Raw genomic sequence first — 72089 nt, 5'->3', positions numbered from 1 at the left:
TTCTATAGAGAGGGAGATAAGAATTTTACTTTGTAAGTGGCATGTTTTGTGCCAATCACGGGATCTGTGCTCCTGAGGCAGGGCCAGCTCTAGCAATTTCACCGCCCCAAGCACGGCGGCACGCCGCGGGGTGCACTCTGCCGCTCGCTGGTCCCGCAGCTCCGGTGAACCTCCCACAGGTGTCCCTGCGGACAGTCAGCTGGTCCCGCGGCTCTGGTGGTGCTGCCGCAGGTGTGTCTGCGGGAGGTCCACCGGAGCCACGGGAGCAGCAGACCGTCCGTAGCCATCCCTGCGGCAGCTCCACCAGAGCCACCTGCCGCCCTCCCAGCAACCGGCAGAGTGCCCCCCGCGGCGTGCCGCCCCAAGCACGCGCTTGGCACGCTGTGGCCCTGTAGCCGGCCCTGTCCTGAGGCGAGGAATGGCTGGGCCTGCATTTTAGAGTAAGTGGGGAATTGGGGGAGCTGAGAACAAAGACCATACCATCCTTTCTACAGCCAAGCCCAGACTAACTAGGAAACTACATACAGTAGCTTAAAACCACACTCAGGTAGGTTCCCTTCTGTTCCCTGTGTGGCTTAGATTTAGTGCAGTGTCAGATGAGAGAGGTTAAGGGGAGGCTCACATAAACACACAGTTCATCAGCATCTGCATAATCTGGCCTTTGTTTTAAACAAATTAAAATTTCTAGGATTGATGTTTGTAAAGAACCTTCCAAAGGTGAACCTAGCTCTCAGTGATGCTCTGGAGTCTGTTGCAGGTGGAGAGGGGAGTGGTAGTGAGCAGGAATTAATCCTGATGATGTAAATATAAATGCATGAGAAGGGCAAATTTTTTTCACTTTATTAAATCAGATATTTACAGTATTTGCTGAAAGCAAAAAATGCTGAATTATATTTAGATAATCATTCCATAAATAATGTGTGTTTTCACAGCAGTCACGAAGTCTGGAATTTATGTGCTAATTACAGACCCCAAATCATCTCTGCACAGATTTGCAATTAAAACTGAAATATTTTCATATACAAAGTGATCCCTGTATTCATAGTAACAGCTAAGAGACTTGTTGGGTAGTATTTGCTCAGTAAAGTTGAATATCTTATGTTTGAAAACAATTGTTTCACTTTTGCTGTCCTTGTGTTTTGATATTTTGAAAGAGTTTAAAGTTTCGTGTTGAGCTGTTGGTGGGGGGGGGTTAGATGAATATTCTTCTGTAGTAATTCATAGACTGTAGGAATTCAAAGGAACAAATGGCAATTCAAAGACTGAGAATACTATAGTTCCTGTGTGCAGTTGTCTTCTCAATATATACTGTGAAAACCACATACTTTTAAAGCCATGTCCTGACAGCAAAGTACAGCAAGAATGCAAATTTAGGGAGACTGTTGAATAATTCAGTAGCTTGTTATGTGAGTAGATCTGATTGGTCCCCACTTAAGAAGTTGCCCATAAAAATGATTTCCCATGATAGCATTGGTCTTGGGGTAGGAGGTTTATAATGCCCATAAAGTGGGAGAACAAGGCTTACTTGAACTAATAATATCACAGCTGCAAAGAATGATTGATGATCTTTAAAAAGGCCTAGATTGGTTTCATCTTTCTTCAGATTTTATCAGTGACTTGTTCTTAGTCATGTGCAATCACTAAGGCCAAGAGAGGTAACAAGTGTTTGATGTATGATACTTGAGCCACTTTTGTAAGAACTGCATTTATTTTAAGCTGCACTCATCTTTGATACTCCTAACATGTATATGTTCTCTATGTTTATTTTTTTTCCAGATGATGGGATGGGTCAAGAGGTAAGCCAAGCTCTCGTAATACTAATGTTGCCAGAAACTGTAGTAAAAAGAAAACAGATCCTCCTCCTCACAGTGGGACCATTTCCATTACATGTTAAATATACTCAGAAGTGTGCAGGGCTAGCATCTTCCTGAGAGAACTTCCAATTCTTTATTCTTCACTGTACGTGCACACCGTTCAGAAAGCTACTTATAGCTCCAAGAATATATTATCTGTTTCAATTCACTCCATCCTGCACAATCTGCAGCGAGCCACAAACGTTCCTTTTATGTCAACAGAAATTTCAGTGGGGGAAAAATATATTTAACTAGTTGGGGAGGAAAGGGTCATTCTAACTTGTTTGTGAACACTTTCTCATCTTCTACAGCTCAAACCAGATACCTGAATGAGTTGCTGGAAACATTCTTCTCAGTAAAGTATTCATAAAGGATTGCATATTTGTGAGTCACAAAATGTTTGGCAGAGGCCTAGAGGAAGGAAGGAAGGACAGAGAAAGAAAAGGTTGATCGAATAGCTTTGTGTTGTAGCCCTATTCATTTCAGGAACTTTCTGTCATCCTTGTTAGTTCTGTTCAGAAGAATAATAGACAAACCAGTAGAATGTCAAATTTCTATGACTTTATTTCAATTAATGTATCTCATATACTGATATATATACATGTACAAATTATGTTACTGTGTGTGTATTTATGTGCATATGTTATATAAACATATAGGTTCTCTCACTCGCGATGATTTTAGCTCATGTAGAGTTTAATGGTCTTCTGTTTTGTCAATTTAAACACAGTCTCAACATAGTTCAACAAAATCAAGAACAGTTTTTGGCAATTAATTTCTGCAGTCAATAGTATCCTCAAACTGGGCAACTCCCCTTGGAACTGGGAGCCACAACAGAAAAGACTGTGTTAGTGAAAGAGCAAGACAATTCATTAGACAATCCTGCAGCAGCTCAAAGTGGCGGGGGATGTCAGCCCCTGCTCCTGTGCTTCAATACTAATGAGAGTCATTGCATATTCATAACCCGAAATACAGTCGGCTTCTTATAAAAACGTTGTCACCGAGCTTCATGGCAAGTGCAAAGCATTGCACTCTTCATGTTGTGGCACTTCCACCAAGTGAGTGCAAGAACAAGATTAATTGTTTTGCAACGCAGCTTGACAGGAACTAAGAATATTGCCCCAAGGATCCTGAAACTAAGCTTTGATTACAAGGCTCCAAGTAATCAAAGAAACAAAAGAGGAAAAAAGTGTTGTTGGGTTTGTTTTGGTTTGATTCAGGTTTTTTTTTTAAGATAAAGGAATGTGCCAAAGATATAGATTTCTTTATTGAGTGTTCAGAGTAATTATCTGTGAGGAGTTTAAAAGAGTCATATCATTTTTATCCTGGAGGAAAAAGCATGATAGACTCTAGCTAACTTGTTCCCATGTTTGTAGGAACACTGCTGCATGTCTTAATAGATATGAATTTCTAAAACTGTAATGAAGTTTCATGTCAATATCAATAGCAAAGATTAGTGAATTCAACCTGTCTGATATTAAAATCAGTTCTGCCAAGTGTTGTGCTACCCAGAATTCTCTTCTTGCAGGTTTCTTTTCATTTTCTTGGCAGTTTCCTCTTCCATAATTATTACTATTTTTATTATTCATTTTGAGAAACAACCCATCTGCTGTGCTCGCAGTCAAATCCTGAGGGTCCACAGCACTCCTAACCTTTGACCTCTCAATACCTGTCTACTGGGGCAGCTATTAGCATCCCTGGTGTCAAAAAAGGGAAACATATGTTTCAGCACCCACTTTGAAAAGCCTTGAGCATTTCTCACTCGTAATGATATCTTCAGCTCGAATGCCAGCACATTTCTACATCTTTTTGACAGGCAAGCAGACTATAAAATATACATAAAATTAAATAAAACAGGACATTAAAACAAAGGTTTCAAAATCTGATTATATGCAGGGTTGGGGGGGGTTAAAAAATTTCCAAATGCAGGCACTCACGCAAATATCTTCCTGGCTCCAGATGAATCATGGAATATTAGTGCTGAGGAGGTTTCTCACTAATTGTTAATATTTTAGTCATATGTATACAGACTTGAAAATAGAGGAATCTTGTGGTTATGATTGATTGAGGTAACTGATTATCCACAGATATTTTAAGTGTGAGACATTAAATTGTCAGCCATATCAGTTTGATTGCAGTAAACATGAAAACATTGACTTTTGTCAGTTAGAGAAATTTATTTTCCCAGATGACAATCCTTTAAGTAGAAACCAGGCAACCTGCCAGCTCTCCATGTCATACATTGAAGTTTGCAATTGCAACCCATATTTTCAAATGTTTTCAAGGTTCAATTATGTGCAGTAGGTCTTTTGCAAATAGTCTTGTAATAAACAGATTTCCAAACACTGCTTCAATCTTACTTAAGCCTTGTGTAGAATAGTATGTTTTCATTATGAATAAATGAACAGCATATATAGCGGTTTGCATTCAAGGCATATAGGTAGTCAGAGCTCTTCACTTATGTAAAACATTTCTCTGAAAGAAACAGTAACGCTCTTTGGACTGCAGCTATATGAACAAGTTTGATTAATATGTTTTACAAGTCTGAAGTAAATGCTCATCATAGCTGACAGCTTTCAAAAAGAGCCTTTGTTCCCAGAATGAGTAATTTGTATGATCTTCTTTAAGATACCACATTCAGAATCTTAGAGGGAGAAGGTATTGCATTCAAGTGAATTCCACTCAGAATGTGATTGTTGTTAAATCAGCTTTGTATTCTGGATCCTTGATATATACACACACTATTTGACAGAATAGCAAAAAGGTTGGGGCTTTTTTTACTGTTGTTGTTGCTTGTCAGTACACCCTGTGATTCATTACACAGGTGTATTCATGGAGTTTTGTACCTCATTAGGAGAATCACAATATTTGATGCCACATATATGACTTTTTAAAATAAATCCAGATGCTGGGAAATTACATTAGATCATAATATGATTTTTTTGGTGACTGAACAAGCTGGAAAACAAGGAGGAAACAGAAAGATGGACGGCTAAATTAAGTTTTGTGGAACACAGGAAATCATCTATTAAATGTTTTTTCAAATGTTATTATAGTAACTTCATGTAGGACCCACTAGTGTAGGAATTGCCACAGTGGAGGAGACCATTGAACTGCTAGTCTGATATTCTGCTCCAGAGATAACCACTAAGGTCCTTATGAAGGTGAAAATGAGATAATCCCTACTGACCAGTTGTGATTGTACAGTTTGTGGAAAATATTTCATTCCTGACCCCTGCAGGCAAACATATGACTGCCTATCCTGAAGCTAATTAATGTGCCAATTCTGCTTTTAGTTCTATGGATGTGGAACACTATTCAGTCAAAAAAGTTACTCCAGATTTATATCAGTGCATGTGAGAGTAGTTACAGTTACAATATCTGTAGCTGTGCTGCCCTTTTATGTCATAAAGTGTCCATTTGTCCTACATTATGGGATTGAGCAAAATGTGCCCTTCATGTTTTAATGCCCTCTGAAGTATGCCCTAAATATTTTTTTTTATAGATTACGAGCTTGATCTGAAGTCTATGAGAGTGTATCTACTAACATCAATGAGCTTTGAATCAGGCCCTAGCTGCTTGTTTTTGCAGTGTGACATCATAAGTGAGACCTGCCATATTTCTTACCATTTCAATTGCTCTTTTCAATCTCTGCCATGTCTCTCTTAAAGTGAGGTATCCAAACTGGTTGTACTCTTACCACTGATGACATGCCACTGTTTGACATTACATCATGATCATATTTTCTCTCTTATTATCCTGTTTAGTGGATCCAAGTATCCAGTGTGTTGTTCTGAGGTTGGGAGAGGCGTTTTGTTTTGTTTTTGTTGTTTGTTTAAATCTGCTGTTGTGCACTAGGCAGATATTTGCAACAAGGTATCCATGATGTCTCCTAAGTCTTTATCATCAAATGTTCTTCCAACTCATGACCCCATCAATGTACATAAGAAATTTAGACTATAGTTCTATTACCTTGCATTTTCTTAACTTACATCTTCTGCTAAACTCCTCCAACTTGTTTAAATCTACCTGCACAAGGGGACCTTGTATAGAACCCCATTGACTTCAGTGGGGTTCCATGCAGGTATAGGAGACCATCCATGCAAAGCAGATTGCAAGATCAGAGCCTATATTTATAAGCAACTATACCAACTTGGGCCTTGTCTACACTGCCACTTTACAGCGCTGCAACTTTCTCGCTCAGAGGTGTGAAAAAAACACAAGTTTCAGCGCTGTAAAGTGGCACTGTCGACAGTACACCAGCACTGTGATCTACTCCCCTCATGGAGGTGTTTTTTTTACAGTGCTGGGAGAGCTCTTTCCCAGTGCTGGTGCTGAGACTACACAAGCCACGTTAAAGCGCTGCTGCGTTTTAACACTGCTAGTGAAGACATCTGTATCATTAGCCAACTTCATCAATTCACTATCAGCTTCCTTCTTCAAATCTTAATACTGATAAGGATATTAAAATTGGGAGGCATTGTCAATACAGAGGAGGAATATTATACAGAAAGTTCAGGAGAACATTGAAGACTAGAGTGATAAAAATGGGATGAAATTCAGTAGTACAGAATGCAAGGTCATGAACTTAGGGTCTAATAAAAAATTCTGCTTCAAGCTGGGGGAACCTCATCACTTGGAAGCAACTGAGGAGAAGAGAGACCTAGGTGTGTGGATCAATCACAGGATGACTATGATGCACCGTGTGATGCAGCTATGAAAAAGGCAAATGCAATTGTAGGACATATCAGGTGAGGGATTTCCAATAGAGAGAGAGAGATGTATTAATACCATCGTATGAGGCATTGGTAAGACCTCATTTGACATACTGTGTTCAGTTCTGTTCACCCATGTTCAAGAAAGATGAATTCAAACTGGAATAAGTGCAGAGAAGAGCTCCTAGCATGATCAAGGGAATGGAGGGCCTATTTTACGAAAGGAACTGGAAGAGCTTGCCTTGTTTATTGTAACAAAAAGAAGGCTGAGTGGGGATAGGATTGCCTTCTACAAATACATCAGGGAGGTAAATACCAGGGAAGGTAAAGAGCTATTTAAGTTAAAGGATAATGTTGGCACAAAAACAATTGAGTATAAACTGGCCATGAACAAATTCAGCATGGAAATTAGAAGGTTTCTAACCATCAGAGGGGTGTGGTTCTGGAACAACCTCTCAATAGCAGTTGTGGGGGACAAACAACTTAATTCATTTTGAGAGATGGACAAATTTATGAGTATAATTGTGTGACAAGGATGCTTGCAATGGTAGGAGGCATGGCTCAGCAGTCCTGAGGCTCACTTTCAGTTTGTCTCATGCTTCAGGGTTTCAGCCAGCCACCTGCAGGGATCAGAAAAGGATTTTTTCTCCCCAACATCTTCAGATTTGGTTGTTTTTTTTTAATTTCCTTCCTCTGAAGCATCAGGGATGGCCACAGCTGGCAATGGGACACTGGGGCACGTGGGCCGGGGCTCTGAGGTGGCACTGACCATTCTGTCTCTCAGATGCTTGGCTGGCTGGCTCTTGCTCACGTCCTCAGGGTCTAATTGATATGTATGTTTTCCCCCAGGTCATATTGGCAGTGACCTTTGGGTTGTTTCCCCTTCCCCTACAGTGTGTGGGTCACTTGCCAGGATTATCTGGGTACATCTCACTTAATCATCTCCCTTCCATAGCAGGGGTCTCAAGCACTTGGTCTCTCCTGTTCTCTGCCTGTGAGACATAATAGTCTAATGTCCTGAGAGCTGTAACACTTTTCTTTAATTTTGGTAGTTGGGTTTATTGTGCGGGTGCTGGGTGGTATTGGTGGCCTGTGATATGCAGGAGATCAGACTAGATGATCTGGTGGTCCCTTCGGGCCTTAAAATCTATGACTCTATTAAATAACACTGTTGATCAGTGTATATACACCCTCTATTAACTTTTGTTCGCTCTGAGGAGAAACTATTCTCTACAAATCTTTGTCTACTTTTTATTTAAAAAAAAATGTTACCTTGTGGTAACTCATCAGGAAGAAGATGGGGGTTTTGTGGGGGTGTGCAGGGTAGGAATACATTGCATCTTCTCATCAATATCTCCACTATTTCATATTCTTCAGAACTCTTGGATGAAGTTATCTAATCCTGGTTATTTACTACAACTGAGTTTCTCAAATTAGCTTTCTCCTGACATGCCAGTCTGTTGAGGCCACATTCTTATTTCCTGTGAAAAGTGACCTTAGAATAGAAGTTAGAGGAAGTTCAGACAAGAGGTAGAAAAGTCATGAAGGGGCTGGAGAGATGGAAACTAGGAAAGATTAAATTATAAGTACGTGTAAGGTGGCTGACAACTAAGAAAATACATGATAAAAATCTATGAACATTTGAAGGGTTTAACATTACACAGGGAAACAAGTTAATTGGAGTCATTGCCATTAAAATATCAACCCCGAGATATCTATACTAACAACAGAAAATAAAATATTAATGTATAACTGCTAGAGAATGTTGACATTGTACGACAGTAAAAGGTGGTAATGGAATGAAATTAAGGAATAGAAAGTGGAAGCTGAATGTTTAGAAATATTTCTTGACAATATAATCTATTGGACTGTGGAATAGTCTCCCAAGTTTATTGGTGAAATCCCCATCAATTTAGGATGTTTAAATCTATACTGGAAAAAAGAAAACTCCAGTAAATAAATGGAACTGGATTGACAGGGAGATAAACTGTGACCTAATAAATCTATTTAATTTCTAATTTCTCTGATTCTATGAATTTCCCTTACACGCTCTATAATAAAGACTAATGGGAAATAAATGAATATATAAATTCTCTGTTAATTCATCCTCCTCCTTAATTACTTCCCAGCCCTCAGGCATTCTAGGGGTTTGCAGTTCATATTTGCAGTCTTCCTGCTTCTGATCTATTTAATTTTTTTTTTAAAGATCTCTAGCTATTTTTAATTCCTATAGCTTGTTTGCCCTTTTTATTCTTAACTTGCATTTTACCTTTCATTGTGTGCATTCCAATCTATATATGTTGTTCTAGCCAGATTTCTATTCAGTAAAGTTTTTTGAGCCCTAAGAAACTACCATAATCAGCTTCTTCATTGAACCAGGACAGTATGACTCTCCTCATCTGCACCTTTTTTCTTGTTGATCAGTAGTCCGTGACACATGATCATATATTCCTCAATACAATGGGTTTGATTCATGACTCACCTGGGTTTGTAGGCGTATCAGAGGGGTAGCCATGTTAGTCTGGATCTGTAAAAGAAGCAAAGAATCCTGTAGCACCTTATAGACTAACAGACGTTTTGGAGCATGAGCTTTCGTGGGTGAATACATGTCATCTGATGAAGTGGGTATTCACCCATGAAAGCTCATGCTCCAAAACGTCTGTTAGTCTATAAGGTACCACAGGATTCTTTGCTGCTACCCTGGAAGAGGAAGGTTTTAAACTCTGCCAGATGTTCCATAAGAATAGCATCCACTAAAGCTGCTTGAAGGATGCATTGAATCAGCTAATCATATGGCTACCCAGGCTGGAACCCCCCCCCCCCGTCAGTGCTCCCCATTATCTGGCCTACAGCAAGTGGCTTCTATCACTGCAGTTTCCCCTTCTCCTTCCAAGGGAACTTTACATTTCCAGTGACCTAAAACCCAGATTCTCCCAGTAGAACCCAGAGATTGAATCAATACAGGCTGCAAAGTGGCCCAACAATTGACAGATGCTGATGGCTGCAACTGGGGAAAATGATCTGACTGGTGCCAGGGCATTTACCTGTTCCAAATTCCTGTGCCATAGAGTAAGTCAGAATTGCCAGGTAGGTAATTTTCCCTTCTTAAATGGCCACATGGCTGTTTCTGTGATGTCCAACATTTGTACTTGCCCTTCTTTGTGCTAGTGCCCATTCTCCTCATAGTTATGAAATGTTCCTTTCTAAAGTAATCATCACTGAATTATCCCCAACCCCCCGTAAATCTGTTGTGGCAGCTAACTTAATTTTGTAGTGCACTGTTACCCAGAGAAGCACTTACTTTCATTTCCTAAAATATACCGTGGTCTACTGACTTAAGAAGGTATTTCTGGAGCAATTCAAGCGTCACCTCCACTTTTGTAGGTTCAAAAACAAGGCGCCAGCAAATCAGAAGTAAGAAATGTGTTTGCCCGGTTGGTATCTCCGCAAATGTATAAACTCCTTAAACTACTTACCACTATTCACTCACCCTGCCCTACTAATCCTCACTGGCTTCCCGGTACTATGAGTCATGATGATGGCCTCACCATTTACTCACAAAAATGTCCACAGTAAATCCCAGAAAGCAATCGGAACTCATGCAGTCACTCACAGGCTCTGATTTTAGACCAATATTCTCAGAGTCAATCACTCCTCTTGCTATATATCCCTTCAATATACTTTTCAATTTGTTCTATCTTGCATGGAGTAGGGTTGTAAGTGACCTGATTCAGATATCTGGCATTGTTTATGTTAACATTCATTAGGTTATCTGGGACATGCTGAGACAAAGTTTCTGGCTAAATTTTGGGCTGTCTCAAGTGCAGAGCTAGCTCTGAGAAGTCATTTGTCATGTTATAAATGAGGGAAATTTCAGGTGCCTCCTTAATGTCAATGTTTGCTCAAATAAATTAAAATAGTTATTTAAATAAAGCTGAAATAAGACTATTTCCAATTGCCCAAAAGAAGACATAGTGACAAGTGTTATGCTTGATTTAGCGTTTGTGTTTTTCTTTCACTTTGCTTAAAAACTGAACAGTTGGATGAAAGATACATCTAAGTGAGATGAAGTGACTAAAAACAATTCCATTATATAATTGTTTTAATAATACCAAATAGACTGACTGTAAGCCGTGAGCTGTATTTCCTCAATTCTGCTCTATTCTCTTATCTTGTATATCTGATGGTCTCTTTCACTGTTCATGTAAGGGAATAACTGTTACTGACAACAGTTTCCTCTATCTGAAGTAAAATAATAAATAACTAAATATTGCTGTGAAAAGCACAGAGTGAGGTTCAAAATGTCACCCTCGGACCAAACCACATTTTGATCAATATTCTAAAAGACTTTTCCTACCAGTCCCTTGGTTCAGAGTGACACACCACGGTAGTTAAAGGGACATTGTCCTCAGTTTTCACAACACAGTGGTAATGCTCACGCTATTGTTAGAAGTACTAATATCTACATCAATATTTGCATCTGTTAGTGTAGATGTAGCCTAAAAGGTTCACATTTTTTGCTGGAAACAGACTAGTTTTGCACTTAATTGACTTTAAAATTGTTTTTTCCCCCCAAAGTAACATTGATTTACTAAAACTTCCAACTATTTTAGGGCAAGAAACAGTAAAGTCACTGGCTTTGGATTTTTATTTAATTATTTGGGGCTAGACTGTGCCAAGAGGGTTGTTACAAGGAGGAGGAAGAAAAAAAAATTTCTTAACCTCTGAGGCTAGGACAAGAAACAATCGGCTTAAACTGCAGCAAGGGAGGTTAGGGTCGGACATTAGGAAAAACTTCCTAACTGTCAGGATGGTTAAGCACTGGAATAAATTGCCTGGGGAGGTTGTGGAATCTCCATCATTGGAGATTTTTAAGAGCAGATTAGACAAACACCCATCAGGGATGGTCTAGATAATACTTAGTCCTTCCATGAGTGCGGGGACTGGACTGGATGACCTCTTGAGGTCCCTTCCAGTCCTATGATTCTATGATTCACATGCTGCCCAAGGTAATAAGTGAAGCAGAGGTGCACCACCCCAACGGGAGGTTTGGGAGGCATTCTGATTGCCGCTTGGGGCTTTGGGCTTGTTGCACAGGATTGGAGTAATTTGCAACAGTCCTTTATGGGCAGCTTCACTGTCTGGGGTGTGGGGAGGAGCAGCCATGGCTCCACCTACTCTGCCCACTGTGCTGCTGTGGGGAACATCTGGCCTACAACAACTATACTCTCCAGGGCTCTGATCCAGATAACCTTAATCTAGGTTGTGCAAATGCAGCGAATTCTTACTACCTCCTAATTCTTTGGGTATGTTAGCTCTAGGTACTATCTAGCCCTGTATGACAAAAATGATCCATGTTAATCCAGCATATACTACTGAAAACAAAACTAGAAGTCCATTGTAGGCGATACCCATTATTAAACTAAACTGAAAAAATATACAGTCAGTTTCATACTGGAGAGTGGTTCTCAAAGGCTTTTTGTCTACTTATTTAGTGAGGGTCATGGGAGAGGGGGATAATTGTATTTTAATTTTGAAATGAAAATATCATCCTGTAACTTCAAAATGAAGAATTAATTATATTTTCTTTTTTGAATTAAAAAAATTAAACAAATGATCTAGTTCAATTATAAAATAGTTTCCTGTGTATCCCATATTCAGTGATTTTTATACCCCAAATTTCACAAGAATATTCACAAAATTACTAAGAAAACAAAGCAGCCTAACTAACTAGACAAAAAAGCTCTGTTCAAGTAATATTAGACTGACACAAACCCACAAAAGAGGAAGGTCAGAAAGCCAAGATGACATTCTGTCTTTAACTCATGTTGTTGTGTCTAGTTTTTGAATGTTTGTTGAAACTTTTGGAATGAGACTGTTCTAAAATCATATACAAAGAAGAAGAAAAATCCCTTCCTTCTATAATTGTTTTATAAGATAGAGAATTACAGCACCAAGTTTTAAATCATACTTACAAAACCAAAAAATACAAAATAAATCTGAGGAGCAAATATTCATACATAAAAATTACATTTGTTTATTTTGCAATCTCTCTTTAAACATTTATATTATTTTTTCTCTAGTGCCTCTCAAGATTTCATTATCTGCTCCAGAAAATCGGACAATTTCCACTCTCAGCATTCCTCTATGACATTTTTCTTCAGTCCTGGCACAAGCAAAACTTCCACTAAAACATAAGGCCGTATTTTCATAGGTTTTCCCTTTTGTTGCCATACATAGTACATTGGGATACCCAGTCAGGTAGATAGGCCACACTTCAATGACCTGACTCACATGAGCAATTAGCTATTAACAGGTATAACTGTGTTTTGAGTGCGTGCTAATGGGGTATGTTCAAATTTAACTTGTGCAAAAAAGGCATTTGAAAAGGATATCCTATATGAATGTTATTGCTTTTCAGGTAGTTCTAAAAAATTGGTGACTATTACCCAACAAAATGCTACTATGCAAATAGTGAGCGCTATTTTATAATGGTTCCTCAAGCAAAACTACTTCTGTGGGACTTTCTGTAAAAAGACTGCAGGATTGAGACCAGAGTTTTAATCTGTCCTTTATTCATATAAAACACATTCTGAAGGGTGATGTGCTTATGGGTCTGAGGCATTTATGTATCCTTTTACTTTATTTCATTTTATTTTTATTTTATTTTTAGCAACTGTGGGAACTACAGATGTAGCACTAGCCCAAATATTTAACGATTATTCACATGTCCTTTCATTTGGATGCTAAAGATTTATGCTTTATCATCTGCCTGAAAATCAGTCAAACCATCACTAAATAAGTAGACAAAAAGCCTAAAACACAGAGGTATTTTTAAAAAAAATCAAAGTCCTGTTCTGCAATAGCAAGTTACAGACTTGTAAATGAGCTCTTTGCCACGCACACTCCGCAATTCCCAAATCTCAGCCCCATCAAAAGGAATATATTCAGTGCGCATTTCTTCCAAACTAGGGAGTTATTAATTTCCTTTTATGGCCACACATGAAGGAATGGACAGTCACGCAGTTTGGCAGTGTTTGATTTGCAAGAAAGAAAAATAGGTTGGTGTCATCAGATCGTCCTCTATTCCTTTTGTTGTGTTGGAGGGACTCCCCCATCACTGGTTGGAAAATCCTTTGGCCATCCTTCTAATCCATAAATTTTGGTGAGACAGGGACATGAATTAATTCCAGTGGGGAGACTTTTCTTCATCTCCCTGATCTCTCAAATGCACCAAGTAACTGTTGGCCAATATGCTTAGTCAACAAAAAGTTACATAGGTTACTATGTACAGAATAGTGATCAAACTAGGTGGCACCCAGGAAATATGGCACTCTGTGACTGGCAAGGAGATAAAACTATCCCTTCCATATAGGAAGTCTCTTTCATGGGTGCAGAGCCCAAGAAAACCACAGAATCTTTACAGATCATCAGCCCCAGAGTTTCAATCCATCTAATGTGTTTTTATCAATACAATTAAATTTAAAGATGAACTGTAAGTATACAAAATCCAAAAACAAATAGCTCCAGTTTCCAGAAGGGTCAGCCTGCTGCCCCATGCCCTGTCACAAGGCTTGTTGTTGACTCAGCAGGTTAAACCTACAATACTGTATGTCCTGAAAGATAATCTTCACCAAAGACATTTTCTGTTGAAGTCCTACATCTTTGCAGTGTTTTCTCCTTGAATATCTTCCACATCACATCTATCTATCTGGCACCTTTCAAGACATGACCAAAGATGTTTTGTTTTTATCTTATTTTTGAGAAACTTTATGTAATACTGTTTTCACATTATATATGGGTTTGGGAGGAGGTACTGTTGTGGTCTTTTAACTTGGTTTTCCAGCTCTGGGTTTACTGACTATTTTGCTGGATATTATAATTGACCTCATTTGGTTAACCATTGTAATTTTTTCTGTTAAATATATGAATGTGTCTCAAATAAATACATTGTTGTAATTAATTATTATTAATTGTCATATAGTTAAAAATATTGTTTTATTTGGGGAATGCCATTTTTCACAAAAAATTCAGAGATGATTCATCACACTTTGCTTCGTTTACATACTGTAACTTAGAAAGTTAAGCAATGAGATTCAATAGAATTGCCATTATTTTAATCAGCTGAAGCCAAAAACGTTTTAATGAACTGGTAAATGCAGCTATTGCATCATAGCCACACACTATAGAACACCTTATAGCAATTACATGAGCGTTCAATTACAATAACAATATACAAAATTAATCAGCAACAACTTTAATAATATCAGATCAAATATTGAGGTTATTAACTCACTTTTTACTCAGTTCTCACTCAGATAAGCATCCACTGTAGTAATTTTAAAGACTAAATAAAGACTTTCTAATTTGACCCAGTGCTAATAGATTTATTCTGAGCTTTCTTCTCTGCTATTAGACATTATATGATGCCATCATTAGTTAATCAGAATGTTTGCTTTAATTCCATTATTTTATAACTGAAGTTTGAAGACATTTCCTAGGATGACAGATATTTCACTAGTTTAATCTCATAATAGGTATTAAATACAACTTCACAATAAAGATTACCACACTGAATGGTTTTAATTAACTTAGAATTAATCTGATGACAAATTATATTTACTACTTTTTCAATAAGACTATGCATTTATGAGGAGGGAAAAATTAACTTACTACATAAAGCTAAATCCTAAGGTCCTTATTCAGGAAAAACTGCTGCTGAAAGATAATTTTGCCTGAGTAAGGAGTGAGTAAGGACTGCAGGGTTTGACTCACAGAGACTAATTTGCCACTGAACGAAGAATAATGGAAGCAAACAAGGGTGTTCTTTCCTCCCAGTATGACAGTTATTTTTCTACATTATGATTTTCTACGTTGAGTCAGCGCATCAAAATGATACTGTTTATAGGACATCAGCAACACATTTGCTCAGCCCCATCCCATGTAAAAAGTAAGCCCTTGGGCACAGCATTGAATGATTTATTTTAAAAATATACTCCAGAGACTGTGAATTAGGCAGCTTGTAACATAGCTACCATGGCCATAAAGATGCATTCTTGCACCTGATTCAAAGAGATAGAAATTTGTGATTTTGACTCCAGAATTATCCCAATATGTATTATTCAAGCTGTATACATTTAAATAAAAGCTAAAAGGTACCAATGAAGTATCTCAGAGCTGAGAGGCATTGAATGTATGATGCAACTGTAATGCTGGCAGACCAGGTGCCAGCTCATGCCAAGCCCCCAGGCCTCACTGAACAGCAACACATGCATAACTGGAAAACAACCTGTGTGTAAGTATTGTTAAGATAGTTATTGGACTTATGTGGTTTCAGATTGGGGGACACTTATCCGTTGTGAAGGGGCATGCAAGAAAAAACCTGTAATGGCGGACAATGCATCATGTTCCCTCTTACAGACCTTCTTTTCTGTTTCCATAGGCATATTATGAACCTATCTCAAATAGGAGTATGTGATTCACTACATTATTTGGAAAGAGGTATGCAGCCTAAAAATTTAAAAATCACTGACATATCAGTGTGTATAGTGTTTAGACTTTACAAAATGCTTGTAAGTTGCTGCCCGCATTAATCTCATTTGTGACTGCTATATCCCATGCTATAAGATAATACCTAAGTGCACTATAACTGTGCTCTATAAAATGCTGGTTCTGAAACTATGCAATTCACCGAACAGGAAAAAATGTCACCTAATGCAAAATGCCGGTTTGCTACAGAAGGAGTTATTGCCTGCCCATCAATAAGGATTATTGAATCCAAATGGGGCATTATGAAATAGACTTTGTTGATTGTTCCCACACAGCCCTGAAGAGGGTACAGTCCCCGAGCCTTCATCCTATCACAGCTTGAACACTGGGGGAAGGGAATAAAAATGCCTGTTAAGGAGAATTTTTTATTCCTATGCTGGTTGAACCCTGAGGGGCAAAGATTTCTAAGCATAAGCAAGGAATCCCCAACTGTTTAGCTTGGGTTAGTAATAAAAGACATAATTTTTGCTTGTTATAGAAGTTTCTATTATCATTTGGAATTTAAGACGTAACTCATTTGTATGTGTATGTTACCTGTTTTAACCTTGTAAATAATTCAATTCTTTTACCTAGTTAATCAACTTTTAGGTAGCTTGCTACAGGATTGGCTACAAGTGTTGTCTTTGGAGAGACAGCTAGGTTCAGTTGAACCTGGAATAAGTGACTGATCCTTTAGGACTGGGAGTAACCTGAATATTGTTTTTGATTTTGATGGAAGGAACCACCTATCAGAGAGTCAAGTTTGTCTGGGATCGAAATACCCAAGGGAACTGTCAGTGACTGCATGTTAAGGCTGTATAGTGCCTAAAGAATTTACACTCTTTTACTTGGTTGGTGAGTTCTTATAGAATTCACCATCAGTTTGGGGTTGGTGCTCTGCTTCTTAACACTGTGCCCTAAAGTTGGCATTCTCGCTCTTGAGTCACTCTAGACCGCATGACAGCAACCATGCCAGCAGAGTTCACGCTCTGAAGGCCCAAGGACACGTGTTTAAATGGAAACCCCAAATTCATACAAAGCCAGTGGTCTACCCTATTCTCTGTTAAACCTAACACAGACTTTTGTTTGGAGGAATTTTAGTGTAGGAAGTCACTGGTAACTGAAACTGTCACTATGACAGCTTGGTTGTGACAGAACAAGTAAATTAGAGATTTTACAGATAAAGAATGGACCAAATTCAGCCATGGTCATTAAAGTTCCATTGACTTTATAGTATGCCGCGTGTCACTTAGCCTGTAAAACATGTAGGGCCCAATTTTCTATCGCCCTTCACTTTGTATAGTTATTTACACCAGTGCAATGTGGATATCAAACAGTACCAAATCAGTATTATGGTGTGTATACCCATTTTACATTAATATAAATGATTATACAAGGCACAGAGTGATAAAAATTGGGCCCATTGAACTTACTAAAATATCCAGGAAAAAAATCATGATTTTGTGGAGCTACAAGGTAAGTATGTTTTTCATAACTTAAAATGTTCTGGGTCAGGCAAATATAATACAAAAGGTCCAAGAGAAAAATAGACAACACAGATTAAAAACATATGGAAGAATTAAGAAAGCTGTTAAAATGTGGTTTCTACAAATCAGAGATGTAGCAAAATTTTTCTTCTTGATATTTGGTTCAGGGTTTCCTAGCATATTCTTGATCCAGCATTTCTTCCAAAACTGCTGCACTATCCCACTCTTTCTAACACCAGCTACAGAAAGTTTCACTCTTGTTTTCTTTCATACAACTCTTTCTCAAGGCAAAGGAGGATGATGATGAATGGGCAGGTAGCCAAAACCAGTACTGGTAGGGTTCAACAGTATGACTGACTTTTCTCAAGTTAGCAACTAAGGCTTACACTGGGCTGAGCATAGAGAGGTGTGCATTTCATAGACACAATCCAAAGGACCAAGAGCAGCAAGTCCAAGGATTAATATACTCTCCTAATTCAGCATAATGGTTGGACCTATGAGAGTGGCTCTGACCGTTTTCTCTTTTGTTCATTATGTTTGATGTTCTGGAGCTGGAGATTTGTTGATGTACAAAATGATCCTGTTGCAAGGAGTGGAGAGGATGAGGCTTCTCCAAGACTCAAAATGAAATTAAGTAATATCTTGTTTAACCTTATTTATGTGTTGGCATGTCTCATTGTGAGGTAGCCTATTATGACATAGTGAAAGGAATCTTATATACAAGAATGGGTGTTTAAGCCATTGCATCATAAATATATTTTTAATTGAGCATGCGTTAATATACAATGGCCCAGATCCTCTGCTGCACCAAAAGTCAGAGCAGATATGGCCTCCTGGCTCTCAGACCAGATTCTTGCTGAGGGGTTCTCTAACCTACCCCAGTTAGCACTGGTGTCCAACGGAACATATACCAGCTGGGGATTTCCAGGGCACAACATGATCTACCAGCCTCCTCAACACACCCTACCCGCAACAGGCAAGAAGGGAGAGGATGTCACAGAAGCAGAGTATGCCAGGTAGGCACCAGCCGATAGCATCCCCCTATTAGGACTAAGGACCCACAGGTAACCTGTTTACCTGCTCGCTTAACCCCTAGGCAGTCTAACAAGTGCAGTTGGGCCCCAGCTGAGCCACCTGATTGGCCAAACCACCCAATTGTCTGAGGGAATCTGCAGACCTCCTCTTATGATGAGCAGCATTGGTGGTTGCTCAAAGCATTTGCCCATGGCTGTATTAGCTCCTGTGCCTGATTGTTTCCACTCCCACTCCAGGTAACCCAGCTCTGACCCTAGGCTCTGATTCATTACTTCAACTCTGACCCTTGGCTCTGGTTTCTAGCCACTGACTGATGCTCTAATCCCTGTGCACCATCACCTCTGTCCTGGTCCCTGGCCATCCCCATGCTGGACAAATTCTCAGCTGTCCAGATCCAGCTGGTTTTGCACCACAAAAGCAGTACAAAGGACCCAGAATACTCTAGAGAATCTGGCCTAGTGTCTATTTCATACAGGCATAAATGTACAGTTGTTTTTTTTACAAGAGGTGGGCTTCTGGTATTCTACCTTTCTAGAGGTGACTCATCTAAAATGTACAGTAGGTTACATCACCACTGAAGAGTACTGCCAAGGTCAGGAGTTTTAAATTTTGTACGATTCTGAAGAGCCATTGTTAGACACAGTACATAAATGATTAAAAGATTAGATAAAGGACCCAATTTTGCACTCATATACAGAGACAGTTGTTGGTAATGGATTCACTGTACTGAAAAACCTAACTGCTAATGCTGCCTTACTGGCAGTTGTACCTGGGTTCAGAATTGGATAATCATATAACTACTTATTAACTCAGTGTTGCCCAAAGTGTGGGGCATGCCCCCCTGGGGTACACAGGACTAGCCAGGAGAGGAATAATACATGGCTGAGTCAGGGCATGCAATTGTTTTTATTTTCCTAATGTGGGGCTTGGTTTTCCAAATCCTTATCCCATGCATAGGACATATGGGTAGCACTGGATTCCTAACCGCTGTACCACGAAGCAGTACAAAATAAATAAACAAACTTTTTATGTTATATATTAAAGTTTCTGGTACTTCCTCCTCCCCAGAAAAATTACGTACACAGAATATGAAAATTTCAAACAACAGTAGTAGCAATAAAAAACTCTGTTTTTCTTTTTTACTTACTTAGTGTTAACTTAATGATATGTGACATTGCTATCAGTGCAGTGCAATAAAAATGAAATGGTGCCCAATGTGCACAGACACTATGGAAATTTCAAATGACAACAGCAACAACAAAAATTATACTTTCTCTTTTCTTTTCTTATGCCCTTTGCATTAATTTAAGGATATGTGACTTTGCTTTCCATGCACTGCAGTAGAAATGAAATTGGTGGCCAATGTGCCTAGACAGAGCCTTTAAATACAACCAAAATAACATTATACTCCTTTGCATCATGTAAAGGATACATGATGTTAGGTACAAATTTCACTTCACTGCCACATCAGAAATAATGTGCCAGCTGAGAACCTATATTTCTTGTCTCATCAAGAGTAACAAAAAAATGTAATTATGGATAATTTTGTTCATCTTTATTCTTTATATAAACATTAAATATCAGGTTTTAAAACAGTTTTACATATATATTAGTTTCATATTGTGTTTATACATTTTCCTAAATGAATGCATTTATGGTAACACATTTGTGTCTGATGTTACTCATATAAATAAAAATATACAGTCATTTTATGGGATAATAGGCAAACAGACATCTGCATGCAACATTTCCCTCATTAGATGTTAGCATGTTAGCATATTTTATGACTTTGCTACAAAATACAATGTGCTGATCTGAAACCTTCTTTAATATAACTTATGTATGTTAACAACCCAAATTCTTTATTTGTGCTTGGAGAATTGTTTAATAAAAGATTAGTTAACAATACTGTTCCAGGAGGCAATGTGACCTAGAGGAATAAACCTCAAGATATAGTGCTAAAGTAGTGATTCTCAGACTGTGATCAGTGAACTGCTGGTTGTCCACAGGGTACTTGCTGGTGAACGGGGAGTTGCTGGCTGGTCACAGCAGGCTGGCACTTTCCTAATATTATTTTTCTTTGTAAACAATTTCTGTAGTTGAGATCACATGGGATCCTGAGGAGACAAGAGGAGTTCACAGGGGAATCCCTCTACTAAGATATGGTCTACACTATTAAACAAAGATGAGAGACCCAGTTTCGAGGAATGCACCCACAAGGGGTAACTTTCAGTTTAACCCTCCTTCTGCCACTAGACTTGCCATGTGACACTGGGCAAGACATTTAATCTTTCAGCCTCAGTTTCCTCATCTATAACATGGGGGTAATGATCCTATTTGTCTACCCCATAGTGATTTTATCTGGCAAATTAATGAATGTTTTGCAGCTTTTAGAAATTTTAAATAGTTAAGTATAATTGTACAGTATAAATATAAATGTTAACTATAGTTGTCATTATTAGAAAATATTCCTGAAAAGCAACAATGTGTTGAGAGGCCAGGTAGCCATTGGCAAAATCAGGTCAAGGATGCAAGCTGCAACAACAAGAAAAGAAATAGGTGAATACAGCTGATGCTGTAAAATACATCTGGCTTTATAGTATAGACAATCAAACAATCAAGGAATTCGAACTGGTGCTTATCTGTGATAAGAAATTCTAGCTAAAGTTCATATGTTGCTGGAATGCTGGGAAATCACTCTCCAAATGCATCATGCATGCCAAACTATTGCACCAGAAACTACTAGGAACACAATCTACAGGTTGGTCAGTTTGCAGGAACTGCCTGTTCAGAAAGTACTAAACTACGTTATTAGCTGGATTCATAAAGTGAAATATATCCTTCCCAAACCACCCCTTTTTTTACCTGTGATTGGTCAAATTGTTACATGATAAAGATCCAGGATTTGACAGATGCATACATAACTCAGAGGTTCCCCTTTTTTTTTTAATTTCTTAAATCCAGTAGCAAAAGGTTTTAATCAGAAACGTACTCTTTTCGGAGAGAGTCCTGCCACAGTTTACTAAAACCTTGCTGTTTGGATAAAAATTATTGGAAATCATAGCTACAGTCATTTAAATAATCTGTTGAAAAGCTATTACGTTTCCCTGATGCTAGTCATTTTTAAATGACTCTTGGCTTGATTCATGAACAATACATGAATAGCATGTGATTCATATGGCCAATTACTTAGTAAAAATGCAATTTTTATTAAGTGCGTATTCCAGAAGGGATAACAAACTGGGTGAAATCTACTATATCTTGTAACATTTTGGCATATCTTTTTTAAAATAGTTATGCCTTAAGGGTCAACTTTTCATAAACCAAAACTGGCAGACGAGTTGGGATTTCCACAGAAGATCAAGAAGCCAACAGGAGCTGAAAGATATTATAAAGATAATTGTAAAGATCTTGCTATGGAGCAATTGCTTTTGAAGTTCTATAATGACATTTTGCTCTCAGAACCTGTCAGATTGAACTGAAATCAGAGCTTGCTACTGCATCACAAGATCTAGAATGTATAAATATTAGTCCTGCTGAGCAACAAATAGACTTAGTATTAATGAGAAAAAATGAATTGTTCTGCTTAAGCACACAGAACTTACTGCACTGTATTGAGATGTGCAGTAAATTGTTATTAGTACATTGGCAGCAAGGCGGCATGATCCAAAGTTATGCATGTGGAGCTGGGAGCCAAAAGCTCTTGAGTTCTACTCCTGGATTGACTTGTTTTGTGACTTGGGTAGATCATTTCTCGTTTTAACTCTCTCAGTTGTCCCATCTGTAAAATAGGGATAAGAATATGTTACTGCTTACCTCTCAAAAGAGTTGTGGTGATTGATTAGTTTTTAAGCCTAATTTTTCCAGACTATAAAATATAGTTTCCTATAGTCATAATGATCTGAATGTGATAATGGCAATGACAATTGCTTTACACTGCATAGCTATATTGTAAGTATGCCAAAACTTCATATCCACAATGGATATTAAAGTGATATTAAAACATGGGTGAAACAGATATGGCTATTGTTAATTTTTGAAATACATAATATAGTGCAAGCAAATTTATATGTTCAGAATCCAAAGCATTGTTTCTGCTGTGGTATAAAAGAGGATGGATTATGCATTTCAGTGCCAATGTGCCTGAGATCTGCTTAAAAAAGAATTCTAATTTATGGTAAGTATTTAAACTGATAAGTAGAGATTTAAAATGGGCCACAATAGGATTAATGAATGAATATAAGGGTCTTATTCTAACATATAATTGTAAATAGGTAACATAAAAAGTAATGATACAATTGTTAAGTTGTGCTCAAACTGCACCTCATAGAATGGCAAGCAGTAAACTAAGGTGTTTGAAGAGGTTCTTTTTGATGTTTGTAGTGATCTCCAGAAAACCCAGGCTTCAGTAGAGTTCCAGTTATTCAATTCAAGAGATTGTCAAGTGAAAGTTCACCCAGTTCTCCAGGATTTGTAAAAATCTTACCTAAGTTTTTTTATCACAAGGCTTCCTGCAATTTGTATTACAGTTCATACAAAATAGTTCCAGTACAAGAATACAGTATGATTAACATACTAGATGAAGTATACCTCTGATATACTTTTAATTTTAGTATACTCATATCACATTCCATTTTGGAAAATGATGTTACTGTTATTGTTGAGTTAATCAGGCCCTTAATAAGTTCAATAAAGCATCAGGATACATAAAATATCTTACCAGATAATCCTCTTTGGAATCCACAGTTCAGCTATTAAGTATTCCTTTCACTAATCTCTGTAATCCTCAATTGATGTAGGTCAGTAAAACAGTGGCTAACCCTCATATAATAAAACTAAGTCTCGATTTCACATTAATTCTTTTTACATTTTTGATATCTTTTCCTCTGCTGTTCTTTTACTTGGTAGTATACCAATACTACAGTTCACAGCACCTGCTGGTAGACAAAAATGGACGGCCTTACTTGTGTCAGCTTTGAATCAAGATACATCAGTCACCTCAAACATATTTAGAAACTATACTGTGAAAATCAAGACTCAGATTGTCTGATTACTGAGATCACATTAGCTCACTAGTGTTTTCAGCCACTGTATTAGCAATCGGTGTTACATCTTTGCATGCAATGAAAGTTAACAATGCTGGTTTTATATTGTCCAAAATAATCACTGAGACTGTTTTCTCTTTTTGATTATAGTTCATTTAAGGGGAAAATATTACTGCATGCTTTGACAATGTTTTATGTGTCTTTGGCTGATAGAACACACAAAATGTTTGACTAGGCCCATTTATTTGAGGAGACATATTAAATAATACTTTACATGTGAACATGTATGTCATAAATTTTGTAGTCTCTTAAAAGTAGGATAAATCTGTGTATTTAAAATGGTCTTTGTTCAAAGCCATCTTTTTTCCAAACTGTAATAAAGGAAACTGTGATTTGTGCTGCATGAACAATGCAAGCACCATCATTTTAATGTTATCCATATGGGCTTCTAATAATAGATAAGAGACTACACTTGTATTGTATGTCTTAGAGACATTTAAAACCTTGATAAGGAAAGACTGATTTCATTGGCCCCACAGTTAAAGGAAAGCAGACCCTAATTAAAACAATTCTGTTCTGAATTAACTACTTTGACATGTGCTAATTGACAGTTCCTGTGAAATGGTTCTAATTAAAGTCAATATGTCTTTTTCAATTAAAAGGAAATTAAGAATATACTAATATACATTAACAACTTAATCTGCCTTCAATATCCCATACATCAGTTGCTTTTTTCTCCCCTAATGTTATTGGAGAACCATCTGACATGCATCTTCTACTGTTTGGTTATGGTATCTCATTATTACTCCACAAGAACACAGACAGGGGTGAATATCCCCTAAAGCAAGAAGATAACCTGCATATACTTTAATTTGTGCAGTTCCTAAGATCTTGTCTGATTATGGGTAAACCCACCTTTCCATGGAAGAGTATAGGACATATTTAAAAGGGGAATATTCTTACTAATTGCAAACTAGGGCAAATGTTCTCAATTAGTCAATGAGCCAAAGCTTTTACTACAGGCCTTAGAGGTAATTAAATACTGCTGGGGAGAAAAGAAGTTGGATTGTGTTTTTCATCATTTGGCCCAAGTAAAGGCAAGGGCTTGATTTGAGAAATATACAACAGAACACATCTTTCTCAGTATCACAAGTTAATCCATGGTGGAGTTCTCAGGTGGGAATGCTTTTCATTATAGATATATATATATATATACAAGAGGAAAGTGTGATTGCTGGGTTGGCTAGGGCTTCTCTGTCATTGTCAGTGGGAATACAATGTAGCTGTTTATAGCCACAAAATTAATTATTGAAATGTACATTTGGCTTTATTCCTGCCAATGCCAAGGTTTTATTGCTACTAACTTTACTGATTGGAAAAGCAATATTAATAATCTCAGACACCAGTAGTGAGTTCCAGAGTATCTACAACATATGCTGAACTATGGGGAAGATTAACATTTGCTCAAGTGGACCATGATGTTGAAAATATTTTTGTTATTGGGAAGAAATTAAATACTTTTGGAGAATTAATGGGGGATGATGTTAAAAGATGCCTAGATACTGCTTAACAACTCTCTCATATACACTGTTATACATCTCTGATCTTCAGAAAATTATAATTCAACCATGAACATTTACCCTGTTAAATTTACCATATAAGGAACTACTATCTAGCCATATTTCACCCAAAACTTGAGTTGGCTGTGGCTTTTTAAAAAGTTATTTATAACTCAGATGTAACTTGAATCTTTAGAAAGATAAAACATCTGGTAAGTCGTGTGCAATAAGCTGTGGTGTTTTGAAAACAAATTAAATGGCAGAAATTTTGATTTTGTAAAATAGCTTCAGAAACTCTTCAAAGTGCTCTTTGAGAGATTTGTTCCTTATAATCTGTTGATTAAATCTAAATTTAAGCAAGTAACAATTAAAGTTTTAAATATTTCATACAATTGAAATAAACAGAAATTACCAAGTTGCATATTATTCACCCAGTCCTAGCACCGGGCAAAATTTTCAAAACTGGTCTCTAAACTTTTTTCTACAAAATGCAATGGGCAAAAGTTGTAATTTTTGTCTACAAATAAAGATCAATTAGATGCAATTACTTGATCTGTGCATGAAAATTTTAAAACTTTGTTCCAAAATATCTAATATGATCAAATCATCGGCTAGAACATCTCCACTTCATGAATATTAAAGTTGCAAACTTGGGCTGGCCCAGCGTCTGTATGCCACTCACTGCTATGCACAAGACTTGGCATCTTTCAGGCCAGCAGAGACTAGAAGTTCTATCTTGTCAATACACCTAGCCTTTGTGGTGGGGTTGGCCTAAACTCCACACTTTCTGGCCAGTTATGAGTTGAATTAATGAACTTCAGAGATGTTCTTATCCAACTCTTCTTACCTAGACCACTGGGGTAGTTCACTGAGGATTCTAAAGGGAAGGTTAAAGGGGAAGGAAATTGAGTATTCTTCCAAGTTAAAATAAAGGAAATTTAATTACTAATGCCCAGATCCTCAAAGCTTGAAGTACCCAATTCATTGAAATCAATAGGAGTTAGGTGCCTAAATACTTTGAAGATCTGGGCCTGAGTTTATTGTGCCACTCTTCCAAGGAGTTCAGTGGGATTGCTTCTGCGATTAAATATTATTCAACCAAACGGTGGCACAACCAGGTCCTATTGCTAGTCTAATAATAAAATTACAGCATAAACTCAGGAAATTCAAAGATAGAACACTCTTACCTTACATTTTGAAAGCTTTGCACAAGATGCTTGATTCCTTGAAACAAAATTTCTCTGTATTTGAGCCCATCAAATCTCACATTCCAGCATAGAGCCAGTACATTGATGGGACACTTACGGAACACCTACATGAGCATGAAGTTGTGTTAATGAACCAATACATATATCATTTTCCCCTCTGAGTTCTTTTCTAGCCATGATCCCAGCATGGTTAGAGTAATCATAGGATCATAGAAATGTAGAACTGAAAAGGACCTCAGTAGATCATCTAGTCCAGTCCCCTGTACTGAGGCAGGACTAAGTATTATCTAGCCCATCCCTGACAGGTGTTTGTCTAACCTGTACTTAAACTCCACTGAAGGATATTCCACAACTTCCCTAGGTAATTTGTTCTAGTACTTAACTACCCTTCCAGTTAGGAAGTTTTCCTAATTTCTAAACTAAATCAACTAAATCTCCCTTGCCTGCAATTTAAGACCATTACTTCTTGTCCTGTTCTCAGTGGATAAGGGAACAAAATTATCGCCCTCCTCTTTATAACAACCATTTACGTAATTGAAGACTGTTATCATGTTTCCCCTTAGTCTTCTCTTCTCCAGACTAAACAAACCCAACTTTATTTCAATCTTCCCTCATAAATCATGTTTTCTAGACCTTTAATCATTTGTGTTGCTCTCCTCTGGACTTTCTCCACTTTACCCACAGCTTTCCTAAAGTGTGGTGCCCAGAACTGGACACTGTATTCCAGTTGAGGCCTTATCAGTGTTAAGCAGAGTGGAAGGATTATATCTCATGCCTTGTTCACAGCATTCCTGCTAATACAGCCCAGAATTACGTATCTCTCTCTCTCTTTTTTTTTTTTTTGCAACTGTATTACATTATTGACTCATAGTTTGTGATTGAGATTTATAGATGTGTTTAATGCAATCAATAAAATCTCTGGGATGAGACACAGGTCCAACTCCAGATTGCTTGTGCCCATTAAAAATTACATAGTACTTCTCAGAAGAGAAATACTAATATCGAAGTCCAAATAGAGGCCCCAATCCTGGTGACATTTATCCACAGACTTAACTTGAAGTGGGACTATGTGCAATATTCAAGAATGTGCATAAGCGTTTGCAGGATCAGGCCTGTTACCTTCTGCCTACCTAAAATACATCTTGTTGACTCAATTGAATGTGTTATTCTTCACTTCTTGTCCTAAACATATGTGTTGTGTTCCCATGTGCCCGCTTCAGCTCAAAGTTGACTACATTTAATGCTCCCATTAGGGGAAGAGGAAAATGATGGTAAATATGCAAAAACTTTGCAATGATCCCCTCACACCTTCTTCTAGTTCTTTTATTATCATTATTTCTGTCCAACTCACCTTTTTTTCCAAAGTGGCAGCGGCGAGAAATGGGAATACACATAACCACATCTATATCCTCAGTGTATGATTTTTAGAATGCTCTGGGATTCTTTGGGATAAAAGGAACTATATCCATGTAATTTTTTTGTGTGTGAGACTAAAACTTCACTGCTACTCTTGGGAAATGTCTTTTCTCTCTCCTACATTTTGGCTAGATTATTTCATATTTTTTAAAAAGGGGGGAATCATTTATGAAACAAAGTGACTGAAGCTCTGATTCTGCAAGCACTTATGAACATGTTTCACTAGAAGTACAGAAGTAGCCATACTAACTTCAATAAAACTATTGTGTGCATGTTTGCAGGATTGGAGCCAGTATAACACATTTCCTACTTATGAAATCCTATTCTCCTCATGTAAAAAATTAACCTTTTTTTTTTTACTTGCATAATCCTTACTCATGCAAGTAATCCTATAAAATCAGTGCGCCTATTTGAATGAGTAAGGGCTGTTCACATATGTAAGATTTGCAGGATTGGGCTTTATATCATTAACTTACTGTTATACCAACAGTCGTAAAATCTTGAAGCAATATATAACTAAATGATTAAAGATCTGAGTATTGGGGAAAGTAATAAAATTTTAAATTACCTTTCTATGCGTGAATAGCCAGTTGTTGTTCAGTGTATTCTGACAAGGCAGCCCTGAAAGTTATTAAAAATAAAGTGAGACCGAAAGGAAAAAAACACAACTTCCAGATCCTTTGAAACTTCCAGATTGCAGCTATCTTTGTCTTTATATAAATAATTAGTGAAGCATTCTTTCTGTTTGTTCTGCCTAGTTAGAGCAGAGTTGTTTGTGTGGGGAAGAAACTGCTGTGTTCTTGAAGAAAGCCAAGCACATCCTATAAATTCTAGAGTCCAAGGAAAATTTATCTTGGCAACAAGTCTGTTCAAAAAATCAGCATGTGGGACATAGTATGCCCAGGTCCATGCAAGACCCCCTCCTAGTAAGTCCTGTTTCTGGTCTAGTATCTATTCAGCTTTTCCCTCCCTCCCTTCCCCCATACCACTAACTGCACATAGTCACATTCTCCTGGCCTTGAATGCTGTGAAATAGCAATGCATCCTCTATTAATACATACATTATGGAAACATTGTTTTCACTGCTTAAAACAGAACAGATAAAGAAATGTTGAAAATATGTTTATGAACTGACAAACAAAGTAATATGGGTTGTTCTTATGCTAGTGGGCAAACCCAACAAGATATTATTTGACTCCAGGCACCCTTAATTTACATGCCATGCTCCATGTCTCTTCAACTGTTGTGAACTGAATATATTTACTTTACATCTCAGATCACCTGATTATAACCACTGTTTGTTTATTTTGTACATTTCTGGGTGAGTTTTTTTAATTATTAAATAGAATTATTATTTCATTAAAGTCCTTCCCTTATCAGGGAAAAGGAAATAAAAGTACTTTTACACTGACTAATCTTTGTATTTCTATGTCAATCTCATATCATTGAGTATTGTTGGGCAACAGAAGAAATAACTATAGTTATGTAACATTTCCATTCTAACCTCTTGTATTCAATAGTTCAGACCTTCCTGAAACTTTCACATCTTGGGCTAAACTTTTCCAGGCTTGGTCTCTGTTCTCTGGCCAAAAGAGAGAGAGAGAGAGAGAGAGTGTTGTGGCGGTGGTTATTGGTTGGTTAGTGTTTTGAGTTTGAACAAGAACAGTGTTTGCTATTTTTTATTAGAGGGAGAATAGTCTTTTGCTTCTCTCCCACCCCCTTTCCAATAATAAAAAAAAATTGAAGCTTTTATTAATAGTTCTACAACCAAAATTACTAGATGTCAGAAGCTGAAATTTGGCATGGAAATAGTCTCCCGAGAGAATTGTCTTCATGTGTTCTGGTGAAATTTGATTCAGATATTACTGACTTTTCAGGAATTTTGACAATTGCATGCTGTGTGTGTGTGTGTGTGTGTGTGTATATATATATATATATATGGTTTTGGGGCAGAATGTTCTGTTTAGCTCACAAAGTGCATGCTAAGAAAAGCGGAGCTGGCTGTATGCCAACTAACATAGCTGCCTAGTGAAAAGTGTACTGAAGGTGTACCCTGAGTGAGGTAAAGAATTTGGAGGTTCTCTTGATTAGTCCACGTGAAATTATACTATGCAAAGAGGTTAGGATGGCTTCTTCACTCTTTGTAAGATGAGAAAGAGGAAGATCTGGTATGGTGAACTTCAGGAGTTCTACAGCTACTCAGATTCACAAGGAAGGAGCATTTTTCCTATGGGTCCTCCCAGTTTTAGGAGACTGGTCATTCCAGTAATAGCTAGAGAATTGGTTCTGAATTACAGAATGTAAATGACCTACTGCCAACTTGTTATCAAAGCTACAGAGCTTTCAAGCCTTGGAGTGTACATGTCTTTTACTTGTTTCTCTTTTCCATGTAAAAAGAAATACTTCATACAAAAGACTGTTAAAGAGCCTGTGAGATTGTATGTTTACGTTTTTAAACATCAGAAATTAAAAAATTAAGGTTGCATATGCAGCTTTAACTCAGATCCTTTTTGGCTTCTGTTTTATAATATACTCTTTAATTACAGGAGCACATACTATTTCAATATATCATATAGTTTTATCAGTCTAAGCCCCAATGCAATGGGACTATGAATAGGCATAACAATCCTTTTGCTTGCTGTAAATTTCAGGATTAAGACCTTTGATGCACATGTAAAGTATCTTGCAGTTCTGTGTATTACCCTGTGCCCCTGAAACTTATAAGAAAAGTGCACATTAAACAGTGCTTATACTTCATACCATAGATAGTATAAAAAGATATAGTAACAGTGAAAAGATGTTAACATGTATAAGCTACCTAAAGTTTGTAGGTAACTTAGCTTCGTAGTTAAATGCCTGATCTACTGAGCTGCACCTAATTACTGTTCTGCTGTGCATGCTTGTGCAGCTAAATTAGCTTTTTAGATTATGTACACACTACATCTTAAATCGGTATGAATATATTACTCTGGGGTATGAATAAGCCACTCCCAAGTAACGTAAGTTACACCGACCTAAGCACCAGTGCGGACAGCACTATGTCATCAGGAGAGTTTCTCCCACCAATATAGCTACTTCCACTCACAGGGACTGAAGTTATTAAAATGACGGGAAAGCTCTCTCGCATCAGCTTAGATTATCTGACTAGCAGTGCTATGGTGCCACAGCTGCATCAGAATAAACTCTGTAGTATAGCCATAGCCTTAGTCAACTTCTTTATCCTTGAATTATACCTAAGGCTGTACTGCTAGTTGAAAAGAAATACATAGAGCATATGACTGCTGATTTAGGGCTCAATCCAATCCCCAAAGCAGTCTAAGGGTATGTCGACACTACAAAATTATGTCGATTTTATAGAAGTCGATTTTTAGAAATGGATTGTATACAGTCGATTGCATATGTCCACACTAAGCCCATTAAGTCAGCGGAGTGTGTTCTAACTACCAGGAGCAGCGCCAGGTTTTTTGGCGCCCTAGGTGGGGGTCCTTCCGCGCTCCCGGTCGGCGGCAATTCAGCGGCCGGGGGGGCCTTCTGCACTCCCGGTCTTCAGGGCACTTCAGCGGCAGGTCCCAGAGCGAGTGAAGGACCCACCACAGAATTGCCGCTGAAGACCCGGAGCACGGAAGGACCTCTCACCGCCAAATGCCGCTGAAGACCCAGAGCATGGAAGGACCCCCCACCACCGAATTACCACCGAGGGCAGCAAAATGCCACCCCCGCAAATCCTGGTGCCCCGCAGTCGCCTAAATGGAAGCGCCAGCCCTGCTCACTACCATGGCTAGCATTGACTTTTGGAGCGTTGCACTGTGGGTAGCTATCTCACAGTTCCCGCAGTCTCCGCTGCCCATTGGAATTCTGGGTTAAGATCCCAATGCCTGATGGGGCAAAAACATTGTCGTGGCTGGTTTTGGGTACATGTCAGTCACCCCTCCTGCCATGAAAGTAACATCAGAAAATCGTTTTGCACCTTTTTTCCTGGGTTACCCATGTAGACGCCATACCACGGCAAGCATGGGGCCGCTCAGCTCACCATCACTGCTGCTGTTGTGGGCAAGTCTACTGTGGGGGCTGCTGTGATCCAAGTAGCCAATGCAATCATTGACATTCTGTTATCAAGGGTAGTGACTATGGGAAATGTGCGGGCCTTTTTAGATTTTAGATGCATCATAATCCTGTCCTTTGTCGCTGGTGAAGAAGTCTTGCAGCCGTACATTCCAGTCTGGTCAGTTCTGTAACACCCCATAACACTTCTGTGGTTAACACATGTAACAGCTCCAGGGCTCTTTCTCTTTTGCCTTGCCCTACCCGGATCTCTAAGCATTTGACACAGAAGCACCTGCAGCAGCTGGCATTGCTACACAGCAGCAGCTCCTTGCCTTTGCAACAGGCAGTGCAGTAGGACTGGTACCCGTCCTTGCTGGACATGTAGTTTGGGCCGGGGGTTCTGGGAACGTCTTCCCTGCCCGGCTCCTAGCAACCTCCAGGGAATGGTGTACGGCTCCACCACTTCCCCTGCAACTCTGCTGTCCTGCTCCCCAGCGATGGTGCAGTAGGACTACTAACCGTCCTTGTCCACCACTTCCGCTGCAACTCTGCTCTCCTGCTCGGGGGATCCATTCATGAAGCCTGGACAGTAGTAAGGAGAAGTTCAACTATAGGCTGAGCAAGTGCAGAATGGTGGTAGGATGTGCCTTTGGATGTTTAAAAGCTCTCTGGCCCTGTTGGTCAGACCTCAGCGCAACCAACATTCCCATTGTTATTGCTGCTTGCTGTGTGCTCCATAATATCTGTGAGAGTAAGGGAGAGCCATACTACAAATCAAACTGTTTGACTGACAGCCTTCTGTTGCTTGGGCCATCCTCTGGAGTGGAGTGGCTTGGTGCTCGGAGCCTCCCCCGCCCCTGCATTCTTGGGCGTCTGGGTGAGGCAGATATGGAACTTGGGGAGGAGGCATGCAGTTATACAGCGGATGCAGCGGGGATCTGTGCTCTTGTTGGCTTTCCTGCAGCTCCAACAGATGCTTCCTCATGTCCATTTGCTCCCCCATTAGCCTCAGCATTGTGTCCTGCTTCCGCTCTTCATGCTCGCTTAATTCTTTCCTGGCCTTTGCCACTGAATGCCTCCATGCATTAAGCTGTGCCCTATCAGTGCGGGAGAAATGCATGAGCTCAGAAAACGTCATCACAAGTGCAGGTTTTTTCACCTTCTAATCTGTGATAACCTCAGAGATGGAGTTGATGGGGGAGCGTAGAAACATTCTCTGCTCTACGATTCTGGGGGGACTGCATGGACACCTGTGCTGTTGAGTTCGGCACACTGACCAAACAGGAAATGAAATTCAGAAGTTCCCAGGGCTTTTCCTGTGTACCTGGCTAGTGCATCGGAATTCAAAGTGCTGTCCAGAGCAGTCACAATGGAGCACTCTGGGATAGCTCCCGGAGGCCAATATTGTCAATTTGCATCTGCACTACCCCAACTTCGACCCAGCAAGGTTGATTTTAGTGCTACTCCCCTCGCCGGGGAGGAGTACGGAAGTAGATTTTAAGAGCCCTTAGGTTGACGGAACGGGGTTGATTGTGTGGATGCAGTCATTTTTAAATCGACTTAAAGCGGCTAAATTCAACCTAACCCCGTTGTGTAGACCAGGCCTAAGGCTATCTTTTCATTTGATTTCAGTAAGGCGTGGATCAGGCCCAGTGCTTAATTTGTAATGAAAGAGGTGCCAGGGCTCAAGCAAATTTTTTTTTTTTTTACTTTCTTAACTGATGCAGCAAGCCCAGAGGTGCTGGAGCTATGAACTGCCAAGAACTGGCAAGTCCTGACACAAATTAAGCACTGATCAGGCCCCAGATTATTAGAAACACATAACTTGGAAAGAAGGGGACAAATCATCCAATGTCTAAGGCCAAATTTTTCAAATATTGGTGTCTAAAATTTCAACTATTGGTGTCTAACTTTACATCTAAATGTAAGCACCTAAGTAAGTGACTAGATTTTCAGGGGTGTTGAGCTCCCACAAATCCTAATGAAATCAACTGTAAATGTGGATGCTCAGCACTTCTGAAAATGGCTACTCTTAATGTGCTTAACTTTAGACAACCGAGTTCAAAATTTTTGACATACACATCAGTAAAAATGTATTGACAATGTATACAGGAATGCAAAGGAAGATTCCCACACAGAATAGGTGCACTTAAAAAGTTCATTCCATTTCTACAAGCATTATTGATTCTCATGTATTCTCCATTTCAAGTATAGTGAATACTGCTGCAACCAGTAATGTCTCTAAAGTACAACTACTGTATACACTTAAGACAGTAGGAAAAATACTGTGTGATATTACATTAGAGAGACAAGGTGGGTGAGATAATATCTTTTAATGGACCAACTTCTGTTAGTGGAAGATTCAAGCTGCACATAGGTCTTTTTCACATCTGGAAAAAGTAATGAGTATCACAGGTAAATACAAGGTGGGACTGTTAAGAATGCATCAGATGAAGTGGGCTGTAGCCCACAAAAGCTTATGCTCAAATAAATTTGTTAGTCTCTAAGGTGCCATAAGTACTCCTGTTCTTTTTGTTAAGAATGAGGCGTTCAAACATGTTGCAGGAGACTAGTTAATGGGAGGTGAGCAATTAACACTTCTGCAGTCACAGGACAAAGAAGGGTTAGTAGGTTACATACTGTTATAATGAGGCATAAAACAATGTCTCTGAGCCCAGCATTTTTGTTGTCTAGCAGACTTATGAATTTAATTTTCCCATGTTTATCTTTTGAAGGTGTTGTGCACGTTTCCTTTGAGGATGTGGCCTGAGAAATCTGATTTGGAGTGATTTGCAATTTGTGAACAGTGTTTGCCCATGGGTGATAGGGTGTCTTTGTCTTCTATTGTTTGTCTGTGTTAGCTCATTCGAGAGCATAGTGATTGTCTAGTTTCACCCACATAGTTGTTGTTTTGAGGGCATTTAATGCTCTGGATGAAGTACACCCCATGTTGTGATTGGCATGTGTAGGACCCATGGATCTCGAAAGGTGTGTTGTTGGGGTATTGATCATCATAGCAATGAAAATATGTCTGCAGGTTTTGCATCTCTTGTCACGGAAGGGTCTGGTGCCACTTTGAATTGTGGTCTGTGGGGAGTTTGTTTCTAATGATAAGTTTGGAAAGCTGTTGGACTGTTTGAAGGCCAGAAGGAGAGGTGGGAAAGTTTCTTTCAGGACATGGCTCCATTAAGTAAGTTGTTTGCTGATCTTCCATATGGGTTCCTGTTGTAGGTGACATATGGGCTGTTCGTTCAGTGGGAGGGATGCGGGGCTTGGGTGTTTGTGGGTTTTGTGCTTGTTTTTGTTTTTTTCTGTATTGAAGCAAGATCTCTCCGAGTATTTGGGTGGCCTTTTCCATTATGTGACCTATTTCTCTGGAGGACTGTCCATGTCTGCTGAAGGCAGTTTTAAGTGTCTTAAGGTATGTATCCAGACTTTCTCCTCAGAGTATTCTGTGGTATCTGATTGCCTGGCTGTAGATAACTGATTTCTTGGCATGTCTGGTGTGGTTACTGGCTCTGTGGAGGTAAGTGTGGTTATCTGCGTGTTTTTTGCATGTAGTTATCTGTAGGGTTCCATTGCTGAAGCTGATAGTGGTGTCCAAGAACACTGATGCTGCTGTGGGAATGTTCTAAAGACAATTTGATGGATGAGTGGTGGTTGTTGAAGTTGTGGTGGAAATCTATGAGGAATTTAAGTTGTTTGTCTAGAGCATGAAAATATCATTGATGTATCCCAGATGTATCATTGGTTTTGTGGTGCTTTCTTCCATAAATTCTTCCTCTTAGTGACCCATGAACAGGGCTGGCTCCAGGGGTTTTGATGCCCCAAGCAGCCAAAAAAACAAAACAAAAAACAAAACAAAGCCACAATTGCGATCCTGATCGGCGGCAATTCGATGGGAGGTCCTTTGCTCCAAGTGGGAGAGAGGGACCCTTTGCCGAATTGCTGCCGAATACCTGGATGTGCCACCCCTCTCCAGAGTGGCTGCCCCAGGCACCTGTTTGCTAAGTTGGTGCCTGGAGCCGGCCCTGCCCATGAAGAGGTTGGCATATGGGGGAGCCATCCTAGTACCCATGGCTTGGACACAGCTTTTGCTGTTAAATGTAATGTTGTTATGGGTGAGGATGAAATGGATGAGTTTTTGGCAATGTGTTTGGGGTGGATATCTGAGTATTGCCCATTGCCTTATAGATATTTGAGACAAGCAGGCTACAGAAATACTGTACACAAGATACAGCATTATTAGATGGAAGAATACTACATGGCCATGTAACTAAAAACTAATATACCCCAAGGAAGGCAGATTTAAGGTTGTACACTTAACTTTAAGCTTGTCAATTACACCTCTACCACGATATAACGAGACCCATTATAACATGAATTCAGATATAACACAGGACAGCAGTGCTCTGGGCGGGGCGGGGGGGGCTGCATGCTCCGGCAGATCAAAGCAAGTTCAATATAACTCAGTTTCACCTATAATGCAGTAAGATTTTTTGGCTCCCAAGGACAGTGTTATATCGGGGTAGAGGTGTACTATCTTTTGTTGCTTAACCTTGCAACTATGGCCTTGCAACATGATCCATGCAGGAGTACCAACCCTGTGTCCCACTGAAGTCAGTTGGATGTCTATGCGCATTCACAGGTGCACCAGTCAGATTGCAATACTGGGCCTTAGTGTTCTCTTAACATAAGACCTTATTCTCACTGGTGTTGAAATCAGTGGGGCTACTGGTGTGAGTACCCTCTCATGAATGAGAATAAAGGATTTGCCATCTGGCCTATAGTGTTTTGTGTGGAATGTATATATCCATACTCAAATGCAGAGTCTGATTAATAGAAAATGGGCACCATTTCTGCAGAGTTCTCACATACTTGCTCAAAAAGCAAAATGTACTTCAGCCTAAAGCATATGTGTGTATATATATAGAGAGAGATTATATCTCGTTTGTGCATTCATGTAATAAATGGTGTCAATTTTCTGAAAATAAATCTCTAAAAGGAAAAATTACATTGTAACATGTCTTACACCATTTTCTGAAATGTAGGAGCCTGACTTTGAAATATAGCACTAATTGAATAAGTGGGCTGTTTAAAATTCATTTCAGTTCATTTTCTTCTTTTTTTTTCCAGTAAATGTATTCGATGGAATTCTTACAATTCACTGGGACAAAAAGTCTTCCAAGATGCCCCCATGATTAGAGGGAGAATTCTAAAAGGCTGTGTTTTAAGGATCAGTGATGTAAAATGACACAGGGAAATGCAGGCTGGTTATATTTTAAAGTATGCTGCTCGCAGCGTGTGTGTCAGGAATGCTGAAGCAGGAAATGGTTTGGATTGCAGCTGAGACATTATGTTGGGTTTGTGTGTGAAAGGTGAGCCCTGCCACCCTTTCATCACCATGACTGTGATTAAAACACTGCCTGCCTGGAACTAAGTGTAAGGTGTGCATTCTATTCAACCAGCTGCCAGTCTTTCAGTTAACTGGTTTGCAGGTTGTGAGTGAAGACATGTTCCTGTTTTCAGCATATGGGCAAAAGATCGTGCTCTGGCAAATTAAACTGGATAGAAAATTGAGCCTTTTCTCTGTTTATGCTATAGCTTCCTCTATACATCTGTTCATACTGTACAAATGACAAGAAGAAGATCTGGAATTATCACACTTCTGGAAACTTCTTTTTCTACTACTTTGCGTGCACACATTTGTGTGTGATTAAGAAACGAAAAAGATCTATTGCAAAGCATTACTTATATATTTGAATCATGCACAAACGTATGTAGCACACACTCTAAAAAGAGACAACTTACTTTCACCTGTGATTCATGAGATGTGAATGCTACACAGAAAACATCTGCAGTTTTAAAGAATCTCCTGCACTGCAAGCAGGGGTAAATTCAAAATATTTTAAAAGGTCCTGAAGAAGCAGTCACAGGTGGCTAGGGGAGTTGTTATTAAATAAATGAAGGTCTTCTAGATAAAGAACCCATAAACAAACATAGGTATCAGTGCTTCAATTAGTACAGTCTGAATTATACTGGGTTAAGAAAATATCCAGGAACAAATAAAAATCAGTATTTTTAATTTACCAGCACCGTGTTGTCCTGAATTCTGTACCTTCTGCTATTTTATTTGTATGCTATTTTAAATACACTGAATTGGCAAAGAGTCAAAGTTTGTCCTGAACAGGGATGGTGTTAAAAGGAGAAAAAGTAAGGGGCACTGGAAAACCTCATGAAATAAAGGTTCTGGAATTATACCACATGAGATGAAGAAGATGGGAGCAGGAAGGTTTCAGTTTTAACTCTAGAAGATGACTGTAGAATTGTTATTACAGTGAGTTCCTTTGAATCTCCTCTGTGTTTCTTTTCACAACCGTTAAGAGGAAGAGAGAGAGATAACCAGCAGGAAATGGACAGTCACTGCTGTGTCAAATAGTACTGGAATTTGCCATCACATCTGGCTAGTCAAACATGAATGGTGTGGCGCTTACTCTCATGCTTCTGAGGAATTTTAATTGTTTCTGTGACTGAATGAGATGGCTGTATAATAAGAATAAGATGTGTGATCATTCAGATGTTTGTGCATCTTTGTAGCCTTCCAATGTTTACCATAGCAGAAGAGTTATTTTAAGGATATAGTAAAAATAATTCTCCTTCCAGAACTCTACCATTGTCCTCTGACCCCAAATGTAATAGTTGCAAAATATAAAAAACTCTTTAGAAAAAGGAAATACAAGACTAAGGGGGGAAGTGAATGGTTCTGAATTACTGAAGTTGTTTTTCTAGGTTCTCAGTGCCATGTTGGAGTCTAGTTCACAGAAAGATCAACCATGATAGAATCTCTCTTTGGGGACTCAATCCTGCATGGTGCTGAGCTCCTGCTGCAAGATGCTGCATGCCTCCTGCAAGAAAGCTGGGGATGCATAGCATTCTCCAGAAGGCTCCATGTACAATCACATTTTTTATCAGGGTTACTGTTTTAAATATCTTTTTATCATATTTTTCTGGTGCTGCCTTATGGCTTGCTCTATGACACTACTTGGTATCCTCACCCAAAAGATGTAATGGTAATTTAACTTAAAAGAATAATATAATTCAATCAAGAATGTAACTAATTTTTTCAAAGCTATAAATTATAAAGTCACTTCCTCATTAGGGTCACCTTGGCATTTGCTTTTTCCACCAGGCTTGTTGATGTTATTAAGGATTTTACATGTGGAATGAATGCAGAAAGGCAAATGATCCGCAATACAGATCAGAGATGAGCATTTTACCCTACATTTCCTAGCGCTGCCTGTTGGAATGATTGATTAGTCTTTTTGTAACGTGATAGATTTTCTAGTCCACACTAACCTTGCTTGTATAGCAAATGCAATAACTTGAACACTTACCTCTTATGCTTTTTGTAACCATATTGATTTGAGACATTCATGACCTTTGCTGCCTTGCACAAAGGACACCAAAACCAAATTAACAAATTCCTCCTGAGGTAAATTCGTTTTGCACATTGGGGGTAAAATCCTGGCCCTGTTCAAGTTAAAAGAAGTTTTGCCATTGACTTTGACAGGACCAGGGTTTCACCTTTGGCAGCTTGACTTTTTGTGGATTCTTCCACTGCAGCATAGTATCTTCTTAGAGTGGGAAAGGGTTAATGTAAGACACAAGATTCCCCCCAAAATTTATGCTCTGTACCTTCTTTTTAAAGTATATTGATCTTTGATAAGATCCTAGTAACTCCAAAGATACTAAAAGGTATTGTTACGAATTGATACTGATTTATGGCCCAATCCAGCTTTCCTAGCATGCCCAAAATTCTTCAAAAGGATTTCCAGGGGCTTTAAGGAATACAGCATCAAGCTGTTATATGCGGCCTGTAAAGGCTTCTCAGGTGTTATCATAAATGTAGTGCCATTACTATCTCTTGAGGAGTTTCAATATTGTCTCTACGGAGACACTTAGGTACTACAATGACAGGTGTTGCCATAGAATCTAAGTAGATGGATTATGTTACAAGGACTTTGCTTGCTCACAAGAAATATCATGGAAAGTAACTACACAAAATATGGCACCATGGGATAAGTTTTCAACCTGCTGTCTCCAATTGTGCATGTACAAAATTGTCATTACACATACATGGACTCACATTTTATGGATACAAATACCTGTGCATGAACTTCAACCTTTCTAACACTGCATACATGCAGGTAGGAGCATTTTCAAAAGTGTGCATTTGAGTTGCACCTATAACATATAGATGCATACATGTGCACTCACAATTTTTGCATTTGCACAAACAGAGCACAGGCACAGCTGGAAATTCAGTTCTGTGTTCTGGTGCAGTATCAAAAGCTTATTTCTGAAGGACACTGTGGGGTCACTTAGACTCAAATTATCTACTAAGAAGGGGAAAGGAGGAGCTATAAAAATGAACAGAAATAATTAGGAAATCTATATGAACATGTAACCCACACACCTTCTGGGTGGGGTGTTCTGTCCCATCTAGGGGCACCAAGACCACTTAGAGAGAGAGAGAGAAAATGAGTTTGTGCTACAGCCTTACCTAACAGGCAGCTGGCTTTTAGCTCATGCACTCAGCTCCAGAGGTCCCAGATTCAGTTCTGCCCACAGATGACTGGGGTCTGTTAGCATCTCCAGCACTTTTCTTAATTTACACATTTTCCCCCAAAGCATTAGAAAACTAAGCGTGACAGCATTGTGCGCATGTATGAACACCAGAAAGTGAAACTGACTAGTCTAGTTTCTCTTTCCAAGTTGAGTGACATGCAAAATAAATAAATAATGAAGAAGGTGAACTACAAATTTTAAATTCTTTCAGTGTTAATCAACTGTGGAGTTAGTGACATTGGCAGGTATTGTTTTAAATATGTTGGGTTTTTTTACCTTGACATTGTCCATTTTAAGAAGATTTGAGTGGTATAAATGCCCTGTGCATCTTTTATTTTTTATTTAGCATAGCTGTATATCCATCCACTTCTGTTTTCACATCACTGACATTTTGTGTTTTACCAGAAGAACTTTCCTCAAATATTTATTTAAATGAGTAAAACTAATTCACTTCATCTTCATGCACTCCCCATTTCTGTTAACTTCCCCAAATATACTAGCAAATCTCCTTTCCAAGTACCAGTTCTTACAAAAAGCTTATTTTCAAGTTTGGATGCTCAAAGTTATCAAAAGTTAATCTGTTTGCTTTATGGTATATTTCAATTATGGATTTTACTATGATGTTCAAATACAAAAATGTTGGTAGCTTTGGTTAGATATATGCCACCCAATCAGGGTACACCAACAATATCACACAGCTTTTAAAACTAACCAAGTGCTAACTTTTAACAACTTCAGTGAACTGCTCAGAATGATCTGCAGACCAAGAATTGTTCACTGAATAAATTTGCGCAACTCCACCCCACAAATAAATTGCCCCACCTCCATTATTGGGAGAGTTTTGGTCATGCCAAGCAGGCAATAGATATCACAAAGGGGAGAGGGTCCCTTAACAATCTGGCCTCAGGAGAAGGCAAGATGATCTGGACACTGCCACATCTAATGGCTGGTTAATCCGCATTAGTGGGTTCTTATTGGCTCCCAGTTCCCTCTTCTCTCCACTCCTGGAGGCATGTATTATTCCTCCCAGGCACAAGAGCCCAGTGTTTGGCCTCCTTTTCATTCCCCCATCTTTCCCTTCAGGAAATGGAGGGCAGTAGGGTGGTGAGTAGGGAATCTCAACTAATTTCTGTTTGACATCTGAGGCATTTTCTCACAACTCATAGAGCATTCTTTGTTTATTGCCTTCTCTCAGCACCCAGGAGGTCTGGCTGTGGGGAGGGTGCCATTTGGAGTTATATAATAATATTTGCAGGTTTTGGAGCAGGTGACCTGCTAGCAGGGGTCAGTTTGTGGAGTAGAGGGCTGATCTATGGCAGATGGCATTGGGCCTGGCTTTCAGTACTGCTTGGTGCAGCAGAAAGGGTTGTGAGCATCATTGTCTTGTGCAGGTTAAAGCATCCTTCATCTGGACCCTCATCTTTTTCATAAGGAAGGGGACAGAGTATATCAGCTAGGGCCAGATCCATGTTTTAATGTGCTTTGGCGTTTTTGAAGATGCTACCAGGCATCTATCTGCATCTTTAGATGCATACATGCCTTTGACAATCTGGCCCCCAATAACTGAAACCGTAAAGGCTAGGAGTTATACAATTTAACTGCCATACTAAAATTTGATGGTGTTAGTTTAAACTGTATCATATTATATGCAGTGAAAAATGTCTGGACATTTTAGTTTTATATTGATACTTGTTTCCTATTTCTACCATTTATTCACTGTACAAATATGAAGCCTAATCCTTAAAGCCCTTACTATGATCATGATGTGCATAGTACCACTGCAGACCATTGCTTTGTCTATGCTAAGAATGTTTAGCAATTTTTCCAATGCTGATGTAGTAGCTCCACCAATGCCAGCAATAGCTCTGCACAGCCTAGGATGGCATGCCTGAATCCAATATGTGCTAGACCAATGGCAGGAGAATTGCTAAAAAGTCTCAGTGTATGGAAAGCCTTTGACTGCAGTGCAACAATTCACATGAAAAAGTGTTGATGCAGTTATTCAAAATTTTCACTTAGCTTCAGGTGGTATAATTTTTGTTCCCAGGTTGGATGATTTGTGCAACAAGCCAACATCGAGGTGAATTTTAAGTTGTGTCTTGATTAAAATTCACGTTTTGAAATTAAAACTCTGATTGATTAGATATGCAATTCCAAATCTGCTCTGAATAGGACCAAAAATAATAGTGGTAAAAACACCTGCACCTAGTCTGCACTAATATGGGATGATGGGATGAACTGCACCCTCAGCAAGTTCGCAAATGACACTAAAATGGGGGGAGAGGTAGATATGCTGGAGGTAGGGATAAGGTTCAGAGTGACCAAGACAGAGTGGAGGATTGGGCCAAAAAAAAGCTGATAAATTTCAACAAGGACAAGTGCAGAGTCCTGCACTTTGAAAGGAAGAATGCCATGCACCGCTAAGAATCCCATGCACCATGCTGGCTAAGCAGCAGTTCTGCAGAAAAGGATCTCAGGATCATAGTGGATGAGAATTATGGATATGAGTCAGCAGTGTGCCCTTGTTGCCAAGAAAGTGAACGGCATATTGGGCTGTATTAGTAGGAGCATTGCCAGCAGATTGAGGGAAGGGATTATTCCCCTCTATTCGGCAATGGTGAGGCCAGACCTGGAGTATTGTGTCCAGTTTTGGTCCCCTCACTACAGAAGGGATGTGGACAAATTGGAGAGAGTCCAGCGGAGGGCAATGAAAATTATTAGGAGGCTGGGGCACATGATCTACAAGGAGAGGCTGAGAGAACTGGGATTATTTAGTCTGCAGAAGAGAAGAGTGAAAGGGAATTTGATAGCAACCTTCAACTACCTGAAGGGGGGTTCCAAAGAGGATGGAGCTAGGCTGTTCTCAGTGGAGGCAGATGACAGAACAAGAAGCAATATTCTCAAGTCACAGTGGAGGAGGTCTAGATTGGATATTAGGAAACACTAATTCACTAGGAGGGTGATGAAGCACTGGAAAGGGTTACCTAGGGAGGTGGTGGAATCTCCATCCTTAGAGGTTTTTAAGGCCTGGCTTGACAAATCCTTGGCTGGGATGATTTAGTTGGTGTTGGTCCTGCTTTGAGTGGGAGATTGGACTGGATGACCTCCTTAGGTCTTTTCCAATCCTAATATTCTATTATTCTATCTTTTCCACAAGTGGAGTTGCATTGGTCTTGGGACCTGAAGATTCCCAGGCTGTGGTATGTGTCCAACGGTGGTACATGACCTCGATGTTCCGTCCATTCAATTCACAACCATTTTTAAGTAGGTGGTACATGAACCAGTAACATTTGGGTGTCATTGGTTAAGCCATTAGTGGGAGAATTGCTAAAAGTTTTCATCGCAGACTCAACCCATAGGACTGGTCACTTGTGGAAGGATTGCAGGATCAAGCTCATGCTGTGGTGGCCTAAGGTTCTCTTGTTCTACAGCATAATTTTCTGACATTCAAGCAATGGACACATTTAATCAATTGCATGCACGTATATGTTGGCTAATAAAGGAGGATAGATGAGGTGCTGGGTTATAAATCAATTGAATAGTTCAAGTGATCTTTCTCACAGGGATGTTGGACTTGGTGGTAATGAAATTCAGGCACTCCCAATGGTCACCTGGAAATAAGACTCACCACAGGCATCTCATTGGGTTTTTTGTTTGGTTGGTTGGGTTGTTTTTTGTTTTTTGGGGGGTGGGGGAGAGGGGTGGTTCTTTACGGAATTCCCCCAGACCAAAACTATGGGGCAGTTAGTCAGCCTACAGTTTCACACCTGCCACATATGAACATATCATAAAGTTCTGTGTTCAGTGACAGTCAAGCATCTATAAAGGTACATATGAAAAGTCCTGCCTCCACTGAAGAGGGGGATTGGATAGTTTTTGTCCAGGAAAAACTTACAAAATATTATTAAATTCCATTTAGTGGGGTTAAGGGTTGGGAATAAGACATCTTAAAGCTGATAGCTGAGACTTCTAAATTACTTGCCACAAAAATCACATCTGTGTCTTTGTTTTCCTGCGATATCTTAATGTTACATGAAGAGCATGCATAGTTCAAGAGAGCTGTTGGTCTTTAGGACAGATTCAGGGCAAACAGAAAGGCTGATCTGTTCTTCAAGGGTTTTGCTAAGGGGTGAGTTCTGGAAGGTATGTTTGGGGCAATGTGGAGCATTATTTATTAACCTGGATGTGGAGAGACATCCTAGATGAAGACAGTTCAGATCCTGCTGGATTATTTTTTGTGATTTTTCTTAATGGTTTTTCACATACATATACTTAGGCCAAACAGATATATACAAATTTAAAATCCAAACACATTTTCACACACAAAATGTCAGAAATCATACAATTTTGGGAGGTATTGCCAATACTAAGGAGGACCAGAGTATCACACAAGAAGATCCTGGATGACCTTGTAAACTACAGTAATAGAAATGGGATGAAATTTAATAGTACAAGGTCATGCATTTAGAGACTAACAACAAGAATTTTTGCTATATGCGAGGGGATTATCAGGTGAAAGCGACAAAGGAAAAGAAAGACCTGGGTGTACAGGATGATTCTGAGCCCTCAAGGTGATACAGCCATGAAAAAGGCTAATGCAGTTCTAGGATGCATCAGGCATAGGTGTTGGAACTAAGGATGGTGGGGGTGCTGCCTTCTGGCTTGAAGTAATATAAACATATTATATAATATAAAACATTGTTCCAGCTCCACTGGCCTCAGGTCAGGTATTTGCAGTAGAGACAAGGAAGCGTTAGTACCATTACACAAGGCTGGTGAGACCTCATCTGGAATACAGTGTGCATTTCTGGTCTCCCATGTTTAAGAAAGATGAATTCAAACTAGAACAGGCACAGAGAAGGGCTTCTAGTGTGATCTGAGGAATGGAAATCCTACCTTATAAGAGGAGACTCAAAGAGCTTGGCTTGGTTAGCCTAACCAAAAGAAAGCTCAGGGGAGATACGATTGCTCTCTATACATACATCAGAGGGATAAATACCAGGGAGGGAGAAAAGTTATATAAGCATCCATGTGGACACAAGAACAAATGGGTATAAACTGGCCATCTACAAGTTTAGGCTCAAAATTAGGCGAAGGTTTCTAACCATTAGAGGAGCGAAATTCTGGAACAGCCTTCCAAGTGAGGGCAAAAAGCCTAACTGGCTTCAAGACTGAGCTTGATAAATGTCTGGTGGGGATGGTATGATGGGACTTACAACAATGGCATTTGGCCCATAGGCAACTGCCAGTGACTGGATATGGGACATTAAATGAAGAGAGCTCTGAGTTACTACAGAGAATTTTTTCCCAGGTATCTGCTTGGTGGGTCTTGCCCACATGCTCAGGGTCTAACTGATCATCATATTTGGGGTTGGGAAGGAATTTTTTCCCTAGGTATGACTAGCAGAGATCTGGGGGGAGGAGAAGGAGGGTTGCCTTCCTCTGCAGTATGGGGCACAGGTCACTTGCATGTTTAAACTAGTGTAAATGGTGAATTCTTGGTAACTTGAAGTCTTTAAACCATGATTTAAGGACTTCAGTAACTCAGTCAGAGGATGGGGTCTATTTCAGGAATGGGTGGGTGAGATTCTGTAGCCTGCAACGTGTAGGAGGTCAGACTAGTTGATCATTACAGTCCCATCTGACCTTAAAGTCTGAATCAATTCTGGTTCAATGAAAAAAGATAGAATTTTGGGAGCAATGCATGAATTTCAAATTTAGCTCCTTCATTCATCCAATTCTATGGACCAAATTCATCTACAGTACATCTATTGACTTTCAAGGACCTACACCATGGATGAATCTGGTCCCTAACTACACACAGTGCTGTCAAAATGCAAAAATAGCTGGACTTGCACCTGCTTGCCAGATTAGGCTATAGAAAGAAGGCTGGCTCTGGCCTAATCTAATCTAATCCGGAACATTCTACACAGCTTTATTCACAATGTGTGTAGGTAGTGGAGGGGTGGGATTTATCTTGTTCTTCTCACCTATGGATATTATCTTTCTAATTAAATATAGATGCATTTCACTTTTTATTCTTCATGTGTATATGTTTTCAAACTGTTTATTTGCTGTGTGACTTTTTTTTTCCCTACTCATTCCTCAAACTTCAAACCTACTAAGTAAAAATCATAGACATGGATCTAAAATGGAATAAGTAATTTTTGATAGTTTCTTGCTAATTCTTTAATGCTCTGTGCAGCTGCTGGTGTATGTTTGTGCTGGCATTGCAGAGTGGAGCCCTGGGAATAAGGAATCTGATTTCAGAGAAACAAGAGCTAGCTTCAAAGAGGAGAGCAAATCTCCCCAGCTGATAGAACTTTTACTAAAAGAAAACAACAATGAAGTAAGAAACATACTAGTAATATCTCCTGTTACTCCTCTGCAATCCTTTTCAAAACTTTCTTCTCCTTTATCTGACTATATACTTCCGTCTCCAAATTCTCTTCTGTGACGGTTTTACCTTTTCTGTTAGTTTAGGTGTCTGATTGTAGATTTCAGTGTGAGACCACGTTACTTCAAAGCACATTATATTAGGTATTAAAGGACAAAAAATAACTCATGTAATTGCAATATATATCCTTGGAGATCTCTACAGAGTGGGGAAACCAATCTGAGACCTATTGTATGTATGTTTTTTAATATAGATTAAGAAGGCATTATACACTAAAAATGAGCTACACTGCACTTTTCATTCACTGATGCTCTGGTATTTAAACATCACAACTAATGTAGTTTAGATCATATTTTTCCTGGAGTGACATGGTTGAAATAAACAAGTTGGCCTCCAAGACATGTATTCTATATTTTAAGAAAGACCTGGTAAATACAGAGTATGAGAAGCTGTGTTGATAACCTATTTATCTCTCTCATGGTTTAAAAATGAAATTTGTTTAAACAAAAGACAAAAAGTAGTCATTTGGGGTCCTATCCTGCCCCTATTTAATTCAATGGGAATTTTGCCATTGATTTCAATGATAGTGCATCCAAATCCTAGGTTCCATTTACCTAATCTTAGCTGGTGTAAACTGGCATATCTCCATTGCCAGTTTTTACCAGCTAAAGATCTGACCTGATAGATTTTATTTAAATGATTCCCAAGGTACATTATTGGTGTACAATAGCTCTTTTGCCTTTACTGATGTAGAATTTTTTTCCTTTCTGCTTCTGCAAGCATAATTTGATAGCAATAATCATTATATTTTTTCCGTGGAAGGCTCTCGAAAAGTTGCTCTTTGAGTAGAGGAGAACAGCACTAGTTTGTTTTGTTATTCTGACTGGATGACAGATGAAATGTCAGAAATAATTCCACAAAACGATGATGTGTAATCCCACAGGATGAATGCCTGCATTAGAAATCCCACTGCACATTTAATTTGCCAAAATGAAACCTTTTTGCAACACTGCTTATTACTTTTGTAAAACAGTAATAAAGTAACATTTCCAAATTATAAACCAAGAGCAAAGAAAATGGCTCTGGAATTATTAGTCACCACTGGCGACTAAATACAGTTGATGTATTTGTACCGGTAAAATCAGGATTTAACTGAGAACCTTACTACAGTCTTGATCACACAAAGTGCTGAGCATCCTCAGCTCCCATTTGCTTCAGTGACAGTTGAGGGCACTCGGAACCTCAAAGGATCATGCAGTCCTCATGTAAAGATCATGTGGTAGTTACTCTGCACATGAAGACACGGTTTAGTGGTTTTCTGACTCTAAAAGTAAACTGGAATTTTTTTTGACAGACATAACACCACTGTAATTAAAAATCTGTTTAAGTTCCAAAACCAGTAATAGATTAGATATATTGCAAGCCTATTATTGTGTTTGGTCTCCTCACACTGACTCAGCATCATCCCTTCTTAGTAACAGCAGGGATTAGCATTTGGGTTGGGTAGCATGGAACACAGGGTCTTGTATTCCAAGTAAGAGCTGGAGCAGCTTCCCATCACCCAGCAAGGTTCAGATGAGTCCTCAGTCTACAGGGGTACATGGAGCAGCACAGAATAAATCCAGAGAGATCCAGAAGGAGCAAGGCAAAGATGGGATGGGCAGAGAGGTATCAGGGGAAAGACTTCTCTGGGGAAGAAAGATTCAACTGAGGAATAGCTTTGGGTATCTGAGTGAGAGGAATGGGGGAAAGTTACCCTATTATATCCCTAGTAAAAGGGATTTCAAGTAACAGACACACACACAGATGGAGTCCTAGAGACAGACATAGAAGAGACAGAAGGCTGGAGTTTGGGTGGGAGTCACAGAGTGAACATCCTCAGGGATAGAGGAGAGACAGGGTAAAATGATTGAAGGATAAAATTGCAGAGAGACCCACTGGGGGCAAAGTTTGCAGTTAAAGGAGTTGTCGAGATTGGAGTCCCCTCTTCCGGGGGACAATTGGAGATGTTCAGACAACTTCCTCCTGAGTGGATGCACATGATGACTCCATCCCGTAGGACAAATAGGAGGAAACAGAAAGCTTTCACATCTCCTTCTCTTGGCGGGGGAAAATGGTTGAAGATGCAGATAGAAAACTAGCACAAACTACAGAGGGCAGGTGAGTGAGAAGTGGTGTCATATTCAGGGGAGAGTCAGATTTCTTGGGAGGTAGAATAGAGCATTCATCATTTCTTGGAAAATAGAAGAGACTGTGATTTTATTTCTCAGGGGTCAGGAAGAAGAGACCACAGGACAAGAGGCAATTTACGTTTTAATCTAATCTGTTTCATGAGTGATACATCACAGCCAAGGACTAACTCCTACATTTACATGATTTAGCAGATCTATTCTATTTTTAATTTTTGTGGTCCATGTAGACCAAAAACAACCCAAAAAACACAATAAAAACCAAAATATTTGAAACTCAGTCCCTCATTTATCAGAGTTCAGGGTTCTCTATTTATCTTGCAAGAGCTAATGACTTCACCCCAAAACCTGAAGCATGGCATTTTCTTACCCTCCCTGCTCCACTGATGGTCTTAGTTTTGCTCTCTGATTTGAGACATACAGAGAAAAAGTGGACTAACAAATCTTCAGACAAAATAGATACTCTGTTAAGTTAAACTAGTTGTCCAAAAAGCATGAGGGAAAGGCATGCCTGTCTTTGCAGATCCCTAATGCAGAGGGTCATTTCACCCTATTTGAGAGGTTTTTTCATTCTACACAAGATATTCATACATTAGTGTCTAAAAGAAGTGGATCAGGAAACAAATTTTTCCTGAGGGTAACTTGCTCCAGATCTTATTAGATACCTTTATTATTAAGGCATCTTTTGTTCTAAAGAGTCCCAAATGTTTTCTAAACTGAAATGCATACTACATACATTTCTTCTTTGGCTGTACAGCACCAGGAACACAGTTAAGACAGTCCTTACCAGGCTTAATTTCCAGAAGTGCCCTCTAATTTTGTGGGCATAGTTTTACACCAGTAATTAATTGGGAGTCAAAATGGTAACAACTATTGGACAGCTATCTACCTGGCTTGCTCACACACAGAGTTTGGTAGATCTCTACTTGCTACCATCCATCCCAAAATTAATTGTTGGTGCAAAACTAGGTCCACAGAAATAGAGGCCACTTTTAAAAATTTAAGCTAGTTTGGAGCGTCTCTCTCCAGATGCAAACATATTTTAGGGAGTAGGCCAATTACTAACTGATGTATATTATACCTTATCTAAAGGGCTCCCAAACAGTGGTCTGAGGACCTTAGAGCATGGGCTGATCACATGGTGCTGCTCCTCCTTGCTTACAGCCACTCAATTTAATTAAAAGACTATTAAAATATTGTATATACTTTTGTACATTTATACAATTTTAAAATTGCCTGCATGGAATAGTGGTAATACAAAAGTATAATACTACATTTTAGCTATCTTTTTAGCTTGCCACAGGGATGATATGTACAGATCACATATCGGGGAAGGAGATGCTTCGTGTGATCTCAAATAGGAGGTATGTTGGTCCATGACACTCTTTATTAAAATGTCATCTCTTCTATCAGAGTTTGAGAAGTCCTATCTAATGTCCTATCTAATGTAACTCTGGGTGGTTTTAATTTCCCATATAAATGTCCAATCTTTTTTTTTTAATCCTACTAATCTCTTGGTCTCAGTTATATCTAGTGGCAATGAGATCAACAGGTTAATTGTGCTGCGTGTGTATATTTCCTATTATCGGTTTTAAATTTGTTACCTTTCTGTTTCATTAAATGACATCTTAAGTGGGTAAATGTGGGAGCCAGACTTGCCTTCTCAATATTATTCATTATCTTGTATATTTCTATCATTTCGCCTTTGGCTAATCCCCTCTCTAAACTGAGCAGTCCCAATCTTCTCTGTCTCTCCTCATATAAAAGTCTCTGTACCTCTAATCATTTTTGTAAGCCACAGCCACACTGACAGGCAAAAGAGAAAACAGTGCATGCTGGTAGGCTGTAGGAGTTCACAGAGCAGCAATCTCTGCTGCACCTTTTAACAGGGTGCAATGTACATCTCACACACACACACTCTGCCAGCTCTGCTGTGCTGGGCAGTGAACATTCCCTAAGGTTTGTGAAGCACTCCCAGGCAACAGTGGTAGGGGGCCATATAAACACATATCCCAAAAATCTTTGCATTCTCCTAGGATTTTAGTATCACCACTGGTGCTATAGTCCTTTGATCTTCTGTTCTCTTTAAAAGATAATAGGAACTTAGAATTTTCCATATCAAATCAATACATTGGTCCATCAAGTATGGTAACAGTTTCAGCAGTGACTAACACCCAATGCTTCAGAAGATAGTGATTACCAGAGCCATCTCTTGGCCATGGCAAATTGGGGCAACCACTCTGGGCCCTGTGCTTTGGGGTGGGGGGGCACACAGCTGCCGATTCAATTGGCCAGCACCAGGTGTGGTCAGTCCCGGAAATGATGGATTCATCACTTCCTCCCTGGACCCCGCACCCCCCCTAGGGATGACCCTAGTTTACCATTCCCATGATGCACCTAATGAGTGGCACAGCTCTATATATGGTATATATATCATCTATTTAAACTGATCTAATCTTGCAGTATCCTAATTTCTGCTTCAGGTTTTGTTTTAAATGAGAAGACTGGTATTTTTCCTGTCCTGATTGGAAAGATTAAGAATAAAGCAAGGTTAACAGCAACTAAGAAATACAGTGTGTCATTATCTTGGAGATATGTTGTCATACAAAAGGAGTATGTTTACCTGTGTGCCTATTGAGATGAGAAACTGCAGGGGGTGGTGGGGAGAGAGGAGGCTACAAATTGCTTCCCTTTATCCTTTCTAATGACCATTGTTCTTGAGTTCCATGGAGTAGTCAGTGAACTGGATAGTCTCTGCACAGCTCTGTTTAAAAATCAAAATAAAATTCATTGTTCCATAAGGAAAATATATTTATTGGCTTAATATTAATGTTTTACATATCTGAACCAAGGCTGCCCCTCCTTTTTTCTGTGATTTTTATTTTCCCCCCATGGTGAAACTGAGTTCCTTTGATAGAAATAACTTGAATGGAAAAGATGGGTGGTAGGGAAAAAATACATTCTTTGCACTTGTAATAACATGTAGCACTTTAATCTTCAAAGCATCTTACGAATATTAAATCACTTCACTCCTTGGAGGAAGGGAAGAAAATATTATTAAATTCTGTGTCTTAGTAAAATGGCTGTAAGTCCCTATCTACATAAGATTAAGCCTGTTCCAAAGCAAGGTTAGGTGCATTGTGTTTAATGCATACAGCAGCTGGCATCCTACCTACACCAAAGCTCCCAAAATAGCTAAACATGGTGTTAGCAATGGAGGGAAATTCTTAGGAAATTTGCCCTAGTGGAGATGCAGCCATGAGGACTTGCCAAGGCTTCAGAGTCTGTGTTCGAGCCAGAAATGGATCTTGGGAGCACCTGAATCCCAATTCTCTGCTCAGTCTACAATTCTTTCATGCTAGATATGTAGAAAATGTCACTGCATAACTTCAATTTAATAAGCTCTACCCCTTTCTAATGGCGCTATGCCTATGAATTAGAGCATTACTACTAGGAGTGTTACTTACAAGGTGTACAAGCATATACCTTTATTTTTCCTATAATTAACCACAATCGCAACTATCCTGGAGACTTCAGTCTACTAGAGAACTTCCTAATGGGGCACATGTGTCAGTGATGCAAGTTATTCCACAGCAGCAGAGAGGTAAGACCTTGATTGCAACCCTGACATATTGTGAAGATCCAGCAAAGCAAATAAGGCTATGTTCAGAGGACTCTAACCTTTTAAGACCCCTTTCTGCTGCTTTGGCATCACAAAAGTCTCCACAGGGATAAAAGACCTGCAGCTGGCCCAGATCAGCTGACTCGGGCTCACAAGGCTTGAGCTGCAGGGCTAAAAATCGTTATGTAGACATTTGGGCTCAGGCTGGAGCCCGAGCTCTGGGATCTTTCACCTTTGCTGGATTGCGGCCATGTACCTCCCTCAAACAGCCAAACCAGTAGAGGAATCACTGATTTATGTTAAAGATGGTGTAGCTCCCAGTCTTGCCAGTGACAGGGATTGGGGTGTATGCTGGAGGTGTGGCTGGAATGCTCCACCAATCCCTGGATAGTACAACTAACCCTTGAGGGTTTTATTCCTGGCATGCATTAAAGCAGCCCTGAGGGATCACAGGAGAACAAAGGTGACATTCACTTTTATACCTCTCACACTCACTTCATTGGGCCTGGGCCAGGCCAAGTCCTGAGATCAGGGTCAATGAATTTGTTAATGTACTTCTAAGCCAAAAAACAACTCTAAAAGGACATATCAACTTTTACTACATGAAGCCCTTTCTCCTCTTCAATACACACCAAGTCTTACCACCCAGTACAAGAATGACAGTAGGTGGGTCCATTAATTACAATATCTTGTTATGCCTCTGGTGCTTTAGGTGGAACAGAGATCTATAACCTCCTAAAATAGCTGCAGTAGCCCCAAGATAGCAGCCAGTCTTTTTTTCAATCCTTTCAATTATTTGAATATCCTAATTCTTTTTCTGGAAAGCAGTTTGCCACTGTAATTTGCAATTATTACTTTGCACAATAAATTCATAGTTTTTGAGCCTCTATCTCTAAAAAACAAATCACCCTTAATGTTTTGTCTGTGGAAAATGAATGTGTGTGTTTCATCCAGCTATATATATATATATATATATATATATATATATATATATATATATATATATATATATATATATATATATATATATATATATATATATATATATATATATATATATTTAAATAGATAATTGAGGAGGTGGGGGGAGGGAGAGTGTCTTTAATAAAAGAGCAAAAGAATCAAGAGAATTTTTGTAGTAAAATCCTGACTAAGCCATGCTCTCTCTGTAACAAATCCCCTGGCAAGAAGCCTGTCAGTGGACTGTTTCCAAGATATCAGTCTGAACAGCAGCCAGTGCTCTACAGAAGAACAGGCCCAAGATGGCTTATCACCTTTCACCTCTGACTCCTCACTCTGCTGCCTCATGCTTTGTGAACTTGAAATCTTGTGAGAGAATACTTAGCCATCCTGTTTACAAGCAGCCTATTTATTTCTCCAGATCAGCTTGGAAGGACATATCCAGGTCACCTGATCCTGTGTTGTCACAGAAACCATGAGCTTCTGACTCTTCCTGTAGTTAAGCCAAAAAGCAGCAACATCTGACTAGTTGGAACTGGTGCTGGATTGCTAACTTCATTCTTCACTGAATTCACTTTGGGCTGCAAACCCTGCCTAAGTTTTAACATGCAAGGTCATACTGGAAGCCATCATTGTTCAGAGATCTTCATTCATTTGCTTTGCATGAAGAAAAGATGAATGTAGATTTTTGTTTATCTCAGCTTCACAAGCTGATTTCCACAGCTCTGCTCTCCTTTATTCTTACTAAAGTTTAAAATTGTGCCAGCAGCTTCATGCAAATTCTTTCCCTTATTAGTTCAGTTTCCAGGCTGACATTTTGTCTTTGTTATAATTTTCATTTGAACTAACCATTTACTTGTTGGGTTGCTCATTTGAGTCCTGAGGCTTTGTTGAGACTCTAGCCAGGAGTCAATTGCTTGATGTTTTGTTGTTTGTTTGAAAAAAGTAATATAATAATAATAATTAGAAACAATGAGTCAGTGCTGATGCTCTTCTGGTTCACAATGGACTCTTGAATCCTTTCTTTCATGTTAACAGTAAACAATACAATGTCTTGTATTTGCCTGTTCTACTGAGTTACATCCAGTAGTGCTTTACGTGCCATTTCATTGACTTCAGTGGGGTTGCATGGAGTAAAAATGAGTGAAGAACTCTACAATATTTATAGCTCCATAAACATTTGAAGATGATTCTTTAAAATCCTCCCTGCTTCTGATTTAGTGACATAATTTAGGAAATGTTTACATTTAAGTTTGTATGCAGTGTTGCTGTAGCCGTGTTGGTCCCAAGATATTACAGAGACAAGGTGGGAGAGATATCTTTTATTGGACCAACTTCTGTTGGTGAGAGAGACAAGCTTTCGTGCTACATTGTGTAGCTCAAAAGCTTGTCTCTTCAACCAGCAGAAGTTGGTCCAATAAAAGATATTACCTCATCTTGTCTCACATTTAGGTTTGTAATCTGACTTGCTAAAATTATTAATTTTGTATCTTTCCTCCACACCAGAACTTTGGCATGGCGGAGGGTAGATCACTGAACAGCAGTAAAAATCATAGGCTACACATAATATTCAGCTGATTCTGAGCAGAGCTGAACGTGGTATGTGAATACAATGTCAAATGCATGAGAAACTCTTCTTATTATTCCTGTAGGGACTATAGTGTGTACACCTTACTAGAGCAGTTCCCTTGTGTTAGAACACTATGTGCCTGCCATGTATGATATCCAAAAAGCTGCTGCCTCTGCATCTTCTGCGGATATTGTCAGTTCATACCCTGAGATCAAGCCAAGGGCACAGTCTGACTCTTTGCATGTCAAGATGAAAATAATCAATCCTGATCCCTTTTTAACAAATGTGTTAATAGTAGAAGATCAGTAAACATTACCCTTCCCTCTGTGGCACTGAAGTCTTGAGGGGAGAATCCTCCAAAGAAGAAAGGAGTTTGGTAATGTCCTGTACTGCATTACATCCCTGAAATGCTAGGAAAAGGACAGTGGAATTCAAACATGACAGAAGTTATCCCTCCAGAGACTACATGTCTTGAAGAAATCGTAATTGCTGAAATAAGGCTTATAGAACCAATATCTGAGAGGCCAACTTACACATTGAATGTAAGTGTGCAATTGGGCATGCATTTTTGCGTTTGGCCTTTGGGCCTCCTCTTTTAACAACGGGTATTGCAGTTCATAGTTGCTGCTGAAGACAGTGGCCATGTTGAGACGGGAGTCAATTCCTTGTGACTTGCACTTTCCTCCAGCCCCATCAACATGTATATTACTTCAACTTACTTCAGATTACTTCCTTAGAACTGCAGGCCCATCCCTGAGCCACCCCAACAGGAGCTGCAGGAAGGAGAAATGCATTCCTCCCCTTACTCTAGCAGGGAGTAAACTACCTCACCCCTTTTCCAGATGCACCGAAGTGTCCTGTTTGCCCACCAACTATTCTGGTTGGCAAGTAGGGGGGAACAGAGTCCAGGCTTCTTCCACACCTCATTCTTGCACTACTGCCTTTGCTCAGGGGTTAGCAGCCCTGCTCTCATTCTGCAGTTGGAGTTGTAGTCTGAGCAGCCTTTATTTGACTAAATGGGGCACAAGGTTAATCTACTCGGTGGCTGAGTAAGAGCTGGGGACACATGGTCCATTAAGGTTTGATTCTGCAACCTTATTCTTAACCCTTAATATCAATGGGGCTGTTTGTTAGAATAGCAAGTGCAGAATCGGGCCCTTAGACTCACACTCATTTAGCAACAAGTAACTTACACCACCACATCAACTATGAATTTAGCCCACAGCATCTGAGTGTAGGAGAGCCTAGGGCCTCTGGTGAAACTCACACTCCAGGGAGACAAGTAGAAAAGAGTCTAGCAACAAGAGCAACTAACAGGAAGGTGTGAGAATGTGCAGATAAAAGCAGAATGGTCCCCAGCTTTACACTGTCTTGTGGCTCCTTAAAGAGTCAGTGACTGCAGCTTAAGTTCCTTTATACATCTGCAAGTAAGTGTAAAGGGATCTGACTTTGAATTTGGTCCTTTTTTGTGTGCATAAAATATTGAAAGAAATGCCCTAACATAGTTCACGCCTTTGTAAACAGTATCATCTGCAATATGGCGTATCCTTCCTCTTGTTCAGGGCTGGAGAGGGAAAAAATAGTTGTTGAATCAAAAAAAGTCTGGGATCAGAACTGGAATTGTACTGCAAACAAGAAAATTGGGAGCAGAACTTGCAGCAAATCTACCGGCTTAGCAGAAAGTCTACAGGAGACTAAATTAAATATAGGAGTATTTGTTAGTGTTAGTGAGATAATTATTCCAACAGACAGAGACACATGAAGATGTGGGGGCGTTATACCAGGGCTGCACTTTCCAATGTGCTACCAACCCTCACAAATTAAAATGTGTCATTTTATTTATTGTTAGAAACTTCCGTACAAGTATACTAAGTCTTTAGAATCCAAACAGAGACAGGAGAAAAGAAAGTCCTTCATCCTTCTTCACTGCCTATCCCCCTTAGAAATCCTCTCCATGCCTGGTCCTTTCTTTTCTCAAACAATATCCCTCCCATCTCCCTCTGACTCCTAAAACCACTTGCGGATTATCCAGTATCCTGAGTATTGAGACTGAGATTTATTTTGACGAAAATCCCATTTTAAATCTGCTAAATCCTTGGTAGGATGCACAGGTTCAAAATCTTCAAAAATAATGTGCTAAAATTTTGCAGAAGGAATCCAGTTAATAGATATGCCCTGATACTATCTTGTACTTTTTCCCATGCAGGACAAAATAAATCGGCATCTCATCTTAATAATATTCAGGGTTTTCCCATTAGATTCCAGAATCTCCTACTGTAGATATACAAAATGTTCTGGATATCAACGAAGAGCTTGAAGTAATATTTATACTCAAGGCTAGAATGATTGCCAGGAAAATAATTGGTTAAGAACTGGAAATCAGAAAACTAAATTAACATTATTGAATAGTATTCAGGCCTCAGTGATTTGGCACACTCGGCAAAGATCACATGTCAGTTAAATGACAAATATGGTGGTGTTTCTGGAAAATCTCTGACCAAGCTTAATGTAGTTAACTTTCTGCTTTGTATACACTTTGTGGGAATTCCAAGTTATGACACTTAGATTTCTGTTGATACTGTATAAGAATTTCTTGGGTTGGGAGAAGTTGTTTTCTTCATTAAAAAAAATTAAAATTATTAAACTTGGAGGAAAGAGAGCTAAACAAATTAAGCTCAGTTGCTAAATAAGAGATATGAAATTTGTGTTTTTATGAACCATTAGCCTCTTTGATCAAAGTAAAATGCATTTTTATGTTCTTCTGTTTGGACCCCAAGAGTTGCTGCGTCCCATGTCATCTCTCTTGTTCTCTCTGTCTCCCTTTGAAGCCTATGGTGTTTCAGACCCTTGGAATCATGGAAAATTCTCAGAGCCAAGACCAAATATTCTTGTATCCAAAAAAGTGCTATAAAGAAAACCTATGTCCAAGGCATACCAATGTCAGTGAGTCCTAGGGTGATCTAGACTAGTCTCCGTAGTGCCTTGATGTAGGTTGCTCTAACTTGCAAACCAAAGTTGTAACATTTTAAGAAACAAAAGTGGCCAGGATAATAGATGTAACTTGCTTTCCTGGGACTGTCTTGTACTTTATTCTCTGTCCCGGGCTACATTTGTCTATCATCTAGTTCTAGGTACCTTGCACTCCTTGTCCTCTTCCCAGGGCTTGACCTCTGGGTTTGGCTGAGCTGTGCTTAGCACAGAGCCTTAACTTTACACCACATTCGTATCTTCCCCCTCTGCAATCTCAGTCTTCCAGGTGCCAGTTCCTCCAGGCCCAAATTAGAGTAGCCTAAAGGCTGATCTAACTAGCCTGACTAATAACAGCTCTGGGAATTTCCTTGCCTAAGACACCTCTCAGCTACTAGCGCAGAGAATCAGCACTAATGATCTGGCACCACGTATCTGGAATGTTACCCACTGCTACATGTACAGCACATTTTAAAACACAGCTATTACTAAATCTGCATTGAGATGGCCTAGTTCCATCACTTTTTCATATCCATTATATAAACTTGACTATGAATATATTGTAAGGGAGATTAAAAATTTAAGGCAAAATTCTCTTGTATCTGCAGTGTAAATCTCTATTTCGTATTCTGCATTCATTCCCTATGCAGAATTCTTCAGTGATGTCACTGGTAGTGCCTTGTGTGAAATGGAGACTGGACAAAAAGATTTTTGCTCTTAGATGCATCTTCTGCACCAGGTACGTGATACCAGTTCTATTCTTTTACACCAGTGCAAATCCAAAATAACTCAGTAGAAGCCATGGAGTTGCTCCAGATTTACACAGATGCAAATGGGAGCAGAATTTAGTGTGTTTTCAGATATTTAAGTGAGCAAGTGTTTGACCTGCGTCGTCATGTTTAAATTTAAATTTTGCTGTCTGGTTTATATGTTCATGGGAATTCCCATGACCCTGCACAGTAGGAAACAAGAGTGAGAAGAATGGGAAATTTTGGAGATACATGTCCAAGGAATAACTTCCTTGTATACACCTTCAGAGTACACAAATTAAGAGGTCAAAAGTGGCCGGTATAAATAAGCCAGCCAAAAGACCTTATGCTCTTATTGGCTGCATGCCACAAAGCAAAGAAGTTTGCAATGAACTAATAGAAAAGAAATAGTAAACCACTCACACAAGTTACAAATACTGAAGTGTTAAGTTCCTGTTTGCAGAACCAGTATGCTAAGGAACAGCACAGCACAATATAGAGAGACAACACACACAAGTTACCAGAAGGGGAATGGCCAGAAGCAAAGAATCTTTCAGCAAAAGAATTGCACTGAATGAATCACCAATGAAAACCATAGAAACAGTAAGAGGAACAGCTTAGCAAAGTTTGTGCCATGCTGAAGAGCACTAACCTGTAATGTATGTGCAGGGAACACAGTGGAAGATAGAAAGGCATACACACGGTATTGGATACCTAGCACATCACAAACATAGCAGTAATCATTGAAAATCGCTAAGCAGGTAGCTCATTATGGGGTTCAACAGAGTAGTGATGAAATAAATCTCACTGAATCTTGTAGAACCATTCTCCTGTACACAAGCACAGCAGTGGATGCAATGATGTTGAGCATAGTTGCACTACATTTTGGTAGGTATCTTCCTTATTCCTTCATGTACCACACCTTTTCCTACTTATGACCACTGAAATGTTACAAGCAATTTTTCCTTTCCTTGTTTAACCAATTTACTTGCTACATCTCACCATACTCCACACTGATTTCCATGGGAGGCGAGCAGATGAACCAAATTAAAGTGAATTTTATACTTGAAACCATTATCTTGACTTTTGATCTGTCCCTCTTTGATTCTGGACAGTCACTTATTCCACTTAATGTTAAAACTTGGAGAGCTATGATTTTTACTCCCTTGCTCACACCTTAAATCTTATTTCTAAGCCAATTACTCCCTTAATTAAAGCAGAGTAGTTAAAATTGTTATAAACATCTTCTTTAGGATTGTGCTCTAAATCACAATTTTAAAATGAATAGAGTGGTTGATAATCTATACTCATGATTTAATCAGGAATAAAAAATAATCCCATAAAAACTGTTTAATAAATCTGAAGTATTGTAATCATCATTTTTTAAAACAAGATACCACAGTTGGATTTTTTGTAAAGTAAATTGACAAAAAACATTTCCTCAAAAAAATTGATTGTGTATGAGAGAGAAAGGGGTGGGGGTTTTCCTTTCAAATTCTTTGGGCCAACTGAGTCCCAATCTGTTCCTTAATGGAGCCAAAATAAGCAAAATGTGGCCCAGTGATTAGATGTTTTAGACTTGCTTGTTACAAGTAAAAGGGCAACTGCAGTGCAAGTGCAGAATGTCCACTGAGGTCAGTGTACATGGTTCAGAAAGTATCTGACTGTTAAAATAATTTTAGCAAAGTCAACTACTTAAAAGCTATGTCATCATAGCAGATTCTGTTCAGAAAATAGCAGGAAGGAATTACATTGCACACTGTTAAAACGTTAGCAACCACATTTCATTTTTGAAAAGGCAATTTATTTGTCCTGAAATAAAGAGTTGATTATATCTCTTATTACTGTTACAAGAACTTGATATATCACAAAGTGGAAGAGTTACAACATGTACCAACTATCAACCAGGAAAAATGAACCTGATTCATAATTCACTTTGTGAATGTCTAGTTAGTCAATCAAGTGATTTGTAATCATAAAAGCTGCCAGGAACTGAATGAATAATGGACCATACTAAAATCCTTGGATTTTCTAGTATTCTTATTTCATTATGTGACTTTTATTGCCATTTCTGATAGTTTTGTCTCTTTCAGCAGAACAAATTAAGATACGCATATTTACTTGAAGGAATATGTTTGACTGTTTAATGTGCATAATGCATATACAAATGGAGTGACCATTGTACGTAACAAACCAAACGCTAGATTTTTCTCCACGGAAGCCAACCTTTTATGATGTAAAGCTTGGGTAGAAACAATCTTTCTCTCTTTTCCTCTGTTTTTCCTCCTGAAAGCATTTTTGGGGTAATCAATCTTAGCATAGATCATATTGTTACAGTACATTTTCTCGAGTTGTTTTATAACTATAGAAATGACATAATTCACATAGCATAGTATCTGTTTTTAACAGCAACATCTTCACCCTCTTTCCCTAGCTAAAAATCATATTGCACTATAATCTGATAGACAAATAACATGTGACCTCTACATGCAGATTTTTAATAGTAATCAGATAAAAATATAAACAAGGAAACATAAAACCACTCTAAATCTATTTGTGCAGAAGTTATAGTTTAATACATTTGTGTTGTTTTAATGTAAAAATATAGAATTTAAGTTCACTGGGTTTTTCTTCATGGACTTTTCCTATAAGAACAAAGTGTTTAAACCAAACAGCTGAAATTACTCAGGAAGACCCGGTCTGTGCACTGTTTGTTATACATTACTTTGGCAAACAGAAATTTTACCCTGTAGTTTGGCGCTCTGACTCATTTTCATTAGCATTTATGTCTTTGATATTATAATATCTTTGATATTATAATTTTTTAAGATATCCTGATGATTGAACTGAACAAAATTGTGATCTCAAAGTGATCAGAATATATCCAATGTAAAATATTTTATTATTGGCATCCTCCTAGTGTATGGAGTGTATCATTCTAGGCTCCTGCTACTTGTTCTTTTGTGAGTGTGTATATATGCATATCATTTTATTGCTTAAAATAAATGTAGATTACTTTTAAATAATGATCTTCAACATATATTTTTTACAATTGCACTGGTGATGTTTTAGACAGAGGGATTCTAAGGACTTTACAGTCTCTCTGCTACAATCTATATGTAGGGTGCCAACTCCCCTTTAAAATCAAAGATTAGTTCTTTATAAAATTTATGCAAGACATGGCAATAACTTCTCCCACCAATGAAATTAAACCAGTCCCAAGACTGAAATGTGGCAACTGTCAAACACTCACTGACACTACCAACACCAATTGCAAAGTGAAGAATATCTTCTACAAAGTCTGATCCAAAGCCCATTGAAGGCAATGAAAAGCCTCCTATTGATTTAGATGGGCTTTGGCTCAGATTTAGGAAGGCAGGATATAATTACAGTGTGATTTTAAGCTTTGTAAAAGTAAACTTTTACTCAACCTATATCCAAAATAAATTGTTTGAAAACTATCAATGAAAACAGCATTTCTAAACATACTTACATCCCACAGTAATGTTTGCAGCCCCAACGTGGAAGCAGTATGCTAGTGCATGAGAACCAGACAGTGAAATTTGTCTAAAACCTGACAAGGTAAAATTGACTGGTCTGTTGTATATTCATTATCCTAAGTGAAAGAAAAGTACATAAACACTGGAAAATTAATTTGATTATTTAAAAAATGTTTATGGTTTAATACTCTAAAGCACTAAGCCAAGTACTGCAGGCTTTACTCATCAGGTAAAACTCCTGTTGACTTCAAAGGGAAGTAACATAGCTAAGGGGATTTGTGGTTTTGGTTTTTTTAATACTTTTAACTTGACAGTGTCACAAAAAAATGGTGATGAATGTAATGGAAAAAGCATCTAGAACTACTTCACAATCAGAGGGGTAGCCATGTTAGTCTGGATCTGTAAAAGCAGCAAAGAGTCCTGTGGCACCTTATAGACTAACAGACGTATTGGAGCATGAGCTTTCATGGGTGAATACTCACTTCATCGGATGCATGCATCCAACAAAGTGGGTATTCACCCACGAAAGCTCATGCCCCAATACATCTGTTAGGATATGGCTACACTCGAAACTTCAAAGCACTGCCGCAGGAGCACTGCCGCGGCAGTGCTTTGAAATGTGAGTGTGGTCGCAGCGCCAGCACTGGGAGAGAGCTCTCCCAGAGCTGCAGGTACTCTACTTCCTCATGGGGATTAGCTTGCAGCCCTGGGAGCCGCGCTCCCAGCGCTGTGGCACTGTTTACACTGGCACTTTGCAGCGCTGTATCTTGCAGCACTCAGGAGGGTGTTTTTTTCACACCCCTGAGCGAGAAAGTTGCAGCGCTGTAAAGTGCCAGTGTAGCCAAGGCCTTAGTCTATAAGGTGTCACAGGACTCTTTGCAACTAAAGATATTAACTTTCCAGTGTCACCATGTAAATAAGCCCTTAGACACAGAGATCTATTTAACCACAGAGGGTCAAAACCTGATCACTTTGCTCATGCAAATAGTCCCATTAAAGTCCAGCTAGGAACTAAACTGATCCCATGAGCTGATTACACCCAGGCCACCAAATTGCTATCAGTTGGTTTCATTCTCTACAATCTGAGCCAGATCTTAAGTAGTGTTTAAAGGCATTAAACCCCATTACCAATTCCCTGAGTCCTGCAGGGCCTTAAGAACATGTTCCATTAATGTTAGGAATTTTCTCAATACCCTGAAATGTAGTAAAACTAAAAAGCTTCTTGGAGCCAAACCTATATTCCTTTAACTCTGTTTAACATAGCATAAAGTTAGAGATATGATTGGTATAACTAATTTTGATAGCTACATAAGACTTTAGAACTACACTTTTGTAGCATCCCTCTATTCTAATATTGTCTATGACTATACATAATGAAGCACAAGCATAGTAAACCATGTGCTTTTTAATGTTTTGCACTCAGACAAAATACAGTAGTAACAAAAATGGCTGTTTTAATAAAAGAGATTTAAAAAAAACCTAATCTAACAGGTTCCTGTTGATTCATCTTTGTCACATATGTATGTGACTCTTGTAGATGAGTAGAAAATTGTCATTTAGTCAACATTGTTAACTAAATTCATAGATTTAATTCTGCTATACTTTCAATGTTTTAGCAACCTAAAGCACATTGATATAATACCACATATAACGGAGAGGTGAATTTTACTACCAGTAGCAGAGGTTGGTGGATAGGCAAGAGACAAAACTTCCTTTCTAAATGCTGTTCAAAAGTGTTTGAGTGTTAACCACTTCAGTGCCATTTCATGCATTAACTGTACTCAGTTAAACTTCTAGCTGAATAATAAAGTCCTGGACATGTTTTGGGGGCATGGGGGCTTAGATATTCACAACACACTAATCATTCTCTGTTTCAATTAAAAATGAAATTAGCGTTCTTAAATGGAAAAACTAATTTTCCACAGAACTAACGCTGTACACCACTCTCCCAGCAAGTCAACCTGTGGGCAGGCCTTGGCCAGCCAGCTTCTCCTCACCATAGTCCTGGTAGTTTTGGCTCACTCCTTTGTGGTGGACTGGTAGCAGTGTGACTAGGGTACCAGGAAAGCCAGGCTTGTTTCCCAAAGTTCTTCAGCTGCACCAAGCAGGATCTCCAGCCCTCACTGCCTAGTGTCTGTCTATTCACATAGGTGTAGATGAACACACACACAAACATCCTCTTGAGGAAAGAAGAGAATAACTTCATACTGGTGCTAGAGATGCTGCAGATCCACATCAGATGTTCAAAATAATGACTTTAGCCCTTCACTCTGGTGGATGCTCATTAATACTAGATAATAACAACATAAGAACGGCCATACTTGTTCAGACCAATTTAGCCACTATCCTGTCTTCTGACAGTGACCAATGCCAGGTGCCCAGGAGGGGATGAACACAACAGGTAATCATCAAGTGATCCATCCCCTGTTGCCCATTCCCAGCTTCTGGCAAACTAGGCTAGAGACACCATCCCTGCCATCCTGGCACCTATAGTCTACAAAGTTCTCAAACCAGCTTTAGCAAGACTTTATTCTCTGCCATGCCTATCTGAAAAAATTACTTTGCTTCTCCCATCTCATATAATCTTTTGCCTATACCTGTTGAATAGAGAGAGAGCTTAAAAATGGAATTTTCATCCCATTTGAAATTGCTCTGTTTGATATTTGATTTCATCGCAAATTGAGAAGAAAAGTTCATCTTGGATATTTTTGTGAAACAAAATATTATGAAATACTTTATTTTGATAAGGTCAAAATAATTTCATTTTGACTTTACTATTTTATTTAGTTTTAACTTTTATTGTAATCAGTAGTATAAATTAAATGTTTAGCCATAGAAACATAGATTTAGAAGGGACCGCAAGGGTCAACTAGTCTAACCCCCTGCCAAGATGCAGAATTTGTTGGGTTTAAACAATACATGATTGAAACAAAATGTTTTGATGATTTCCCATCACATTTTTAACCAAATGGATACATTCCTGTGAAATAGTCCAATTTTGTTGAATTAGCATTTTCTGAAAGAAAATTGCTCAGCTCTCCTGTTGACTCTTTGTGGTTTCCCAGCAAAGGCATCTTTTTCACCTCATGGGAAGGTGTTCTGCCATGTCACATAACACCACATACACCATGCGGCCCCCTGGCACAAGCTCCAAGTGTTGCTGCAGTCCAGAAGGAATATCCTGCTAGGATTTTATCTCCTCATTTAACTTTACAGACAGGGCTGGCTCCAGGCCACAGCGCGCCAAGCACGTGCTTGGGGCGGCACGTCACGGGGGGTGCTCTGCCGGTTGCTGGGAGGGCGGCAGGCAGCTCCGGTGGAGCTGCAGCAGGCATGGCTGTGGACTGTCCGCTGCTCCCGCGGCTCCAGTGGACCTCCCGCAGACATGCCTGCGGCAGCTCCACTGGAGCCGCGGGACCATCGGACCCTCCACAGAAAGCCTGCGGGAGGTCCACCGGAGCCGCAGGACCTGCGAGCGGCAGAGCACCCCCCGCAGCGTGCCGCCGTGCCTGGGCGGCAAATTGCTATAGCCGCCCTGTTTACAGAGATGCATCTTTTGCCCTCAATGACTATTATCTTCCCTTAGAAACCCTGCCTGACTGTTTGTGGTGCCAGTTGTGCATTGTTTTGGCACTTACTTACTGATTTGTTCCTGAGAAGATAGTACGTGCTCTCAAAGCATGATCTAAGAGAGCAGTTGGATCAAGTAACCAGCTCCCTTAGAGCACTTCTAAAAGGCACAAGGTGAGGCTTCACCATTTACGCTGGAAGGAGGTTGTGCCTGTGGGTCTAGCACACCAGGCTGAGCCATTGCAGAGTCTAAACTTTCAAACTCTAGGTGCGTCCTGTGAGCTGTGCTGGCCATAGCAATGTTTCCTACAACCGTGCAGGTTTAAAGTACGTGCTGCTCACTAGTCTGTGTCTGTTCTGCCCAAGGTACGGTTGCTCAGTTTAGTTCAGCTGGTTATGATTCAAAGATTCAGCTAGTTTGACTGCACATCACACATGTCTTTATTTGTGGCCTAGTACCCAGCAGTGCTTTAAGTTACTAATGTTCTTATACAGGTAAACAACATTTTAATTCATTTATATAAATAAAAATAGTTATGTCTTTAAAAAATAGAAGCTTTCTGTCCAGCACCGATTCTGCTGTTATGTTGATATAAATCAGGAATGACTTCACTGATGAGTTACAGTTGCATGAAACTGTTATGAGACAGAATCAGACCCATGTTTTATCATCTGCAATGAACCAAATAAGAAGTATGTATTTAATTACATAGTTTTTCACTCCTTTAAAAGTAAAGATTTTAACAAACTAGCTTTAAAAACTGTAATTTTTACACCAGATTCTTCAAGGGAGACTTATTCAGGTGACACATAAATCTTCCACAAATCATCTATATGGGAACAGATGTGTTAATAAGTAGAGCTACTGAAAAACCTAAGCAGATTCAAAACACCATGTGGCAGAGTCTAAGCTTTTACTGTGTGTAATCCAGCATTGGCATAGGAAAACTCTTCATTTTGCCCAAAGACAGACTGATCCCAAGCTCACAGCTGGAACTTGTGTGTGTGGTCTCACTCAGTAGACCATTAGAATCCTGTGCTAAGGTTTAATCTAATCTGTACTTTAAGTGAAGTAAATGACACTCAGGTAAACAATAACATATATTTAGGAAAGTAGCTCTCAGTACCCTTTTTTTAACTAGCACATTATGTTCTGGGGCATACCTTTTCACACAAATTTTAACAAGCCATAGTGACATAATATATAGTTAGTATATGTCTGGTCATACAGTTGTCCCTTCAATAGACATAAAGCCCATGTCCAGAAGAATGCAAAAGGTTAATGTTTGCTAATCTATAAACTCTGTTTCTCACTAGTTCTGTAGGGATGAAAGGATATAGCTTTCTTTTAAGTTTGGATGCTATTGGAATTCATCTTACTGTTTTATTGTAAATGGTGAGGAAGAAAGGGGCAGGAAGGAATTAGATTATTCTTCTGACTCAGTTTTACCAAACCAAGAATAAACTTTGTATGAAGAATAAAAGGTGCTTGGTGAAGAACAAATGATCAGAAGGGGTATTTTTTTAGAATGTCAGGTTGGAAGGGACCTCAGGAGGTCATCTAGTACAACCCCCTGTTCAAAGCAGGACCAATCCCAAGACAGATTTTTGCCTCAGATCCTTACGTGGCCCCTTTAAGGATTGAGCTCACAACCATGTGTTTAGCAGGCCAATGCTCAAACCACTGTGCAATCCCTCTCTCCTTTGTAAGAGTCTCAGGCAAAGGGGACTATATATATGTATGGCTTGGGTTTTTCCTCACTGCACATTGCTCCCAGTTCTCAGATGATAACATTTTTAAAGTAATATTCCTGCTTGATAAGAGTTTGCTGCTAAACAGAAACAAGCAAAAAGCCCTGCTTTGAGAGGAGATTGTTGGGGACCTGTTACATGTCTAACCATTTTGTGCCTTGACCTTCTAAGTTCCTTCACAGTGAAAACAATCAGAAATTTGATAGCTAGGCAGTGCCAGGCTCCTTACATTAAAAAAAAAAGTGGGGGAGAGGGGACATTCCTTTGAATGGAGAGCCCCTGAGTTATTCCCAGAATACTAGCAATTCCCAGGCTGCTGTAGTTAGAAGCTGCTGTGTCTTGTTCAACACTTAGGCAAATTAATCACATAGCAATATGTCTAATTTTTCAAAAGCTACCTCAGATCCAGGAGTGGTAAAGGAGACGAGTTAGAAATGGCTATTGCATGCCCTGGAGAATCTCAGTATGCAAATCAAAACAAAAAATACTACTTAGGCATGAAAAGGGACATTTTCTAGAGTCAAATTGAGGGAAATCAGGCTGTGTCCTCATCCCGGGTTCTTACTTTAACGTGACCTATGGAAATCTAGTAAGTACCATTAAATAAGAAGTTAGAAGCTAGCACCTTAAAATCCTCCTGCAAGGCTAAAAACAATAGGTGATGTAAATTCTGGTGTCTTCTAGGTCTTCCATGCAACTCAGATATGGGCCATTTTGGTACCAGTTAGTTGCAGTATACTTCAAGGTAGCTATTAAGAAGCTACCACTAGGATGCAGAAATGGGGGAAAAAAGTCTCTGTGCACCCAGTGAGGTCTAAAATTGCTCTTACGGCATGGTCTAGCTTTACACAATCCCTGGATTAGCACATTAGCACATGACAATATTCGTTTCTACTACTCAACTAATTCCTATAAAGTATAACTTGAGAACACTAAATCATTACAATTTTCAGCACCACGTTGTGCGAACAAATAGAGTTGCCCAGCCAGCCGACGTTTGCAGGTGATAGCAGCACTCCTAAAACTGTAAACGTGTAGCGTAGCGGAACTAGCCCGGCTGCTGGTTCTGGAGCACGATGCCCAATACTACCGCGATCGCTGGGCTCCTAATTCTCCTTCCTTGTAATGGGCATTTAAGAGGGTGTCTATGTGACTCTTCATTACTTCTGTGCCCTACCCAAATGTTTCAAGGCCTTTTTTCAATCAAATTGCCCTCGTAATGCTTATAGACAAATTGATCTGAAATAGTTAACATCCCTCCGCCCCCGCATCAAACCGGTGACTCTGCGGCCTGACATAAAGCACATTTCTTTGCAATAGCCCAGACAGACAGACAGACCGATCGATAATAGATTAGCGATACAACGACCCTTCATATACAAAAGAATGAGCTCTTGGTTATATTTATATAAAACCTAAACCTATTGCTAAACGTGAATAAAATACTCATTGCCGGCTTTCAAAAGTCTGCTGGTTACATGCCAGAGCTTATTGAAGCTGCTGTTAAAACTAAATAGCTTTTAAGTTTTATATATATATTCATAAGAAAAGCCTGTAATTTAAACACAAACTTACTTTCACAGCACCACAAAGTGGGGGGTGGAGAGCTTCTTGTATGGCTTTCGTGGGATTTCAGGATTTTGTGTTTCTATTTTTACAGGAATGGGCTGATTTGTCTTAGGCTATTACTGTCTATTACTGCTGGAAGTCTCGGGGAAAGGTGGGAAGCGGCGAATTCTGGCTATCTGCCTAAAGAGAAATCAATGAAACAAATTAATCCTTCGCAGGCTGCAATGACACAGTAATCCATCATTCAGAGCTGCTTTTATACACCAAATCAGAGAGCAAAGGAAAGAGCCCTGGGGGACATCACAGACAACAACTTACACCAACACTGGGAAAATACTAAGGAATCCGTTTATTTAAAGAGGACAGATTTCAGTTGATTGCCTATTTCATCCTATAAAGATTTTTCTTCCATCCCGTTGTGAACCCTGAATGGCTATATCTTCTGAACACTCGGCTCTCTGGAAGTTGACTTCCATCAATTGACTGTGAATAGGGTTTGAATAATTAGTACTTTAACCACGATGGGCAGGTAGCTGAAAAAGTTACATATCCAGTTCGGTTTCCAGCCGTTTGCAGCTCCAGTCTGCTCCCCCTGTAATCGGTACCCCACGGAGATCAGGGAATGCAGGATCAGGCCCCTACTGCGTTTTCTGCTTTCAGGCTACAAGGGATCCACCTTTCGAACTCAATTTGGCTGCTGACGGATTTAAGATCTAACTCTTAAAAGGGGTGTCTTGTCTCTTCTCTCCCCGCAGCTGCAATCTCCATCCACTTCAGCGAGAGTCGCACCCTTATCTCCGAGGGGAACGTGGGCTCCTTTGTGGCTTGTTATCTCGTGTGTATTGCTTAACAAGCAAGAAGGGATTGTGCACTGCTAAGGGAGATGGGAGGTCTGAAATTCGGGGGAAATTGCATCCTGCTGCGCGCAGAGCCCCATACTGGCAGGTGCTGAGAACAAGCAGCTCCGACTGAGGGCATTTTCAGAGCCTGTAATAGGATAGGGTCCTCCGCTGACCAGCAAATTTTACAGAAGTCTAAGCCAGTGCCATGTACTGAGAGCCACAGCTGTCTTAGCATTACACATGTAAAGCAACATGTTTGGTGGAATGTAAAGCGAAGTAGCAGACTGGGGCAGAGCAAAGGAGAGCACATAGATTTGAACCAAATCATGAATGAAGTACAGTAACTTTAAAAAAAAAATTCCAAAGGACGGAACATAAAAGAGAGAGAGTGGGGTCAAATAAGGCTGAGATAGTCATAGGTGGGCGAGAGAAACTGCTTGGAATTTAAAGTGCATGGACATTTGCACGACCACACTAAATTGTCCAGCTCTAATCCTGTCTGCAGATGATAAACTCTCAGGCCTGGTCTACAGTATGCATTTAAATCAAATTTAGCAGCGTTAAACCGATTTAACCCTGCACCCATCCACACAACGAAGCCCTTTATATTGATATAAAGGGCTCTTTAAACCGATTTCTGTACTCCTCCTCGACGAGGGGAGTAACGCTGAAATCGGTATTACCATATCAGATGAGGGTTAGTGTGGCTGCAAATCGACGGTATTGGCCTCTGGGTGGTATCCCACAGTACACCATTGTGACTGCTCTGGAAAGCAATCTGAATTCGGATGCACTGGCTAGGAAGACAGGAAAAGCCCCACAAACTTCTAAATTTCATTTCCTGTTTGCCCAGCATGGAGCTCTGATCAGCACAAGTGGCGATGCAGTCCCAAATCCAAAAAGAGCTCCAGCATGGACCGTATGGGAGATACTGGATCTGATCACTGTATGGGGAGACAAACCTGTTCTATCAGACCTCGGTTACAGAAGACGAAATGACAAAGCATTTGAAAAAAATCTCCAGGCTATGATACAGAGTCCACAGCACAGTGCTGTGTGACAAGCGTAATGGAAAGCCAAAGAATCAAATGGATGCTCATGGAGGAGGGAGGGAGTACTGAGGACTCCAGCTATCCCACAGTCCCCGCAGTCTCCGAAAAGCATTTGCATTCTTGGCTGAGGGGTCAAAAATGCCTGAAGGGTCAAAAACATTTTCCCGGGTGTTTCAGGGTATATGTCATCAATTTACACCCTTCCTCCCCCCTCCCAAAGAAACAGGAAAAAAAGTTTCTTGCCTTTTTTTCAATATCACCCTATGTCTACTGCATGCTGCTGGTAGACAGGGTGCTGCAGCGCTAAACACCAGTATCCCCTTCCTGCTGGCAGATGGTACAATATGACTGCTATCCATTGTCATCATCAGCCCGTGAGTGCTCCTGGCTGGCCTCGGTGAGGTTGGCCAGGGGTGCCTCGGTAAAAATGGGAATGACTCCTGGTCATTCCTAGCAGATGGTACAAAATGGCTGGTAACCATCCTCATCATAGCAACTGGAGGCTGAGCTCTATCAGTATCCCCCCCCCCTTCATGTCTAAAGAAAAGGTTCTGTACTGCCTAGACTATCATAGCAGTGGGAGGCTGCGCTCCTCTCCCCTCCCCCTCATTTAATGTCCTGGCTGGACTATCATACCAGCTGAAGGCTGCTTCCCCCTCATTTAATCTCACTAAAAAGTCAGTGTTTCTTATTCCTGCATTCTTTATTACTTCATCACACAAATGTGGGGACACTGCCACGGTAGCCCAGGAGGGTTGTGGGAGGAGGGAAGCAACAGGTGGGGTTGTTGCAGGGCCACCCCCTAGAATGGCATGCAGCTCATCATTTCTGT

General features: G+C 39.4%; 1 long non-coding RNA gene across 4 annotated transcripts; it reads right to left on the bottom strand.

Annotated features, from left to right (window-relative positions):
• Nucleotides 1-20184: 20184 nt before the first annotated feature.
• On the bottom strand, nucleotides 20185-51865 carry LOC115653946. Of its 4 annotated transcripts, XR_004001043.1 has the most exons (5): nucleotides 51728-51865; nucleotides 28415-28467; nucleotides 26410-26534; nucleotides 23339-23555; nucleotides 20185-22399 (listed from the first exon to the last, which is right to left on the bottom strand). It is a non-coding gene; the product is annotated as an uncharacterized LOC115653946 (long non-coding RNA). The 4 variants fall into 4 exon arrangements; XR_004001042.1 differs by having other exon boundaries at nucleotides 20185-23555; XR_004001041.1 differs by lacking the exon at nucleotides 23339-23555.
• Nucleotides 51866-72089: the final 20224 nt, after the last annotated feature.

Source organism: Gopherus evgoodei, chromosome 6, assembly GCF_007399415.2.
Source record: "Gopherus evgoodei ecotype Sinaloan lineage chromosome 6, rGopEvg1_v1.p, whole genome shotgun sequence".
In the NCBI taxonomy this organism is placed as follows: Eukaryota; Metazoa; Chordata; order Testudines; family Testudinidae; genus Gopherus; species Gopherus evgoodei.
Note: the sequence above shows the minus strand (reverse complement) of the source record. Positions and strands in the feature narration are given on the sequence as shown.